We start from the raw sequence: 72,089 nt of genomic DNA on the forward strand, positions 1-72,089 counted from the left end.
CGCACTTGTGGGTTTTCAGTGGCCCAAAAGCGTACATTTTGTTTGTTAACCACACCGTCTAAATGAAAATGCACCTCGTCTGAAAACCAAACGTTGTTGAGAGTTTATTCCCTATCCTCCGCCCACTGAGTAAACAGTGGTCTCTGCTGCTTGTGTTCTTCCGTGAGCTTCTGTGCACAGGTCATCTTGTGTGGGTACATATGGAGGTCACTTTTAAGAATGCGTTGAACAGAGCATCTGGATATTCCCAGTTGCACTGCTGCCTTTCTACACGATTTCCCGGGACTTCTCTGTACAGCAACTCGTGCCGCTTCAATATTCTCCGGCGAACAAAGAGGCTTAGGGCGAGGTCGCTTCGCTTCCAATACTGTTCCTTCCTGTGCAAATTTATCGTACAACCTCTGGATTGTCTTCTTGCAAGGGAACCATCGTGTGTTAAACTGTTGTCGAAAACACCTCTGAGTCACAACAAGGCTTTTAGTTTCATGAAAAAGTAACACAATTGCCGATCGTTGCTGTGTCGTCAGTCATTGCTGCTTACTAGTTTCCTAGCGACAGTATCGTGAATTACACGTCATTTCGTAACTCATTTGTTTTTACAAGCTCTTCTGGTACTGCTGTAGAGAACCCAGCGGGATATCTAATGTGCGTCGTAAATTGTGAAAGAAACAATTGGTAACACATTTCGTGCGCCACCCTGTTTGATTTTACACAGCAGTAGAAACGGTAAAGTGTGTCCGATCAGTTGATCAGTTGCCCTCCCCCCTTCCCCCTTCCTAGTACAGACGTTTACTGACGACATTGTGATGTCAGAGCTCTCGTACAACATATCGAAAAGTCAAATAACGATACTTGAGTGAGGGGAAAATGAGTGTGTGCTTCCGTACACATTCTGAAATCTCTTGTCCTCGAAGTCCTTTCGTGAGATGTGCTTTCCAGGCTGTGCACTGACAAAGCAAATCATGATGACCACTGCCCACCGCGACGTCGGATGCTGCCTGGTGGCACAGCGGGCACGTCACGTGGTATATATGCAGGACGGTCCATTGTTCGTGACCGGGCCAAATATCTCAGTAAATAAGCGTCAAACGAAAAAAATACAAAGAACGATACTTGTCTAGCTTGAAGGGGGAAACCAGATGACGTTATGGTTGGCCAGCTAGATGGCGCTGCCATGGGTAGAACGGATATCAACTGAGTTTTTTAAAATAGGAACCCCCATTTTTATTACGTATTCGTGTAGTACGTAAAGAAATATGAATGTTTTACTTGGTCCATTTTTTTCGCTTTGTGATAGATGGCGCTGTAATAGTCACAAACATATGGCTCACAATTTTAGACGAACAGTTGGTAACCGGTAGGTTTTTTAAATTAAAATACAGAACGTAGTTACGTTTGAACATTTTATTTCGGTGGTTCCAGTGTTATAAATGTACCTTTGTGAACTTATCATTTCTGAGAACGCATGCTGTTACAGCGTGATTACCTGTAAATACCACATTAATTCAATAAATGCTCAAAAGGATGTACGTAAACCTCAATGCATTTGGCAATACGACATTCCTCTCAACAGCGAGTAGTTCACCTCCCGTAATGTTAACACATGCATTGACAATGCGCTGACGCATGTTGTCAGGTGTTGTCTGTGAATCACGATAGCAAATATCCTTCAACTTTCCCCACAGAAAGAAATCCGGAGACGTTATATCCGGTGAACGTGCGGGCCATGGTATGGTGATTCGACGACCAATCCACCAGTCATGAAATATGCTATTCAATACCAATTCAACCGCACGCGAGCTATGTGCCGGACATCCATCATGTTGGAAGTGCATCGCCATTCTGTCATGCAGTGAAACATCTTGTAGTAACGTCGGTAGAACATTACGTAGGAAATCAGCATACATTGCACCATTTAGATTGCCATCGATACAATGGGGGCCAATTATCCTTCCTCCCATAATGCCGCCCATATATTAACCCTCCAAGCTCGCTGATGTTCCACTTGTCGCAGCCATCGTGTATTTTCCGTTGCCCTATAATGCATTTTATACCGGTTTACGTTGCCGTTGTTGGTGAATGACGCTTCGTCGCTAAATAGAACGCGTGCAAAAAATCTGTCATCGTCCCGTAATTTCTCTTGTGCCAAGTGGCAGAACTGTACACGACGTTCAAAGTCGTCGCCATGCAATTCCTGGTGCGTAGAAATATGGTACGGGTGCAATAGATGTTGATGTAACATTCTCAAAACGCAATTTGTCTGCTACTGATGTGCGGATTAGCCGCGACAGCAGCTAAAACACCTACTTGGGCATCATCATTTGTTGCACGTCGTCGTTGACGTTTCACTTGTAGCTGAACACTTCCTGCTTTCTTAAATAACGTAACTATCCAACGAACGGTCCGGACGCTTGGATGATGTCGTCCACGATACCGAGCAGTATACATAGCACAAGCCCGTTGGGCACTTTGATCACAATAGCCATACATCAACACTATATCGACCTTTGCCGCAATTGGTAAACGGTCCATTCTAACACGGGTAATGTATCACGAAGCAAATACCGTCCGCACTGGCGGAATGTTACGTGATACGACGTACTTATACGTTTGTGACTATTACAGCGCCATCTATCAGAAAGCGAAAAAAGTGGTCCAACTCTAACATTCAAATTTTTTTACGTACTACACGAATAAGTAATAAAAAATGGGGGTTCCTATTTTTAAAAACGCAGTTGATATCCGTTTGACCTACGGCAGCGCCATCTAGCGGCCAACCATAGCGCCATCTGGTTTCCCCCTTCAAGCAAGACGAGTTTCGTTCTTTGTACTTTTTCGTTTGACGCTTTTTTCGTGAGATATTTGGCCCGATCACGATCAATGGACCACCCTGTCTACACAGGGTGAGAAGCTAAGTCATAACACCCATTGTATCTCTCCAATCGTAATAGATACAAAGATGCCGTTTGGACAGTGAATTGCAGGGACAGGGGCTACTTGAATACATCACATTTCATGTTTGTGCTATTTTTTACTACAGTGATATGGAGCTATCTTTGTTTTTTTAAATGGAACCCTATGTTAAATTTTAGCGTAACATGATGGGCTTAAAAAGACGGTTTCAAATATGTGTATATCATAATATTTAAGCGAATAGTTTTTGAGACACAGATATGTTCTCGTATCGTGTTCGTCCTTCGAAGCGTCGTGGTCCAATGCGACCTTTCCTGTTGAATAGAATACATGGTGAACGTCGCGAGTCCGTCCTTACGCAAACACGCCCATTTACCCGACAATAATAATACATACTGCGATATTTTGCGCAAAAATTAACTGATGACATCGCGCAAATATTATCGGTTATTTGACAACTGTGATATCAAAATAGTAGACAACATACAGTATTAAAATACTACAAGATGTTAATACACTCCAGGTAACACAAACACAAATGTAAATGAGGCCGTTATTGGTCGCAATAATTTCGTACGTATTTGTTTTTTATTTGAGAATATTTGCTATTGATGACAATACGAAGCAAATACACACAAAGATGCAAAATACACACTATCCATGATACAAAACGTTACTGAAGCATTTGCTCAAAATGCTTCCCCTCTGCTGCAATGCACATTTGTAGTCGCCACTCGCGTTGCTGCTACGGTCGCAGGTTCGAATCCTTCCTCGGGCATGGATGTGTGTGTTGTCCTTAGGTTAGTTAGGTTTCCGTAGTTCTACGTCTAGGTGACCTCAGATGTTAAGTCCCATAGTGCTTAGAGCTATTTGAACCATTTCTTTAGTCGCCGTTCGAATGATTTGTGAACGGCTGTGAGGGTGTCACGTGGGATATCAGGGTACACTCCGATGATACGTTTCTTCATATCGTCTGGCGTAGTTGGTATTTGAGCATACACTTCATGTTTGATTGCTCCTCACAGAAAAAAATCAAGAGTGGTCAAATCAGGATACCGTGCTGGTCACTTCAGCACGTCATCCTATCCAACAATCCGGGAATTTTTCATTTAATAACTTTGTAGCCACACGGGAAGAGTGAGCAGGACAGCCGTCATATTGGAACCACATTCACTGACGCGGAGTTAGTGGTACCTCTTCCAGCAAAATGGGCAGAACGTTTCGCAGGAACTGTGCATTGTTATTGCCATTTTGTATACCCGGAATGACGTACGGCCCCACAAAGACATTTCCGACGATGCCGAACCACACATTAACAAAAAAAAAAAAAAAAAAAAAAAAATGGCTCTGAGCACTATGGGACTTAACACCTGAGGTCATCAGTCCCCTATAACTTAAAACTACTTAAACCTAACTAACGTAAAGACATCACACACATACATGCCCGCGGCAGGATTCCAGGATTGGAACCTGCGACCGTAGCGGTGGCGCGGTTCCAGACTGAGGCGCCTAGAACCACTCGGCCACTCCGGCCGGCCACACGTTAACACTCCACGGTTGCTGATGCTGTACCTGTCCAAGCCAATGAGGGTTCTCTATTGACCAGTAATGCATATTATGCAAATTCACATTACCGTGGTTGGTGAAAGTCGCTTCATCAGTAATAAGCACCCGTTGAAAAAACTTTGGATCATATCGTAGGCTTTGCAAAGCAAACCGACAAAATTCCTGGCGCCGTTCGAAATCTACACCAGAGAGTGCTTGATGGAATTAGAGGTGAAACGGGTGAAATCTATGCCGGTGCAACATGCATAGAACACTTCTGTGACTTATACCACATTCCGAGGCGATACGTCGCGACGAAGCAATAGGGTCGTTATGCGCCAACGCTAGAACGCCCTCTTCATGTACCTCGCCAGTTGCAGTTTTCTGCCTTGTCCTCTGCATGGCGTCCCATGATACCGATTCAAGTAGTTTCTTGCAAATACGTGCAAGAAGCTGGCGCGTAGGACGCTCACGATCAGGATACAGCTCTCCACATCGCTTTTTGCTCTAACAGCATTTCTTCTGCTTTCACCATACGCTAGAAGCATATCTAACTTTTCTTCTGCTCCAAGAAACTGTGACGGAAATGCGATGCCTCATTACCCCAGCAGCACATTTATACCCTTCTCTCCAGCTACCTCGTGCGTCACCTTGCGGCGTTATCGAGAAGCAGGAAAACAACGCCTTCTCTGTTAAGTTCCTCAGTGTTCAAGTGGCAAGGTCGCATTGGACAACGCCGCTTCAAAGGACGAATACGATACGGGAACATATCTGTGTCTCAAAAACTATTCGCCTGAACATTATGATCGAGGGATCCCTCTCAGTATTGGAAAGGGAAAACCCTCGAATTAATGATCAGTTGCAACAAGAACTCACCAGAGATGGCTCACGTAAATGGCCTCATACAAAGCGCAAGCCAATCTCTGACTACCAAAGGTGCAACCCTGAAACGACGGCAAAAAAGGTACTTTCCATATTAATGTCATACAATTGCATACCACCAGAAAATTTAGTCAATGTAATACCATCCGCTCATCCATATTTTATTAATTTGATTGACCCTAAATTCAAACGATTTTTCGATATGGGTTTGGAATTGTATAAAAAAACCATAAATGAATTGGATTTACATGGTATAGAAAATTTATTGTGTTCTGGTTCAGAAGATAATATTTTTTATTCTCATTCCACAAATGTTTGGGAGTACTATTATACTCTTCAGGATTCTCTTGCTTGGCTAAATAAACTTTTATTGTTTCAATGTGCAGATGATACTGACGAGGTTACTAAATTTTTAACAAATCTTGTATCTTGGTTCAATAAAAAAGGATTGTATCAAAGGCAAGAATTTGAAGGTAATAGTGTATATGTACCAAATTAAAAATTAAACACATTATGTATTGTTGGTCCACCAAATAGTGGCAAAAATTGGTTTTTTGATTGTATAATTTCACTTGGTTTAAATGTTTGCCACATTGGACGTTGTAATAATAAAACAAATCAGTTTGCATTACAAGATGCTGTTAATAGACGTGTCATTGTTGGTAATGAAATTTCTTTAGAGGAGGGTGCAATTGAGGATTTTAAAAAAGTGTGTGAAGGTATTGCTTGTAATATTAGAGTAAAGTACAAAGGAGACGCTATATTAAGACGTACTCCGTTATTGTTAATTTCAAATTCTGAACCAGTTATTTGTTCTCACCCAGATTTTAAAGATATTCGTGTACGTACAATTAGGTGGAGAAGGTTTGATGAGTTAAAAAATGCTTGTAAAAAGCCGTATCCTTTGGCTTTCTTTCAATTACTCCAAATGTATAATATTGATTATTAAATAAAAGACAAGAATCTGTACAATGTATATTTTATTGTCAATTATTACAAGAAATAAAAATAAAGTATAATTCTTACATTTGAAATTACACTTGTTTAATTTCGTATTGACCCTTATAAACAGATGATTCCTCATTCCTTTTTACATTAGACATATAAATCATATCAGATACTTGAACATTTGATACAGTTGCCCTAGGATAATGTGTCTCTAGATCATCTGCATAAACTGAACATTCTGCAATAACTTCAAACAACATTTGAGTATCAGTATATTTTGTAACGTCACTATTTAAACTGCTTGTGCTTAAAGCATATGTAGGATTAATGCCTACATGTAGGCTCGGTTGAACATTTGTATCGTGAAGTCTAATATTATATCCAGCAGAAGCAATATCAGCTTTTTCTATTAAATTATTATATCCTGATACTTCTGCATTTGTGACGGGACTAACAGCTCAGACTAATTGTTCTTCCATTCTTGCTGGTTCAAAGGGCGTTAAAGAAAAACTATCACATGACATAAAAGGATTACAGTGCTTATCAGCATTAATATTATACCTTTGAATTACATTTTGAGAAGTAGTTGTAATAGGAAAAATATCAACATTAGCCACTTTTGGAATATTCAAAAAACCTAATGTTGGTGTATACGTATAGTCAACAATAACACTTCCTGTTCGTGCATCTGCATCTACTTCAGAAACACAAGACTGTACACATTTCCAACCCCAATTATGTAAACCCTTATCTTTTGAGCTAGAAACACACGCATAATAATATTTTAAATTAACTGGTTGTCCAAATTGATGTGCAGGCACTTTAGTAAGAAAGTCTGCTTCATCATTTCTATAACCGTACCATGACTTCCAAATGGAATCAAACTGTCGTTTATGATCTATGGCAGTTGTTTCCATAGGTGCATTTGCAGTAAATGCTGTAGGCTTTACATTAATACCGGGTATTTTCAAATTAATACCTACACTTGTAATCATATTCTTATTTTGATTTAATGTTGCAAGTTCTGTATCACTTGAATTAGTCGGAAAAGCAATTCTAGGATTACGTGCAATTACTTTTACAGAACAATGAACAATTCTACTACCATCAGGCAATAAATCGAATTCAGAAGGCGTCATATACAGAAATGGCCGATCAACGGGAATTTCTGCTAAAGGAGTAATCATACATACTGCTTTTTCATGTTCAATCACTTTGTATGCTAAACCGTATGTGAAAAATCTATGAACTTTGCGATATCTTGTAATGTTACCGGTATCTAATATAGAAGGAGCAGGTAATGGATCAACACGAGTATTAGGAGAATCACCCAGTACATTAGCAGATGGTGCTGCGGTGCCTGTTAACGTTTTTTTTTCTTAGATCCACCAGATTGACCTGCTGCAGCCTGTCGTTTACCTGAATCTACCTGCATTGGCGAACTCATACCTTCGCCACTGTCAGAGTATGGTACCAAACGTTGTGGTTCAGAATGTTGTTGTATTTCTTCTGGTGCTTCTTCGTCTTCGTCTTCTTCGCTATGTGATACTTCTTCGTCGACGTGATGTTCGTCTACAGAACTTGTTCCAGAGGGTCAGCAACTGATAAAAAAAAGGGGCCCCCCAAGGTCGCGATGGCGGCGTCACTGTCCCGCCGCGATAATTTGTCCTTTTAGGACAATTATCTGAGCAAGCACCCACGCCAGCAAAAGGTTGCCCGACACGTGCTGTTCGATAATGTAATGTATATAAAAGGTGGTAATGATTTATTTATTTTAGTCAGCAAAATGTCTTGGGTAAATCAGTATTTAAGCACGGGCAACCATGGCTCTGTACAATACGACGGAGGTGTTTTATATCCGGGACCTGAGGAAGACATTGAAATAGGGGAAAGAATTCCATTAACAAATGTTAACCGTTCTCGTAGTAGTAATAATATTCGAACAGTGCAAAGAGAGGATGCTGCTACTCGTATACGGTATGGAGATAATTCAGCATTCGAAGATTTAGATACGAGTGGCGAAACAGTTGAATCTGAACGGGTGCCAGGAACAAGGTCAGAGAGTATCACGGACGGGGCTGCAATTAGCACAGCTGGTGTTACAAGTTCAGGGCAGATAGCGATAGCGGCTGGCGCGGCGACAACTGCTGCTGCCGCAGCTGCTGCCGCAGGTGCTGCTTACGGCGTTAAAAAGTAGTTGAACGTGTACAGAACAAAGGATAATTGTAATTTATTTTTATTTGTTGTTATAATTGGCAATAAAAATTATACATTGTACAAACTCTTGTCTTTTATTTAATAAGGAATATTATACATTTGCAACAATGAAAAGAAAGCAAAAGGATAAGGCTTTTTTATTGCATTTTTCAATTCATCAAACTTTTTCCACCTAATAGTTCTCACACGGACATTGTTGAAATCTGGATGACTACATACAATTGGCTGAGAATTAGAAATTAACAGTAATGGAGTACGTCTTAAAATAGCATCTCCATTACATTTTACACGAATGATGCACAAACATGAAATGTGATGTATTCAAGTAGCCCCTGTCCCTGCAATTCACTGTCCAAACGGTATCTTTGTATCTATTACGGTTGGGGAGATACAAGGGGCGTTATGACTTAGTTGACTTACCCATATATATATATATATATATATATATATATATATATATATATATATATATATATATATATATATATTTATATATTTATATATATAAAAGAATGTAAGCGAATGAGACACGGACGAGGGAACACGCTAGCGAAGATATGGGCTGCAGATGGAGAATCCCATTATTATTACACAGGGCCTGTGAATAAGTATCTAGAAAACGGCGAAGCTGGTCGAATGTTGAAGTGCCGCTGCCGCGAGTACGTACGGGAAGCGGTAGAACGACAGTGAAACTACCAGTAGGTGCTAAATGATTGGACGTCCAAGACTCGTCACCGGACGTGTGATTCGGATGCTTAACTGCTCTGTATAGTAGGTTAGAAAGTGATCTGTGACGTCTCTGCCGATAGGGCACAATGCTGGTGCACGCACAAGTGGTTCGGAACACACCGTTCATCGAAAATTGTTGAAGATGGATTTCCACAGCGTACCACCTTCCGTATCCATATGTTGACCCAGCGACGTCGTCAGCTACGATTGCGAGGGCACGGGACCATGGGGACTCGGCCGTCGATTAATGGAAATGTGTCTGCTCCACAGGTGAATCACATTTTTGCTACAGTAGGTCGATGGTAGTCTGCCCAAACGCCATCATCGAGGTGGACGGTGGCTCGAAAAGTGGAGCGCGCCACGGATGCAAGCTGGTGGGAGCAATATTGTGCTATCGAAGACATGGAGACATTGTCTAGCGCTTGCATGGGACCTGTGGTAGTAATCGAAGACTCGCTGACAGCTGCTAACCACCTGCATCCCTTTATGCTTGATGTGTTCCCCGGCGGCAGCGTTATCTTTCAGCAGAATAACTGTCCGCAGCTCAGAGCCAGAACCCTGCTACTGCGGTTTCAAGAGCATTATAGTGAACTCAAGTTGATATCTCAGCGACCGAATTCGCCTGATTTGAATCCTATGGAACCCATCTAGATCGCTACCGGGCGCCGCCACCACCGCGTATGCAAATCAGCGGTCCTTATTTACGCGAATTACATGACAACGTATACGTCCACAAACCTATCAACGAAATGTAGAATCCATGATACGCAGAATTAGTGATGTATTTGTTCAAAATATGGGCAAACAAGCTATTAAGCATGTGATCACAATGTTTTTGGGGCATCAGAGTACATCGTCTTGCAGTGTGTCTCATCAATCACTCATAAAGGAAACACCTGTACCCATCTGAATTGATTCGATGCCTTCCTGTCGTCTGAATGCCTCACTGGAAAACCCAGTAAGTCATTTTACAGGGCGGTACATGTAGAAATTGGTGTGCTGGAAGATACATTATGTCATTTTACGTCGGCACTTCATAAACACTTAATGTCATATACCAAGAAACCTACCATGGGTTTTTGCCACGGAGAATCGACGATGTATTGGGCATAAACGATACCAACGGTCGAATTTTATGTTACCGGCTGCCCGAGTCGGCTGCAAGTGGAGTTTGCCATTGCGTGCTGCCCAGGGCCTATAGTTGGCACGTTATTAGAGGCAGCCCACACATCATGCTGACTGGGTCGCGTTACCCATGTAACCATGATGTGTCTATGGTGGTGGTGGTGGGTGGTTAGTGTTTAACGTCCCGTCGACAATGAGGTCATGAGAGACGGAGCCCAAGCTCGGGTTAGGGAAGGATTGGGAAGGAAATCGGCCGTGCCCTTTCAAAGGAACCATCCCGGCATTTGCCTGAAACGATTTAGGGAAACCACGGAAAACCTAAATCAGGATGGCTGGAGACGGGATTGAACCGTCGTCCTCCCGAATGCGAGTCCAGTGTGCTAACCACTGCGCCACCTCGCTCGGTATGTTTCTATGAAGTGACGGCGTGCTCTAGACAGGCATGTTCATTTATAGGAAATAGATAATAGGGAAAGAAATGGAAAGGCTTTGTGGTAATGCACTGGTGAAAGTTTAAATTTTATGACAGACCAGGATTCGAATCCGGGTTTGCTGCTTCTCATGAGCAGTTGCCCTAAACCCTTCAGCCATACGGACACGCACCCTGACCGACTCACATTTCCAACTTACACACACTGCAATGCAGCGTCCCTCGTCCTTTGACAACCTACGCGCAAATTATTAATTCTCGTAGAAGTTCGGATGATATTAGTGCAAATGGACTGAAACAAACGTCAAGGAACTGTCGTGCTGTTATAGAAATGTGCGAGGGACGCTGAATTGCAGCGTACAATAAGCTGGAAATTTGGGTCGATCAGGAGACGTATACAGATGGCCGAAGCTGTTAAGGCAGCCGCTGATGAACGGTAAGTCCAAGTTCGAGTCTCAGTCGGCCACAGATTTTCAACTTGCGCCTTTGCATTACCACATTGCCCTATGCGGATGGAAGTCACGAATTCCCAACCATTCGTTACCTTTCTTTCCTCATTCTCTATTTCGAACAAGTGTATGCACCAGCCGTGCCATCACGGGTGGTGTCTGTTCTGTACGACGTGTCTGACAGAACAGATACCACTGAAATATATACATTTCACTGTCGTCATCTTCCATTCCTCCGACTGGGCTGCACTTTTTCACTGATTGTGCTAGAGGATTTTCTTCACTGTCATGCACTAGATAGCTTCGACCATTAATATCGTAAAACATGTATCCTTTCATCACACGTATTTGCCGTGGTTTTGGTGGTTACAGTTCACCTTGGCGCTTCATATAAATGTGTTTTGCACTCACTGTAGTGTATGCATGGTGGGTGTATTTATGAGATTGAAGTGTTTTTAGCAGACTTGGGGGATGGCTAAAATCAAGGTCAGTTACTGTTTGTTCAATGGCGGCCGCCCATCCAACACATTAATTTCTGTCATGAATTTTACGAACATAGTACCTGAAGTTATTTTGTGAACCGTCAGATCCTGTACACCCTGTACACGTTCTCCCAGAGGACAAGTGTGCTTGGAACTTTGAATATCCTTCCAGAACTTATGTGTGGGCTATTGTTCATTTTAAAATTAGAATAATTTTGAATTTTCTAATATTTTTCAATTTCAGCTGAAGCACAAGTATTTTTAATGTAGGTCATGTGGGCTGTTGCCACAGTGCTACACGAACAACATACTAATGGCTGAAATTGGAAATTCTATCTTGAATTTTTGAATTTCCTGTGAATTTTAAGTTAGGGCAAGTGTGCTGTATGGTGGCGTAGGAGACTTCCAATCGAAGCCTGCTGTTCTTGTAATATAAACAATTCGGGAGCACATTTTCGATGCAGTACAGAAGCCCTTTGCATGGAGCTGTCTTCAGCCAACAGTGTCGTGGCTTAGGCACCTCAAAGAATGGGTAACGCTCGCACTTGTGAACACACTATCTCAGCAGACTGGAGAGGTGTGTCCTCCACAGAAAATGTTTAAATGAAGATGCAGTTGGTTCTATCCTACTGTAATGTTTAAACAGCACAGTGTTTTAAACTTAGGTTCAGTTAGCTCGTTAGTTCCAAACATAGAGTGGCAATCATTCAGTCTGTGACATGAGATAGGTAATGGAAACTGTTTCCTTGTCTTTTTAGCAGGACTGTTTGAAATTTTCACCATTTTAAATTTAGCGTAAGCGGTCTATGATGTCAGTAGAAAACCCAGTGGCCATCTTGGGTTATAAACTTACAACACATGAATCTGAACCTGGGTGCTATGCTGATGGCACAGACGCAAACGGTCTCAAAACTGTACTAGTATCATCAAGCTACATTGCTCTGGAAACACACAGTTTGGACGTGAAATAAATTTGACGATTGAACCACTTTCAAGACTCTCTCTTCTTCGCGACGAAAGAAGTCCTCTTCAAATTCGAGACTGCAACGTTTCCATGGAACACCACAGTAAGTGTTGCCAGCTGTCCAGTTTCTCGCAATCGTTATTGTAGTCAGGTGAAAATGGTATGTCATGTCATAATTATGCGGTTCTAGGAGCTACAGTCTGGAGCGAAGCGACCGCTACGGTCACAGGTTCGAATCCTGCCTCGAGCATGGATGTGTGTGATGTCCTTAGGTTAGTTAGGTTTAATTAGTTCTACGTTCTAGGCAAGTGATGACCTCTGAAGTTAAGTCGCATAGTGCTCAGAGCCATTTCAACCCTGTCATAATTACAACAGAAACTGACGACGGGGCCGCTCCTTAGTTTGTGTGCGTAGCACAAAGCTGGAGATTTGACAGTTACCTGACCTTTAAACCTATATTGTAGCCAAACGGTACATTTCCGAACAGGGGTTCCGTGTCAAAACTTTATCTACTAAATCCCCTTTACAACTACTTTACTTTCAATAATCGAAACAACCAAAGTAATCAAAGAAAACGAATATATACATCACCTAAGCCACAGAAAACGATATAAAAAATATAGAATTCCCGAGCCTACAATATCGGAGCTTTGATTACAAAACACATTGCTGGTGATAGACCATGAGGATAAAATCGGAGAGAGTAGAGCCCACACAGAGGCATACCGACAATCCTTCTGTCCACGAACAATACGAGACTGGAACAGAAGGGAGAACCGATAGAGGTACTCAAGGTACCCTCCGCCACGCGCCGTCAGGTGGCTTGCGGAGAATGGATGTAGATGTAGATGTAGATGATGTCGTGTTCTATATCAGGCAGAATAATTTACAGCTTTACAACGGTAGTCGATGTTGTAACTAAACTTGGCCGTGACAAAAGTCAACTAAATGACAACTTAAAGAAAAATTTCCGAAGAATGTACCATTCTTTGATGACACAAAAGTAAACTATACTGGGCGACATAACCCAAAATTTTGAATACATCCCACATTAAGTTGCGTATACTTAATAAACTATAGTATTACATGTTGTATATCGTCTGCAAGGAAAGCATTTCTGAAGAAGAGAAATTTCTTAACGTCGAGTATAGATTTAAGTGTCAGGAAGTCGTCTCTGAAAGTATTTGTATAGAGTGTAGCCATGTTTGGAAGTGAAACATGGACGATAAATAGTTTAGACAAGAAGAGAATAGAAGCTTTCGAAATGTGGTGCTACAGAAGAATGTTGAAGATTAGATGGGTAGATCACATAACTAATGAGGAGGTATTGAGCAGAATTGGAGAGAAGAGAAATTTGTGGCACAACTTGACTAGAAGAAGGGATAGGTTGGTAGGGAATATTCTGAGGCATCAAGGCATCACCAATTTAGTACTGGAGGGCAGCGTGGAGGGTAAAAATTTCAGAGGGAGACCAAGAGATGAATACACTAAACAGATTCGGAAGGATGTAGGTTGCAGTAGGTACTGGGAGATGAAGAACCCTGCACAGGATAGAGTAGCATGGAGAGCTGCATCAAACGAGTCTCAGGACTGAAGACCACAACAACAACAATCGTCTGCAAGACCATTGAAGTTGGACAAGCGTCTCTAAATTCTGGTATCCCGAACGACAAATTCAAATGCCCATGGATCTAGAAGACGGCAGCTAGGCGTCGCTCTTAACATTTTCGGGCGCTGCTGTCGCCACCTCAACGCCCCCCTCCCCCGCCTGCTACCGCCCGCGGGCTCGTTATACAGCTAACAGCGCAGGGCCCCGCACCTCAGTCGTGGTCCGACTGCGATTTCGTACCGTTCGTTGAACGCAGCATTTCTTAGTTTCAAATATTGCTACGTATGGGCTCCCGGTTTGGTTTACACACTCCACACTTGTCACTCTGCTGTCTTAGTGTTCGTCCATTGCTGTTGTCTTTGGTGGTCTTCAGTGACTCAGCGCCGAAGTCCTCGGTTGGTCGACCAGCATCTACCAGTCGTGTCAGATTCCGGTTACAATACACTGAAGCGCCAAATAAACTGGTATACGCATGCGTATTCAAATACACATATATGTAAACAGGCAGAATACGGCGCTGCGGTCGGCAACACCTATATAAGCCAACAAAAGTTTTTCGCAGTTGTTACATCCGTTACTACAGCTACAATGGTAGGCTATCAAGATTTAAGTGAGTTTGAACGTGGTGTTACAGTCGGCGCACAGTATCCGAAGTAGCGATGAAGTGGGAATTTTCCCATACGACCATTCCACAATTGTACCCTGAATATCAGGAATCCGGTAAAACCTCAAACCTCCGATACCACTGCGGCGGGAAAAAGATCCTGCAAGAACGGGACTAACCACGACTGAAGAGAATCGTTCAATGTCACAAAAATGGAACCATTCCGCAAACTGCTGCAGATCTCAATGTTGGGTCATCAACAAGTGTCAGTGTGCGAACCATTCAGCGAAAAATTATCGATATGGTCTTTCGGAGCCGAAGGCCCACTCGTGTTCCCTTGATTCCTAAACGACACAAAGCTTCACGCCTCGCCTGGGCCCGTCAACATCGACATTGGACTGTTGATGACTAGAAACATGTTGCCTGGTCGGACGAGTCTCCTTTCAAATTGCATCTAGCGGATAGACGTGTACAGATACGGAGACAAACTCATAAATCCGTGGACCATGCATGTCAGCAGGCGACTGCAAGGAGGCTCTGGAAGAGGCTCTGTCATGTGGGACACGTGCAGTTGGAGTGATGTGGGACACCTGCTACGTAAGCATCCTGCCTGGTCACCTGCATCCATTCGTGTCCATTGTGCATTCCGACGGACTTGTGCAATTCCAACAGGACACTGCGACACCCAACACTTCCAGAATTGCTACTGGGTGGCTCTAGCAAGACTCTTCTGAGTTTAAACACGTTCTCCAGACATGAACATATTGAGCATATCTGGGATGCCTTGCAACGTGCTGTTCAGAAGAGATCTGCACCCCCTCGTACTCTTACGGATTGATGGACAGCCCTGCAGGATTCATGGTGTCAGTCCCTCCAGCACTACTTCAGCCATTAGTCAAGTCCATGCCACGTCGTGCTGCGGCACTTCTGCTTGCTCGCGGGGGCCCTATACGATATCAGGCAGGTGTACCAGTTTATGTGGCTCTTCAGTGTATGAATAAATAATAAAGCCAGCAACCTTTGCTCTGTTTATATATAGAGTGTTATTCACCAGTTTCAAGCAGGCTGCACAGCATCGTGAATACAGAATCAATGAAGATTATTTTTAAAGAAACCAACTCAGCCTTGGCATGAGGCGAATAAAGATATCCATAACTAAAGTCAGTCAGGATAGTTCGATGGGCATTTGGTTCTTACTCATCCGAAATACTAGTCCATTTTCATCCGTTGACCTGCTTTTTTGATAAAAACAGTGTTTTGTTTTCAGCAGGGAGAACAGCGTAATTCCTCGTGCTTGATAAGTGAAGTTGTTTTCATTTTTTGTGTATTACGAATTTGCATAGTAATGAAATAAATATACTTTTCATCTGCGCTTTTCAAAAGAACTTTTAATTTTTAGCAGTCTCGTTAGTGTTCGAAGCTTAAAACAACACCTATAAATCAGTGAAACGTTTTTTTGGTTGGTTGGTTGAGTAAGTAAATTCTTGTTCAGAATTTTTCTGCAATGAGGTGAGACCTTTTGAAACCTTTCTGTATAAGAACTTTCAACTGACTGTTTCTAACAATTTGGGAATATTACATGTCTGACCAATTTCAATCAGTTCTTTCTTTTCTATGGTTAAAGAGCTGTGCTCGTCTCATTCTCCAAAACTTTTTTTAACCATCATTCATAATGATGTGTAATCACAACTATCAGTTTCTCCTATATTGTACGCAGTTGTCGTGATATACTTTCGATTGTACACAGTTGTTGTAAACGTAAGAGTAGCTGTTCGGTGTCTCTTTCACGTGACTGTCCACTCTATAATTCGTTCCTGTAAAAATTTCGTTTAGGCTTTCATGGCGTAGCTATTGCACTCGTATTATGTAATTTTAAGTTTTAATTTGAAACTAAGATTGTATACACATGTACTAACTCGCTTACATTCTCGAACTTAAAGTCATTACCTTTGTCTGATACAGTTACGGTGCCTCACAATCGATATGTCGCACTTCATAGATGTGAAGCGGTATGTTTACATGTTTGCTTCTTTTACTGATCAGCCCTACAATGCCGGCCCAGTATAGTTGTGCATGTCGGTCTACAGTCTGTACATAGCACGTACTACTTGCTGTGCTTACACCAAACATAGTCGACCAAGCGAAGCGTTGTATTTGTGGTATTGCAAGACATCTTTCAACGTCCTCTTGGGCGATTCAATATTTTAAATCATGACACCACAATATTTCTATCACTTCGTATTATTCCTAAAATATTTTCTGTGACGCTACACATAATATATTACGTGCATCTTTTAGTGTATTTTATCTAATTCTACCTTGTTGAACTGCAGCTCACCTGAGGATGTTCGTATAGGATGAAACTGCCCATTGGTTATTAAATCCACAGCTGTGATGGTTGGGGTTCTTTTGGGCAAGGAGACCAGACAGCGAGGTCATCGGTCTCATCGGATTAGGGAAGGACGCGGAAGGAAGTCGGCCGTGCCCTTTCAAAGGAACCATCCCGGCATTTGCCTGAATCGATTTAGGAAAATCACGGAAAACATAAATCAGGATGGCCGGACGCGGCTTTGAACCGTCGACCTCCCGAATGCGAGTCCAGTGTGCTATCCACTGCGTCACAGCTACGATGGTTTTCTTAAATTTCATATTAGGCAGCTAATTGCACCAAGTTTCAACTCTTCTCCTTGACACACAGAAGCAACAAGGTAACTAAATCGCACGCATTACCATAAATCATTTTTATATTTAAATGAGGACTTATTCCATTTGACAGTGATATCAGTCTCAATGAAAATTCAACAAAATACAGAACAAAAAATTGCCACCTGTTGCTAGAGCGGTAGTATCAGTAAGAAACTGCACACTATCCACACTCTTAAACAACAGTCTGTTCCAGTCAGTTCCATCATAGAAGAGGCCTAGTGTTGGATCCACTTGTCAGCGGACGTGAACACAGTGTGTGCAGACATTTCCACAGAGTTCTCCACAGCAGCTGCAGGTCTTCACCACGCAGGTTCTTGTCGCCGCTCGAACCTCAGATTCATACCGCCGATTGGTGTAAGCCCTGGGAAGCTCGGATCCATCCGTACCGGCTTGTCGTCCACAGGCAGTACGACAAATTTTGACAGCAGATATACTATTGCCATCTTCATTTGCATCAAGCCAAAACGCATGCCTGCAACAAAATAAAGGAGCCATCACTTCATTGGTGGTGCGAAAAATAACGTTACGTGTTATCCGTCTTGAAATTTCGAAATAATGAATCAAAAAATTCATTCCACTCAATATCCCACATAAAACTGTGAGACGACTAGTTTGATACATAGCATAGCCTGAGTGCGGTTAGACGAGTTTCTACGCTCGTGTACTCGAATTGTGGGCTGTTCCCCAATCTTCACCTCAGAATACCGGATACACAAATAGTTAAGTACTGTAGGTCACAGGTCAGAGAACAAATTTAATATCATTCAACGGTTTATGGCCAACGTGAATTCCCTCCTAAGTTTAACTGTCTGAAGCGTCATGAAGCACCTCCGATCAAGAATTTAAGAAAGAAATAAAATTCTTAAAATCTTGAAAAAAAAAATGGAACCCACACGACGGAATAGCGCAGGGAGAAACACACACAAGACAGAGAGAGAGAGAGAGAGAGAGAGAGAGAGAGAGAGAGAGAGAATGTGCAGCAAAGTGCGCTTTCGACCTCTTGCAAACAACTAGTTACGGTATTTTGTAAGAAAAGTTCTCTGTCTCTAACTTTCCATCGACATTTTGTAAGAAAAAAAGATAATAAAGTCCACGATTTGACAACATAGTTGCATAAGGAATGCATTTTAAGTTTTCACGCAACTCAGAACCACATCCGACGACTTTTTGCCGTAATTGAATGGCAGCGATATGGGGACCCTAAGAAAGGCTTAGCATGTGAAACCCGTCAGGCCTAGGAGACGTGGTGTTTAATATTTTCATTTGCCATTTATCTTAGTACTACAGAGGAGGTGATTTTCGTATTAAAATTTGCTATACATTTCATCACTGTGGTATCTGTGGTATTTGAAGGCTGAATACGAGATCGATGCAGTTACAACCACTACAGCATGCATACGTCATTATTTAAATTGAGTATTTCCATTGCTTGTAAATAATAGATTTCAGCTATCAGTTGTCCTTTTTAAATTTTATTGGCAGATCTAGATTTCAGCTAGAAACTAGCCATTCTCAGTGCACTATCAATCAATGAATATTCAATGAACTGTGGACGAAGCCCGACCAACAGGCATTACATGCGTTGATCAAAAATGATAATGCACTGAGAATGGCTAGTTTCTAGCTGAAATCTAGATCTGCCAATAAAATTTAAAAAGGACGACTGATAGCTGAAATCTATTATTTACAAGTCAATATAACAGTCGCTGCGTGCAACAGACTTCCGGATGGATGGTACCCTGATTTCCATTGCTGTAGGAATGCTAGCAAAAGAGTTCAGTTGGCGGTAATATTAGTTTTTAGCGCTGACTAATTTAGTATCACATCACGTGGTGACTGGACGCGAATTTCTGGATTTGCTGAATAATATGTAGGAGTATTGCTGAAAGCCACAAAGGTATCATTTAATATACATTGAAATATATTTCGTACGAATCCTAAACACAAAACTACGAGTTACAGGTGTTGGAAAAAATGGAAAAACAGCGAGAAACGCACCCTTGAACATAAATGCAGGTGCTAGGCAAGCCTGCACGTTGCACTCTTGTGTCTGACCACGAACGGTGCCTGAGCAATGTCCTCAACATGTCGCAAGTGCGAATCGTGGGCAGAACAGTGCTGTCAGTGAGTTACCTCGGAGCCGAGTGAATTGTAAGGCGGGCAAGTTGTTGGTGCTCGTATGTATCTAAGGTAGCAGGCGTTTTTGGTGTTTCAAGAGGCACCACGTTGTAGATTTATACCGGATACAGGGAAAGTAAAAAAAACATCGTCCGCTAAGTTACAACGCGGCAACGGCCTTGCCGCAGTGGCTACACCGGTTCCCTTGAGACCACCGAAGTTAAGCGCTGTCGGGCGTGGTCGGCACTTGGATGGGTGACTATCCAGGCTGCCATGCGCTGTAGCCATTTTTCGGGGAGCACTCAGCCGCGTGATGCCAATTGAGGAGCTACTCGACCGAATAGTAGCGGGTTCGGTCAAGAATACCATCATAACGACCGGGAGAGCGGTGTGCTGACCTCACGCCCCTCCTATACGCACCCTCCACTGAGGATGACACGGCGGTCGGAGGGTCCCCGTAGGCCACTCACGGCCTGACGACGGAGTGCTTTAAGTTACAACGCGGACGAAAGTATGTGTTGAATGATCTTTACAGACGGTCATTGAAGAGGACTGCGACCAAAAATAAGAGAACAGCATCTGCAAAAGTCACTGAAAAACTGAATGTCCCTCTCACGAACACTGTCAGCAACAAAACAATGCGAAGATAGCACCAGAAGCTGAGAAACGCAAAGCTAACTGGAGTTCCAAAACAACACATCATTGATTGCAAATGCCCATAACAGGAAAACGTGATGCCGAAACCTTAAGACGTGGACTACGGAGCAGTGGAAGAATGTCACTGTTTCCAACTTCTGGCCGAGTTTACGTCCCAAAAGTGAAACATGACATCGGCGACCATATCGTGAATTTCCTTGGGGTGCGTTGTTACTCTGTAAGACGGCTCTACTGACAAGGATTGCGCGACCATTGTGGCTGATCATGTCAATCCCATGGCACAATGTTTATTCCCTAGAGGTGACGCTGTGTTAAAAGACGACAGTTTCTATGTCCAAACAGCTCGTATAATCTAGGACTAGTTTTGTGAGCACGAGGATCAACTGTAGCATCCCCTCTGGTCCGACTGTCACCAGATCTGAACATAATTGTGGTCTATGTAGAGAAGGGTGCGTGATTGCTACCCCCCCCCCCCCCTCCATCATTGTTTCCTGAGCTTATCACGATTTTGCAGGAAGATTGGTATGATACCCGATACCCCTTGAAACCACACAGGACCTGTAACTATCAATTCCGAGAAGCGGAAAGCTGTTTCGAATGCCAATTGTTTTCCTACAGCGTATGCCAATGAATTTTGTTTTTGGTGTTTCCATACTGTTGTTCACCCCTGTAATTACAGCAGAAACCTGAGGGCTTTTGTACAACTGCACATATGACAGATCTCAGAATTACATTTTTACCACACATCTTATAGGCTGTGATACGTTACTGAATCCTTATCGAGTATTTCTGGGCACTCTAAAAAAGGCTGATAATAAAGAATTGCAAGATCCTTCGGAATCTTAGCAATTCCCTTCAACATGATACGTAAAAGTGAACTCTTCAGTATACAACAAAAAAAGATATTCATAACGCGTTAGCACCTGTAGGCAAAACAAACTGTTAAATATAAGAAGGGTCCTGGAATGTCTGAAGCGGCGATCGTTAATGTCACGTACACAAAGAATCTCCAGCACGCACTACTCCATTCTGTCTTACCGAAACTTTAACGATGACTCAGAAATAAAATACACAAAAAAACCTTATTTTATTTGCTACATCTCTAATTATTTCCTCTGCTGGCGCCGGCCGGTGTGGCCGTGCGGTTAAAGGCGCTTCAGTCTGGAACCGCGTGACCGCTACGGTCGCTGGTTCGAATCCTGCCTCGGGCATGGATGTGTGTGGTGTCCTTAGGTTAGTTAGGTTTAATTAGTTCTAAGTTCTAGGCGACTGATGACCTCAGAAGTTAACTCGCATAGTGCTCAGAGCCATTCCTCTGCTGGCGGACGTTATTATTTCCATGGATTTCATCTTAAATAGGAATGCACAAGCTAAGTTTAAACAGATAATACATCAGTTGAGATGACCTCCGTGCACGAGATATGTGTATGACTGGGATCTAAAGGTCTATGACATAACTAACGCCATGGGTCGGAAAAAAGTATAGCTTATTTTACTTGAAGTATCCATTAGGAAAAGACTTTTCTCTAGATGTCTGCCTACCTACCTCAGTGGTCAGCGTGAATGACTGCCATGAGGAAGACCCAAGATCGATTCCCATTACTACAAAGGATTTTTTCTTGGCTAGAGAACTGGTACGGGGTTCACTAAGTCTGGCGATGCTAAGAGGAGCTACTTGAACGAGAAGACTACGTGTCTCTCCATACCGCATCCGCGTGAGGCCGCAGTTAAGAGGATCTCACGTGACTGGCCGACATCCGTTGGGGCTTCAGCGCCTGGACGAGGAGCACGTCTGTGTTTTATTTGCTCCAGATGAGTGTCGCACTTCTGGGATGGTTCCTGGTAGGTATCTCAGATTTATGAGGAGTTCTCAATAATCCATCAAAAAAGCGTTTTGTGAGCCAGTTCTTTCGTGTATTTACTTCTTTTCCTTAAGATTCTACCTATTACTCGGTCTTGAATATGCTTTCCCAACTATTAGTTTTATGTGGTCATTCCACTCACGGTGTATCTGAATTGTTACTCCTACACGTTTTACAGTAGTTACTGGTTCCACCAGTTCGTCAGCATTAATGTAACTGTATCGTAGTGAATTTCATTTTCAATTTATGTACAGTATGTTACATTTATTTACGTGGAAGGTCAATGAGCCGTGGTAAAAATTGCTGTTTTGAAGAGCGCGCCGCAGCGCGTAGTGTGAAGCAGTCGCCCTCCGTTTCTGGAGGTGGCGCCGCTGTGGCAATCGCTGCTTTGGTGTCTCCCTCTGGTGGGAGTCAACCCACGACATCGGTCTGGCCAGTGCGAGCTGCGACGCCGGAGACGGGAGATCGGCGCGCCTTCCTGCGTCCGTTGAAGCGGCTGGCAGCGGACGGTTCGGGAGAGCGATTTGGGGGTGCTGCGCCAGGTCTTCTCGAGAAATAGCAGTTTATTAGAAGCTAGGTGATTGATGATATCTTGTTTGATTTACTCTTGTTACATTCTACTTGTTTTCTTGGTGAGGTTACCAGCCGTTTTGCTTAGGGGTCGTCCCACCATTCTTTGCCGTTTACCCACCCGAGGGATGGAGGTTGTTTATAAATTGGGTGGTCCGTTTTCCCTTGTGGAGTAGGGGCGGGTTAGAGCAACCTGCGGTTCGGGTTGTTCGGTAATCTCTCTATCAATCTACCGTAGGTTAGCAGCTGCCTCTGTCATGTTTGTCGGATTTGGTGTGTTAACGAATTTATTGCTTGGAGTGTAACGGCCTAACACCTGAAATATGTTTTGATCTTTGGAAACTTTGATATTATTGCCTATAATCTTGAGAGGCGGTATCTGTGTAGTGTAGAGCATCTTAACTATTGTTTGGCTAACCTTGTGGAATTTTGTATAAGATTGCGTTTCATTGGCTTTTATTTAATTGATCTTTTAGTATATAAAGTTGCCACCCTTTCAGCGTAAGACTTTTCTTAGAAGTTAAAATCAAGCATCACCTTCGGTGACAAGGTTAATATTTTAATTGTTAGTGTTTTGTACCATTTCCATCCCTCCTACGGGGGGGGGGGGGTGCATAGTTTGTGTGCTTGTGTAAATTGTTAAAACTCTTAGTTTAAAGTAATCTGGTGTGTTACAGATTTCCACCAGTGTAGTCTTTCAGAGGCTGTTGTGAGCGGTCGTAACTATGGCCGGTTCGCAGCTCGTGGTCGTGCGGTAGCGTTTTCGCTTCCCGCGCCCGGGTTCCCGGGTTCGATTCCCGGCGGGGTCAGGGATTTTCTCTGCCTCGTGGTGACTGGGTGTTTTGTGATGTCCTTACGTTAGTTAGGTTTAAGTAGTTCTAAATTCCAGGGGACTGATGACCACAGATGTTAAGTCCCATAGTGCTCAGAGCCATTTGAAATATGGCCGAGTCAAAAGGGAGCGCCAAGTTTCTCTGCCCGAAAGCTCATACAGCAGTCAAAACTTGTTTCTTTCTGCCTCTGAATAAATTTGATATTTAGAGGGTGCTTTCTGATTAAAATTTTAGATCTGTTTCTTTTAAAAAATGCTTTTAGGCACTATTGAAGTGAATAAAATTCCCATTTGTTAAAAGGAATTTGGTTATGATTTCATCAGTTACTCCCTGGCAACTACTTCCATGCTTACATAGTGTGATTAAATGTGTTAATGTTCTTGATCAATCGCTAGTAAATAAAATAAATTCTTAAGAATATTCTTTGAAAATAAATCACGGTTCAGTCAACTGCGACTCCCTGCACAATTAATCATTCCCCCGTAGGTGATCCCAACGATGTTTTGACGTTGCGACATTATTGTAGACCACCACATCGTCTGCAAACAGCCTTGCAGAGCTCGTGGCCATATCCAATAGATCACTTACATGTGTGTTGTAAACAGTTAGCGGATTCCTGCAATTAGCATTAGACAGGTCGATTTTGTTCCGATAATAGCCATGTCTTGCATTGTATCTGCAAGGCACTCTTGAATCTAGTCACAAATCTGGTCTGACACTCAGAAAGATCGTATTCTTTTCGGTAAACATCTGTACAGGACCACATCAATGGCCTTTCTGAAGTCAAAGAACACGGCACCCATCCGAGCGCCGGCGTCTACAGCGCTGTGGATTTCATAGATAATCATATCAAGCTGAGTCTCACAAGATCTCTCCCTTTCAAATCCATGTTGATTTTTTGTAGGGCAGATTTTCTTCTCCAGAAAACGTCGCAATACTTGGGCATAAAACTGGTTCCACAATTCTACAACACATTGACTTCAGGAGTATAGACCAATAATTATGTGCATCTGTTCTACAAAACAGCTAGAAAACTGAAATGATAACAGTGGGAAAATAGAGGTATATTTTAACGAATTGTAAGTATGGCCACGCTCATCCTGTCTCTACACCTACACACCGAGTGAGATTCCATGTGGCGCAACACTGGTTTATACTTGTCTTCAAATCAACACACTGAGTGAAGTACCGTAGTAGTAGAACGGTAGCAGAAACTTGAAATAAATAATTAACTTTTTCACCTGTCTACTCACCCACACGTCAACTGAATTAGCACAATGGTAAAATGTTGGATTCCACCTCTCTCCACACCTACGCATTCAGTAATGTATCACAGTAGTGGAGCACTGGATTCTGTATGTCTCCAAAACCAGACATCGTGAAAATTACTGCAATGGTTTAATATTCGAGTCCACCTGTCTCCATTACTCCATACCAAGTTATGTATCATAGTGCTAGAGCACTAGATTCCACCCGTATACACACCAACACAACAAGTGATGTACAACATTGGCAGAATATTGGATTCCATTTTTACCCACCCCTATACACTGAAGTAGCACAGTGTTAGAATACTGGATACTCCCCTGTCTCCGCACCAACACACGTCATGAAGTAACATAATGACAGAACCCTGGATTCCACCTGTCTACACATGTACACACCAAACGACTTACTGCAGTGGTAGGACAACAGAATTCACTTGTCTCCACATCCTTACGCTGAGTGAGATATCAAGTGAAGGAGCACTGGATTCCACCAGTCTACACCCTTACAGGCTAAGTGAGGTACTGCAGTGGTAAAAACTGGATTTCACCTGTCTCCAAATTTAAACACCAAATGAGGTACTGTAGAGGTATGAAACTGGATTCCACCTGTCTCCACACCTGCATGCTGTGTGAGGTACTCCAGTAATGGAACACTGGATTTCACCTGTCTACAGGCCTACATCCCAAGTGACGAATCGCAGATGCAGAACACTGCATTGCACCATCCTCCGTACCTATACACCAATTGAGGTACTGTAGCGGTTGAACAATGGTTTCCATCTGTCTACACACCTACACAGCGACGGAGCTTCCACTGTGGTGCAACACTGATTATTACTTGTCTTCAAATCAACACACTGAGTGAAGTACCGTAGTAGCAGAACACTTTGTTTCACCTGTCTACTCACCTACACACCAACGTAATTACCACAATGGTAAAATGTTGGATTCCACCTCTCTCCACACCTACACATTGAGTGATGTACCACAGTGGTGGAACACTGGATTCTACCTGACTCCAAATCCACACATCGAGAGAACTACTACAGTGGTCGAAACCTCGATTTTACCAATCTCCACACCTACATACCAAGTGATGTACCATAGTGCTAGAACACTGAATTCCACCTGACTCCACACCCGCACACTGTATGAATTACTGCAATGGTAGAACACTGCGACCCAACTGTCTACACACCTGCACACCAACTGAATCACCGCAAATGTAGTACAGCGTAATCTATCATCTACAAATCTACACGACAAGTGATGTGTGCAATGATAGAGTATTAAGTTAAAAAATGTGCAAATGTGTGTGAAATCCTATGGGACTTAACTGCTAAGGTCATCAATCCCTAAGCTTACACACTACTTAACCTAAATTATCCTAAGGACAAACACACACACCCATGCCGGAGGGAGGACTCGAATCTCCGCAGGGACGAGCTGTGCAGTCCATGACTCCAGCGCCTAGACCGCTCGGCTAATCCCGCGCGCCCATTAAGTTCCACATGCCACCACTCTACACACTGAGTGAGCTACCAGTGTGGTATTCCATCTGTCTTCAAACCTATGCCGCAGCTGTGGCCGAGCGGCTCGAGGCGCTTCAGTCCGGAACCGCGCTGCTGCTACGGTCGCGGGTTAGAATCCTGCCTCGGGCATGGATGTGTGTGATGTCCTTAGGTTAGTTAGGTTTAAGTAGTTCTAAGTCTAGGGGACTGATGACCTCAGATGTTAAGTCCCACAGTGCTTAGAGCCCTTTAAACCATTTCAAACCCAGACACAGAGTCAGGTACTTCAGAGATGAAAGATTGGACTCCACATGGCTCCATAGCTGTACGGTGTGTAACATACCATAGTGTTAGAATACTAGTGTCCATATGTATCGACAGCTACAGACAGAGTGAGGTACTGCCGTGGTAAAACACTGGACACACATTATGAAAGGTGGCGGTTGAATCTCCTCCATCTCAGATATGCCTTCCTCGCTTAAGGTGGATGCCAGCATGGTTCCTTTGCAAAGGACGTATGAATTTCATAATTCTTTCCTTCCTTTCCGCAGTATGAACTCGTGTTACGTCTCTAGTGTCCTCACTTATTTTTTCCACTTCTAAAGCTGTTTGTGAGAATATGTTTTTAATCCCATGTAGAGGTTACGGCAGCGAAAGACATCAAGAGATCAAACATTTTCACTAGAAAATCGTTGGATAAAGTGCACTGACCTAAGAGTCAAAACATCGGAACTTTAGGGGTGTTTTCTTTTTAAAAAAATGAATATGCTTTCATTGCCTAGCGAAGTGCTGTGCACGGTTAATGCTGATACTGGAGGAGCATAAATAAATAAATACTTTCCACGACTAGCCTCCGTGATGTGTGGTTCAATCAGAGTGGAGCAGGCCCAAGAAAGTGTGTGGTGCATCTTATCAATGGGATAACCCCGTGCTCACAACTCTCGTAGTGAATGCTCAGGTGCTACAAAATGTAAACCCAACAGCCTTGCAAACCTAACCTGTGCACGCCTATATTATCAGTTACTCACCGTCCTTCACAAAACTTTGGAAACTGCAATTTTACCCATGAAACCTCGATACACATGAACGACACATCTTGGCGTATATTTGAGGCAGGTACTTTCTGACTATTGTCATCTCGTGTACGAAGTGACACATTGCTCTCACCATTATGGCCACAGATAACTTTCCCAAATGTCTTAGTGGTCCACGAAGTTTTCAGGTTGTCGACAAAAATTTGTCGATTGCTATCCAATAACAAGACAAGAAAAATGAAATATTTTCATTCTAGAGAAAAATACATTAAATATTTGAAAGATAGAAACTTTTTCAAAAATACGATCCTATCTTCAGGAACCTACTATGGGAAAAAAAGACAAAGAACAGCTTGGGCATAGAAAGAAAATGCCAACATAACAACACGACGTGAGAGAGCTTTTTTTATATAGTTGCTGATTTAATGTACCTCCGTGCGCAAAAGCAGTGTACTACCATCCTACATGATTTAGAGTTCTTGTGATTCACACTTACCTCCTATGAACCAGGTATATTTTCCTCAAGTACTTCCATTTCTGAATTTATTTGAAATTCGTAAGTGGCGCCAACTGTTGATTGTTTAGTGCGGTCATTAAACATAGTGTACACGTAAGAAATCTTATTGCAATACTTATATCTCGGTTACACTGGACGTGTAAAGATATTCATAACAATTATGTAACAATTAAAAAGAGTCAATAAATATGAAAGTAGATGTGACTCACCAATGCAGATGCGTGGCCCTTCGCCGAAAGGCAGAAAGCTGTAGGTATGCCTAGATGCCACCTGCTCCTCAGAGAAGTGCTCAGTGTCGAATTTCTCAGGATTTCGAAAGAACTTCCTGTCATGATGGAGTCCCATGACTGGAATGATCACCTTAGTTCCTGTCTCCAACACACAGTCATATCCTGGCAGTTTATAATCCTTCGCCACCTCACGATTCAGAATTTGAGCAGGAGGGTGCAGACGAAGGGTTTCTGAAAAAAAGGACATATCTCATCGTAGATATCTTAACGATTTTTCTACATTGGCGCTCCGCGTAAGGTCTTAAATCTAATGGACAACAGTCTGGTATAACTGGTAAAAGGGTGGGGTGCTATGAGTGATAAAGTGACGGAATTATTTTTCTGAGGATTCAAAATGAGGCAACATCCACCATCATCATGCAGATTTCCACGCCCACATCACAAGCCGATGACGAGAATATAGAGGGAATATATGTAGAACTAGAGAAATCGATAAAATTGGCGGAAGGGGTGAGATTTTGATAGTCCTAGGTAGTTCGAACGTTATTACATGGAGGGGAATGGGATGGAAGACTGCTGGGAAATAGGAGAATCATCAGCAGCACTGGGGGCATTTGACATTCAAACGAAATTCATTGTGCTTGTAAGAGGAAGTACGACCATCTGTGTCAGTGGTACTCAACGTGGTCCCTAAAGGGCACTAGTGGGCATTTCAGCTTCCATGTTGGACGGTAGGTGGTAGGAATTTTAAAAATATTTTCATCAGATTTTCATAAAATTTTGACGTCAAGTTTTTGGTAATTATTATTAGATCCTTTCACTTGTTGTAACTCTGCTTTACAACTTTTATGAATTAAAATTACTTTCCTAAGTTATAAATAACCATTGTTGTGGAACCGGTGGACGGTTAGAGAATTTTACTACTAACATAATTACAAAAGTGAGTAGTAGGTAAAAAATGTTGACTAGTCTGATCTGTAGAAACAGTTTTGGAGACAAGCTGAGCATCCCCGTTAAATTGTTTGCAGACGATGTTGTCATTTATCTACAGTATAGTCATCACAAGATCAAAACTAAATGAAAGATGATATAGATGTATATCTGTATGGAGCGAAAAGTGGCAATTGTCACTGAAGAAGTAAACGTGTGGGTTCAACCACATGCAGACAAAAGCAAATTCGTGAAATTTTGGTATACATTAAATCACACAAATTTAAAGGCCTCCAATTCAACTACATACTTCGAAATTACAATTACGAACAACTTAAATTGCAAAGGTGACAGAGATAATGCTGTGGGCAATAAACCCAAAGACTGTGTTTAACTGGCAGAACACTTAGGGGGTGCAACAGGTCTATTAAAGAGTCTGTGTGCACTACGTTTGTCCATCCCCTGCTACAATATTGTTGTGTAGCGTGGCACTCTTACTACACAGGATTGACGGAGAACATCTAAAAAGTCCAAAGAAATGCATCTGGTTTTGTATTATCGCGAAACAGGGGGAGAGCGTCATGGATATGGTAAGTGATTTCGGGTGTCGATGAGCAAAAGAGAAGAGTGTTTTGTTGCAGCAAGACCTTTTCACGAAATTTCAATCAACAGCTTTCTCCTCTGAATGTGAAAATTTTGTATCATCTCCAGCCTGCAAGGGGAAAATTATCGTCGTAATCAAGTAAGAGAAATCAGAGCTCGCACAGAAAGTTTTAAGAGTTCGTTTTTCCCACGCGCCGTTAGAGAGTGGAACGGTAGAGAAAGCACCACGGCAGTGATTCGAAGCGCCTTTTCCCAGATATGTAAGCTTGAATTGCAGTGTAATCATGCAAACAGAGGTATAGTCTTGCTTGTAACATCTATACACACTCTTTTATAAAGGTATGCATGTGACAGGGATTTTATTGGTGATAAAAAAATAGGAATAGGGATCATTCGTATAACCAACAGGACGTTCGTCTCAGTGTCACTATCCTACAGTACAAGGTCAAAGGTGAATGTGACATACTTTCTCCTACTTAGGCAAATGGAGCACGTCTGTTGTTTGTTTTTGTATTTGAGGTGGTCTACGGTGAACTTGATGGGAAGTTCATGTGCATTTCCTCTGGAAACGTCACAAAGAGGTTTTTTTTACTATATTTTCGCCGTCACCAGCTGACCAAATTCCAGCCGAGGATTCGAAGACGGTTACGCAGAGAAAATAACTGAAATTTTAAAAACATTCCTAAGACCCCGATTTCAAGAAAATTTTGTAAAATATGTTTATCCGTTTCCAAGATACTAATGTTCAGATTTACCCTTCTTCTACACGAAAAATACGGTGTGATGCGAAATCTAAATAATAAATAACCATAGGAAATTGCTGAAATGTTAACGGTGTGTTCTCTATGCATCTATCTGGAAGAGCCATCTCCCCGTTTTCAGACCCCTTTATGTGTTATTGAGAAACCCCCGAAAACTTATATTTTTGGTGCCGAAAACGCTGCCGTGGATTGCGAGACGGCTATGCACACCAAAGGGCTCTAATTTTTACGACGGATTCTTAAGATCATGGTCCTGAACAGCCTTGAAAATTTTCTTCATATCTTTATCCATTTCCGAGGTACAGAGGTTCAAAATGACCCTACTTGCACATGTCAAACACGCATCTAAAATCGGTTGAAAGATGAAAACGTGGCTTGCAAAGTGACGTAGCACTGATAAATATGCTGCAAAGTGTCTCCTTTATCATCTGGAAACCCTATATTGTACTACAGACGTACCTGTAAAACATTTTGCATGTAAAATCCGACTGAGGTATAAAATAAGTTTTGTATTATTTCAACTTCACATAAGTAGACTGTCTAAATCTTACAGACCAGTACATTTCGTTTATTATGACTAACATGCTCCTGCTGCAGCAGGGGAAAGAAGGGAACCAGCTGAAAAATGCTCCTACTGGAGCACATAGTAATGTGAATATGTTCCTGTTTATTTCAAAGACTGATTTAAATATGGGATACCAGCTGCCTCGTTCTACCTTCCTCAGCACCTTTAAAAAAATTTCCAAAATGTTTGGCATGCAAACATACTCGCATTTTCTTATGCTGAGAGAAAAGAAGACAGTGGTAATGGTAAAGAGACGGAAAAGTAATAAATACTGTAAGTGTTAGTAGACAGTATCTGTGTTATTTGTATTATAGAAAGAGCGAAGGCGACTATCGCATTATCAGAGAGAGAGAGAGAGAGAGAGAGAGAGAGAGAGAGGGACACAGTGACAGTGACGGAACAATTCTAGGAAAAGAGTAACGGAGAAAGTGCCTGAGGGAAGGAATGAAGAGAAAGAGGAAGATGAATTGGGTGACAGCAAGTGATTAAGAGAGTGGATATATGACACTGACAACGAGGAACAGAGAGATATTGACGGTGAGAAGAGACAGCAACAATAGGAAGGAAGGAATGAGATAGTAGGAGTAAGAGAGAGCAAGAGGGAGACAGTGGCAGAGAGAGGATACTTCAGTAGTAAGACAGAAGAAGAAGTGGCTGTAATTTTGATACAGGAGAAACAAAGAGATATTGACAATGAGTTGGGATGAATAAGTGAGTGAGAAAGAGCTACTGTGATTGGATGGGTAACAGAGACAACAGTGACGGACTAGTGGGTGTGAGTTAATTAGAGGTAGGAGAGCTTCTGGGAGTTTGAGGTGAGTTGAACATTAAAAAAGCATGAATATGTTCGTATGCCAAAATTTTTGGAAAGTTTTTAAAGGTGCTTAGGAAGATAGAATAAGACTGTCGGAAGCTCACTTTTCAGTCCGTCTTTTAAACAAACAGGGACATACTTGCATTTTTGTGCTCCATTAGGAGCATTTTTCTGCTTGTTATTTTCTGATCATTTATGTGCAAACCCACAGTAAAGGGATTCATAAATCCGACAATTTTTTTTTCTATACCAAAATAAACAACTCTATTCCTAAAAATATGCAATAAGTGTTCCTTGCTCATGGATAATTAATAACAAGTTAGATTAAAGTTACGTAAAAGATCTTCTTGGAATTATAATAATGTGATTAACATATTTTGGCAAGCTCTTCACTTGCTCTTAGAGTAAACCTTATTATACTCCGTGGTTGATAGCACGAGGGTATAAGATGTTTTGTGGGAAAACAACTGCAAACATATAGTTCTGAATGAATCAACAAATAAAAAGGGCATATCTAAGCCCCTTCTCTAGGTTCTGTTTCTGTTTATTTCTTTGTGTGTGTGTGTGTGTATGTATGTGTTTGTGTGTGTTTGTGCACATGTGTGTATGGTGTGTGTGTTCACATACGTGTGTGTATGTGTGTGTGTGTGTGTCTGTGTATTTGTATAGAGAGTACAAAATCGCGTAGTGATAAAGGTATACCGGAAGCTATCTTAGACTTGTAGGTACAAAAATGCGGCTTGTAAGGGTAGCTTACGATGATGTTTCAAGTAGGGATTAGTGAACTGTGGTCTTCTTCATTTCTGAGAATATTTGAGCTTTACTTGTGGTTCAGGTTTGCACTGCCGCAGTAAATTACTTTGCTTCACATTATTGTATATGGATACCATTAGCTACCCAAACGGCGGACAAATGGACAACTATGTGTTTGATATATTGTTAGGAAACCCCGTTCTCCCCCTTAATGGCTCTTAATGTATTCAGCATCGAAATTTAATTACTGTAATACACGAAAAAATCAAAATCGTACAACGTACCGTTCACCACCTTTTCTAGGTATGGCATCTGGGTCATTAAGTCTTCATACGTCACATCACCTTTTGTCTTCTTCATCACTTCGTCAATTTCTTCTTGTAGTTTCTTCTGAATATCCAGGTGTCTAGCGAGCTCGTACAGACAGAAGCTTACAGTGCCGGAGGAAGTTTCGAACCCACCGAGGAAGAACCCCCACGCCTGTGCTGCCATCTCCTTGGACGTCAGGATCCCGTTCTCTTCTGCCAAGGATAAAATACGTTTGTATGCAGTCAGCTGCGTTGTAAGACAAATGAGATTGATGAATTATCATCTTACAGTGATTCATGGAAAAATACACTCTAAAAGTTTATCTCTGATTGTTGTCGACTGGGGGAAGGTTCTCCTTCAAGATGCACTTTCATTGTAAAGAAGTGAAATATCAACAATAACTGCTGAAACCTTGACTCTGACACATACTAAATGCGTAATATGGAGAAAGCAGTACACAGACTTAAAGAAAATACATGCTGATTTATACTGGATGTTTAAAACGGAGTGTCATACAAATTGTTACCGGAGGCGATGTTGGTGAAAACTAAAAAACAAAAATCCTATAAAAATACGTCTGGAAACCAATAATTGTGTCGTGGATGATGTTCATTGCTAATTTCTTACTGGTTGTGTTTGCCTCTGTACTTGCTCCTCTGAGGTGATGATGGTGTTGGTCACAGCCAGTTTACAGTTCGGACAGTGACTGAATATCATCATGGTAGCTGTGTGTGGGGAGGTGCAATTAGGCAAGGTTTCATGGAAGCGAAGCAGCAGATTCACTATAATTTCAATGTGTGAGCAGCAGCTGTGGCCGGCCTGAGTGGCCGAGCGGTTCTAGGCGCTACAGTATCTAACTGCGCGACCGCTACAGTCGCAGGTTCGAATCCTGCCTCGGGCATGGATGTGTGTGATGTCCTTAGGTAAGTTAGGTTTAAGTACGAGGGGACCGATGACCTGTGCTCAGAGCCATTTGAGCCATTTGAGCAGCCGTGGGTGACAGCCTAACGGAGCCACAGTCTTAGAAGGCACAGTAAAAGTTTTATTTAATTTATTCGAGATGTGAATCTCTATCACACGTTAGTGGAGATCGTTAGCCTTGCAAAAAGACAACGAATGTTGTGCACGATGGGGCATCACCACATTTCACACTCTTCGTACGACATTACATAACACAATCGTTTAATGAGTAATGTATTGGTTGAGAATGTACATCATCACGGTCTCCCACGTCACCTGCTCTTAACCGCTTCCTGATTATGGGCACATTTAAAGGCATTGGTGTGCTTCACAATCATCGAAAACGAAATACGTTACAAAAGCATCTGTGTCAAACGTGTGAGTGAATCCAAGGACTGTAACGTGAGCTAGCGCAAGTTCGTGATTCTTCGTAAAAGATGGCTGAAGGGTGGGAAGAGTTAACAGTGAGCACTTTGGCATCTTCTATAGTTTCAACGGACAGATGGCTACAGTAGAACAGAATGATCTGTGTCTCAACAAGTTTTTATTTAATGTTAGACGTATATAACCTGTTTTTATAGTTTCGACAAGTACTGTCTCCCGTAGCAATAATGAAATTTTTAAAACGACCTATGTATGATATTCTTCATCACTTCCTTGCGTTTGCTGTCTCTCCAATAAGATATCAGTAAAAAATTAAATAGCGCTCAAGATCTCAAATGGTGAGCTATTCGTCGATTCTTAAAATATAATACACACCTTCCCTAATGGAGAGGCATGAAGAAAACAATTTACATCTACATCTACAGTTATACTCCGCAAGCCACCCAACGGTGTGTGGCGGAGGGCACTTTACGTGCCACTGTCATTACCTCCCTTTCCTGTTCCAGTCGCGTATGGTTCGCGGGAAGAACGCCTGCAAGCCTCCATGCGCGCTCGAATCTCTCTAATTTTACATTTGTGATCTCCTCGGGAGGTATAAGTAGGGAGAATCGATATATTCGCTACCTCATCCAGAAATGCACCCTCTCGAAACCTGGACAGCAAGCTACACCGCGATGCAGAGCGCCTCTCTTGCAGAGTCTGCCACTTGAGTTAGCTAAACATCTCCGTAACACTATCACGCTTACCAAATAACCCTGTGGCGAAACGCACCGCTCTTCTTTGGTTCTTCTCTATCTCCTCTGTCAACCCGACCTGGTACGGATCCCACACTGATGAGCAATACTCAAGTATAGGTCGAACGAATGTTTTGTAAGCCACCTACTTTGTTGATGGATTTTCTAAGGACTCTCCCAATGAATCTCAACCTGGTACCCGCCTTACCAACAATTAATTTGATATGATTATTCCACTTCAAATCGTTCCGAACGCATATTTCCAGAAATTTTACAGAAGTAACTGCTACCAGTGTTTGTTCTGCTGTCATATAATCATACAATAAAGGATCCTCCTTTCTATGTATTCGCAATACATTACATTTGTCTATGTTAAGGGTCAGTTGCCACTCCCTGCACCAAGTGCCTATCCGCTGTAGATCTTCCTGCATTTTGCTGCAATTTTCTAATGCTGCAACTTCTCTGTATACTACAGCATCATCTGCGAAAAGCCGCATGGAACTTCCGACACTATCTACTAGGTCATTTATATATATTGTGAAAAGCAATGGTCCCATAACACTCCCCTCGTGGCACGCCAGAGGTTACTTTCACATCTGTAGACGTCTCTCCATTGAGAACAACATGCTGTGTTCTGTTTGCTAAAAACTCTTCAATCCAGCCACACAGCTGGTCTGATATTCCGTATGCTCTTACTTTGTTTATCAGGCGACAGTGCGGAACTGTATCGAACGCCTTCCGGAAGTCAAGGAAAATGACATCTTCCTGGGAGCTTCTTTCTTGCTCACTTCTTTTAAGCTTACCACGTTGTCTCGTTTATATGAAGGTCAGGTGTGTCTACTGCCTTTTCGACAAATGTAGATTAACCCTTTACATTAGTAATACAAACACAAAGCTGTATGCCATATCAGCTCATTGCTATCACTTTCCGTGTGATATTTATAATCAAAACAACTGATACAAAAGCCGTTTTAATTTCATCTAAAAATAGGATGGCGCCAGCCACTGGATCACACAGTGATAGTAATTCCTATGTGAACTACATATATCTCCACCTTCTGGCATCCACAATGCAGGGGCTGAGAGTGAACGACCTCTCCAGCGAGTGGTGCAACTGGGTTCTCAGTGTTCAGCCAGTCGATAGTTCACCATCATAGGTGGGGCTGCGATGGAGCAACAGGGAGATGTCTAATTGTTGTCCAAGTTTCGTCATGTAAACGGTACTGTTAACGATTCAAACAGAGGATGTACCAGTTATGATGCAGATGACAATATAACGGCAATATATTAGTAGTAATATTGTTCGTAATGTATGAATTACTGGTAGACTATCAGCTTTCAGAAACTGTTACTACCCCAAACTATTGTCATTTTTTAGAGAGTGATATGCGATTAAATTATTTTAGCTTACAACTTCTATACCTAGAGTGACAATCATCACAGTTTTAAATGAATGAATTTGGCATTGTGCTGTGTGGTAATCAACGACATTAAGTACCATGGCATTAAGTGATATCTTTATTGCATCTCTTGCGGAGGCGAGAGGAATAATGGTATCTTAATGCAGAAATGTTTAAGGACGATAGTCTGGACGATGTGCTAATTATATATTTAAACTTTTAAAAAGATTTTCAAGACTTACGTTCAGAATTCTTATGCCCAGAGACTGAGAAGCTGTCATCGATGTATCCGTTGTTCTTCAACTGAACCATCAACTGTATGAAGTCCTTCCTAATGACTCCTGCTCCCTCTCGGTGTCTGACTGTGTCCTTGACGATCTGTGTGAAGTACACTGCGATGTCCTTTGGAACGAGGGGTATAGGTAACAAGGTGCGCAGTTTAGGATTAGCGAGTGCCACACCCAAAGACAGGAAGGTACGCAACGAAGGCTTGAAGAAGCGCCGTCCCCACTGTCGGAACTCAGCGTTGGGAATGTGCTGGCTGTCTACATCGATGCCGAAGGCGCAGGAGCGATGGCGTCAGTGGAGTAGCGGGCAAGCATCTCACGGACTTCCACAACGCTGCCCACAGGTGTGACGTCAACCAGAGTGCGTGCACAGTCGCGCACTATGCCGAACATGGCGCGCATTTTTTCCAGACGTGAACGTGGGGGACAGCTTTTGGCGCGATGATTTCCACTTGCTTCCTGATTGGAAGAAGAGGTGTGCTGACAGTGGGTCTGTCTTCTCGTCCACATAAACGCCCCGATCGGGAAAATAGTTAAAATCTTTCACAAAGATCGTTTTGATCAGCTCTGGATCCCGCACAACGAGAATAGGGTTGTGTAATGAGTAAATACCGACGACATGTTTGCCTTCTGCTTCAAAATAGACGTCCCGCAGATCCTCGCCAAGGCTCTTCCTCATTAGTGCCGTGTTCCATGCATTTCCAAGCGGGAAAGACGGCTCCAAATACGGCAGACCTTTCTTCTTCCAGTGTGTGTAACTGATTTTAAATGTGACGTAAAGTATCGCAAAAACCGTTGACAAGATAGCCAACATTTCGGTCACCCAAGAATCGAAGAAGATGGCCATTTTGATTCCTATAGAAACAAAAAGAAAGAATAGATCATTAGTATCACAACATATACGAGTAACTCCTTATATGCTATGCTGCGTTGTTAAACCCCTTGTTTGGCACACTTCTGTAACAACAGGAAAGCTGACTGCAACTCACTGACGGAATGAGCGACGTTGGCTATCGCTACCTATAGAATATTAGTGATTTCACTGCAGTTTAGCGTACAAACATCCGAAAATAAGTACAAAACCTGTTCCTGTGAATTTCTGTCTTTTTTTCACCTGTGTCACCTCGGTAAACTGAACTGTTATAATACTTGTTGAAAGATAGGTGTCGTAAGATATGCTAATTTACTGAGAAATTATGCCCTTATGATGGTACAGTAGGTAAGCAGATTCACTACATCGATTTTTGCAAGAGATTTGTGGAGAAATAAGAGAGATTCTTACACAGGTGCAATTGTCGCATGAATCACACTGCGGGATTTGAAACAGCGCCAGTTTGTTAGCAAACTTCTTCTAATTGGTGGTCTCCATATCGTTCAATACCGATTTGAGATAATTGTATCATTTATAGTATCCACGTTTCATCAATATGAATGTTGACTATGGTCCATTAATTCTGTTTTATATGAAGTATCTGCTTTCTGCCACACTTTAAAATGCAAGCCATTTATTCTATCCAGTTAGAAGATTCGTACATTGTTCATAATACAAAAAGTATTTCTGGTCAAGTAAGCTACTATAACAAGTCCTTGCATAGCTCAAAAGGTCTTCAGTATTTTTTTTATAAGTATTAACTCGTAGCTATTTTATACTTGTTACTGACACCTAAACCAATTCTTGACTTTTACTTACTTTTAGTATCTTTTACACTTACCCTGCACTCATACGTTCATGACAGACATCACATATACTCCCTCTAGCTACGGCTGGCAACAGTTCTTTGTTGTTCCACTGTGTTGGGAAATGGGAATTTCTGTATGAACACCACAGTATTCCAATAAAGGACTTCAGATAAGGTACTGATGGAAAGTTACTGATGGAAATAGACTATCTTAACTGATGAGTAAATGAAAATGACACATATGTTTATCACTGGGAAACTAAATTAAGCCATCATCAAAAATAGAAATTTTTATGCAGCAGGCATAAGTTACTGCTAACAATGGTTGATGTATTTATTTTACAGTAATGACAATCTTCATTGACTTCGATGTATTTTTTTTCTCTTTTGGGTATAATTCTTGTATATTTTCCATGAGAAACTTTTTGGAGTGTATAAGAACAGATTATTGTGCCAAATAGGAAGACTTTTACATATGCTGTCAGTGACTCCATGCTGAAAATCAGGGGTTAGAGATATTCAAAAGAAACTAATGCTGTCATAGAGAGAACCTTCTTCTAGCTTTCCAGTTTCTCGACTTAATGGATGGTGATGTTCATTACATGTACTCATAAATAGATATACTCTTCAGCTCGGCTGGAAATTAAATTACTAATCTCCTCTTTTGTACAAATATTTGCATTCATGCAGACATACAATACCCAAAAACTTGTAACGAAACAACGAGTTTACGCTTAACAATCACAATCTATTTATTTCCATGACACATTCTGGAGCCTTTAACCTCCATTATCAGGTGGATTTATGTGGCTCACAACAATACGTGTGTGTGTGTGTGTGTGTGTGTGTGTGTGTGTGTGTGTGTGTGTGTATGTGTGTGTTGTGATACGACTTTGGGATAACATGTGGCACTGTTTCCGATGGTTGCTGTCGTGCTACATCACATGCACCATCACACTTCATAAACTTTGAAGACTGCAAATAAGGCATCCAAACCACTATTATAGGCACTTTATCATCTTCAGCTGCTTAGTTATTTAACGTCAGTCAGTCAAACCTTTTGTAGCTATTTCATACAGTTAGTGTGAACATTTTCTCATGAAGCACTTTTATGACGTTGTGCACATTTCTGAACTAGTTATTTCACTATAACAAATGAACACAACACTGTCTCTGTTTATTTTCCTCTGTAGTTGTTTTTGGCTCTTCATTTTTACTATTTATTAGAAAATGTTTATCCACTCCCTTACTCTTTCTGTCCCCATGGCATGTCTCACGCATTGTTTGTGTGGGCGTATTTCTTGCAAGCACCTCTCAACACAAGTTCAGCAGTATATCCTAAAACTTACCATAAATTGGTATGAATACCTTTAGTTACACTTGTTTCACGAATCGTATTTGTGACCTGGCACATCGTATGTTACAGTATTAATTGTTTCCCTACAATAGAGGTACACAATTGTGCCCAAACGTCCTTTCTGCAACAGTCATTTTTCGACCATTCGTATTAGCTACTGATCCTGATTTGTTTCTCTGCTTACTCTAGTTGCAGCATCCAGACCCAACTTTGCAAATTGTTATCGTCCACAAATTCGGTGCTAAGACACTAATGCCAAACTACACTTATTCAGCGATTATTTTCTAAGTTTCCCATCCATAGTGTCACATGGCGTTTGTATTAAGTTATTTTATTCAACCTTAATATGTAGGATATTATATGTTAGTTAATACAGTGATTATGTGCCCTTACATTTTCCTCTATGTTTCATGGCAGCTATAGTTACATAAATTCTTGTTCTACTTGTTTGTCTTATATTTAGCTCCCACTCTGAGACCAAACTGAAGATACATATCTCATTAATTGATTAGCTCCAGTTCTTGCATGATGTCTGCATTTGTTTGGTGCCCTTACCCCATATTTGTACATGTATAACGATCCATATGTAAGGACTCATGAGCTCTTTCTGCATTAATTGAATGCATTATTGTATTACATATCATTGTTGTGTTCTTGTAGGACTACAGTACTATACTCCATACACTTCTAGATTTCTGACACTCATTCTTGGTGTGATAATTCAAATTAATTGCAATCTCTTTTTTTAATTTTTTTAATTTTCCTTCTTAAATTACCTGATATTCGTATCTAGCGTGTACTTACATGTGGCATATTTTTCAGCGCAGTTTTATTAAGAAGAGCACTAGCAGGCTGAAAATGGTAAAGAAATAAATCTCTTTTTATACCTGTTTGTCGATTTTCTAGGCAAATATATTTACAGTTGCTGCAGATGGATAAAGTACCAAATTTAACGTCAAGCCAGATGCAAAGAACCATGTACATGTAAAGGAAAAACAAACGGAAGACTCTCCTGATTTCCAACCACATTAATTTTGATAAACAATATATCATCAGCAACGTAATACCTAAATATGTCCTTGCTTACATGAAAGTGCCTACAAATGTGCATAATAACAAGTGGACTTAGAAACTCATGAAGTTTGTCAAGAATGATAGGATAAAATGTACATTCATAGAAAAAGACAAATTGAATGTTAGTGACTAGAGAATACACAATGAAATCACTAGTATGTTACACAGTGTACACCTGGACAATTCATGACAATGAATGGCTACAGAAATAAAAATATCTTATTCAAAAGAGACATGATAACAAAATTAAAATTCCTCCTATCCAAATGTATTAAACACAGCTGTGCTTATGCATGTACTTTAAAATTTGAATTTTGTAGTAGAATAATTTATAAGATTGACATATTTAATAATAGAGAATTTCAATTGCTTGATAAAGGACTGAAATGTAATATCAAATCAAAACTCAACCAAAATAATGTTGGCGAACTGGTTTGTGACCATAAGTTAGGGCTTGAGGCACTAAAAAGATGTAGAAAAAATACAAGATAAAATAGGACGTAAATTGAGTGCCATTTTCGACAGAATTGTGTACTCAAGAATATGTCTACTTACATAGGATTCTAAATGACATCAATAAGAAACTTAATATTGATGTTGTATTGATAGTTTTTGCTCTTTTGGATATAATGTGCGGAATTTGTTCGCTCCATAGCTATACTGAATCTTGACAAAAGAAATCAGATATTTAGCTGCAGTGGGGCAGAGAGTGATCCCAGTGGGGACCGATTAAAACTTTTTCCGGACTGGCGGTCAAACCCAAATTTCCTGTTTCACATGAGCGGTCGCCTTTAGCACCTGTGAACGTCCACCAATAAGTCCCAGATCCCCATGCGCCGCTCGCTACAGAGCAGCGTCCGATACCCTTTAATCCACTTATTTCCGAACCTAACTCACTTCCCACAAGGTTTTAGACACTGATGTGCATCTGCACTAAAATGTCATAACGCCATCTGGAGTATACATGCTACATGTATGACGTCTGTCCTTTCTGACGTACATGTTGTCATGCTTGTTGCCATGCCCTCTTCCCCTCCACCTACCCCCAAAAAAATTCGTAAGAACATTTCTATTTTTACATATAATAGAAATGTACAAATTTCTCGTCTTTTATTTATTAATTCATTTATCCACGTCCAAAGAAAGACTAAAACACAGCATAAACTTAAAGGTACAGCCTAATAATAATGACAGAGAGAATTTCACACTTTCTGAATCCAATATCCAGAACCCTGACTGGCACAGTCATTCGCTGCAAACAGGCCTCCTGCATCACAGGGTCCACTCTTACTATTACAAGCCAACGAGTGTTTAGAGTCCTGCGTTGCCCCCCCCCCCCCCCCTCCCCCCGCCACACACACTCACAAAGCTCATCGTCACGGATCCTTTGCTTCTAGTAGGCTTCTACCTTGTCACCCCTTTTCTTAATTAGTTGATCTTTTTTGTTCCGTGTTGGAGACGGCGGCCTGGTGTTAGCTTCGCTGTAGCTGCCCATAATCTTCCAAGGGATATTGTTCTCCATAGCTCAGTACAGCAGGCTTCTGCTGAAGTTGAACCGGTGCTGTTGTAAGGACGAAGCTTTTCCAGGAGCTAAATCATGATGGAAAAGCGCGAGCTTCCAATAATTGATGCCTTAGATCTGTTTTTTCCTTCTTCTTTTCACTTCTTTTCAGTGTCTGTTACTACTTCTTCTTACATCTCGCTCTGCTGTCAGTTTATACATCTTATTGACTTCATTCGGTCTTATACACCCTGTGACTATTCTGCCTTGCCAACCAACATGATCAGCATCCGCAGAGTTCCTCCATAAGGAGTGGCGTAAAATGCAGCAGAGGATCGCAGAGCAAGAGTGGATGTGTAGAGGGCTCTGGCCTGTGCTCCCTACGTGAAGTTTGTCAGTCTGGAGGTGAGACTGTTCCTGGTGTCCAAATGGAGCTGTTTGTATGTTAAGACACGATCCAGTTTCAACCCTAATTATTGGGGCTCGGGCGTACACAATGATTTAAACTGCGACCTTTTCAAGTAATGTTCAGCTTTCTTCTTGTCTCCATATTCAATACTGCGATGCACACAGTTTATTTTGGATTGAGTTTCAAGTGGTTGTTTCCGTTAGTAGCAGGTAACATGTTCTTCGAGAGCATAGGTCAACTTGGATTCTATTTCTTCAAATGTCAATCCTTGAGCATCGGCAGCTGTGTCATCTGCTTAGACGAAGGATCTCGAGTGGCTGCTTACTTACATATATATATATATATATATATATATATATATATATATATATATATATATATATATATATGTGTGTGTGTGTGTGTTAAGACACTAACCTAGCCTAATTAAAACCTCATTTGTCAGTGACCGCAATAGCAAATTGTCAAAATGGCTCTGAGCACTATGGGACTTAACTTCTGAGGTCATCAGTCTCCTAGAACGTAGAACTACTTAAACCTAACTAACCTAAGGACATCACACACATCCGTGCCCGAGGCAGGATTCGAACCTGCGACCGTAGCGGTCGCGCCGTTCCAGACTGTAGCGCCTAGAGCTGCTCAGCCACCTCGATCGGCCAACAATAGCAACAACCTCCATTAACATTGAGGGAATTTCTCAACTAACTTTCAGAGCATACAGTAGAATGTTTACTACCAGTTGCGTAAATGCCAAGGCAGTCTATAAATTATAAGCTATGTTTAACACAGGATACTTTCATTTGCTCGAGCGGGGGTCATCCCCACGTGGACGGGCTTTTGGCCTAACCACTTGCAGAGCAAACTCCAGCCAGGAAGAGGCGTACATCTACAGGTTGCATGATCTGGCTGTCAACAACAAATTCTTGACGGTTCAGGAGTGAACAGGTGGAACCGGAAGACAATAGCAAGTCAACTAAGTAAAGACAGGAAGAAAAGACCCCATGGAAAGAGAGAAAAAAATGAGAGAAAGATTGACTTTCTGGTCGTAGGCGGAAGCGACCGCAATAAACATCATCCCCTTCGTTTACTCTCTCACAAAAACTTACGCTGCACTGTGTGCTCACAGTTCTACTGCTGAGTGACACATTGGTAATGGGGAGTCCACCCTATTATTCTGTTTTGTGTAAATTATTGCATGGTCAAAGTATAGACATTGTTGCTAACATAGTTCTTAAATGAAATTCGTGGCACATGTACTGCTCTAATTTTTTGATGAATCTTTTTCAGATGCTGTATTCCTCTGAACTACGATTTCTAGAATGTCATGCCAAACATATTACTAAGATCTAGACAAATAATACAAAGAACTATTATTATTAAACCATTAAAGCATTTTAAATTTTTATTTCTAGTATTGAAATCGTTCCCACTTATACGTGGGGGTGATGGCAACTTCTGTTTGGGGGAGGGGTTAATGAGGTGGCTAGTAGGAGAGACAATATCCGACAGTGACACAGTGACCCCCATCAACGTCCCCCCCCCTCCCCCCCCTCTAGAAGCGAAACCTGGATCAGCACCTGAGCAGCAGGAGCTCATGATAGTCAGTCGTATGAACGCAGGGGATTCAGCTGCTGGACCCTATATCGCAATGGTAAGCACAGATATTTACTGAGAGCAGACTGACTTGGGACAGACAGTCACCATCTCTGGGTTAAGACTTGGCTACTTTGTAGATACACCTCATTCAGGGCAGAAGGTTTTGTAACTGAAATTTCAGAGAAAAAATAATTCTTCGAGAGGTTTCGTTCTCCAAGTCACTTCCAAGTCCTCACCTCTTCACACCAGGGATCCTTAACATCAAGCCAGATCAAGTCGACCTCTCTCATTAGTCAACAGTTTAAATTGCTTATTAGTTATTACTAACTGTGAGGCTGAATCTCGGATAACACCTGTCTTTGAGAACAGACAGAATGCAACCATCCTGACAAGAAGTAAACTTCTTTTATGTGTCATTTATTGATAACGGTCGATGCAAAGATCTTTCATCATTTTTTTTAAAAGACTAAAATTAATTCTGTAATGATGTTTCTTCAAAAATAGACATGTGTGTTCCAACGTAAAATCCCCATGCACTGTGGGTAAAACATGAAGTAAAGTGTGCTGCAGCCAAAACAGTGATCATACATTTTAGAGGGTTTTTCTCGATATTCTTCGTGTTGGAAAGATAGCGTATCACTTACAGCTAGTGTATTTGCTGCCTGAGTCGTGAGATCAGAAAAGGAGACAGAAAGTCACCACAACAATGAAGAAAACACATGAAGATTATACTGTTTATCCTGTCCTTACTGACTCTCTAAAGGTGTTCCTGTTTTTACTTGCATTTAGTTTCATTAGGTAGTTACAGAGCGCTTATAACACTCAAGTTAATGTCTTAATTTTTCGGAATGTTTTTAACAATGTTAGGTTTAGAAATCCAGCACTGATGACTGTTCGTTCTGCATTCAAGTTACTGAAAGAAAAGCAACAGACGGTTTCTGTTTTTATTAAGGACACCATATACCAGAAACGTACGCATAAAACTCGAGCGACACATTTCTTGACATTTTGAAAGGCAATAACAAAAACATAATGACATCAGGTTATGACCATTTGAAATATCTAATTGCACGCAAATGAGCCATCCGTCTTACTTCTTACGACCGGAAAAATTTAACTGCACCCAAGTGAACCAAGCCACTTACTTCTCACGACATCTGAACACTTTCAGTTTTACAGTCATTGAAGGTGCACCGTAGCAACAGAGATTATTTGCATTTGCATGTGGACAGAAACTGAGCGTCCAGAATCATCTAATGAGGCAACGTCAGCAGTCCATCATAAGCTTCTGATGACTAGTTTTCCTCCAGAGTAAGAAAGTCCGATGTGCTCTGCTGATTGAGTTTTACCAGTAAGTTTGTCCTGAAGAATGCTAATGTTTATGACCTTGACACTTTCCTTAAAAACATTACAACATTATGGAGTCGAGTGTAAGTATAACAATGACGTCGACTCTCATCGTCTGAACGTCGAGTTAGATGCAGAACCTGATGTTGAGGAAGATGACGAAGAGCGGCCTCACAAACAATGGGAAGTATGTGAAACGTTGGAAATATGAAACTTGATAACTGCAGGAAAATTGTGATTTATTTTCCACATGAACAGATTGTCAGAAATACGATTTAATTTTTTAATAAAAAATTACGCAGTCTTTAGACTGTTCTAGTCTCCGACCAACGCTTTTAGAACACCTCTCATATGTGTATTTTGCCTATCAGTTTTGATGGCGAACCCAGACATTTCCAAAATATATTTTAATTTGCTAACTGTTTGTCTTGCCTACCCGATAGGAAATTTCACAAATAAATACAGAGATAATGTGGATAACACAAAGCACACAGTTTACATACAAACGTTTTTCCTGTGTCTTGAAAAATTAATAATAGCAAAACTGTGATTTTCATCTGAATTCCTCACTTAATCTGCACGGAAATCTACTAGTTCAGGAGTTTGACCAGAGCAGTAGCGACATTTAAGTGAAAATTCTATAATACTTATTCGAACAATTGTAGAGATAACCAACTAAACGGCAGTTGCTATGTCATATACACTCCTGGAAATGGAAAAAAGAACACATTGACACCGGTGTGTCAGACCCACCATACTTGCTCCGGACACTGCGAGAGGGCTGTACAAGCAATGATCACACGCACGGCACAACGGACACACCAGGAACCGCGGTGTTGGCCGTCGAATGGCGCTAGCTGCGCAGCATTTGTGCACCGCCGCCGTCAGTGTCAGCCAGTTTGCCGTGGCATACGGAGCTCCATCGTAGTCTTTAACACTGGTAGCATGCCGCGACAGCGTGGACGTGAACCGTATGTGCAGTTGACGGACTTTGAGCGAGGGCGTATAGTGGGCATGCGGGAGGCCGGGTGGACGTACCGCCGAATTGCTCAACACGTGGGGCGTGAGGTCTCCACAGTACATCGATGTTGTCGCCAGTGGTCGGCGGAAGGTGCACGTGCCCGTCGACCTGGGACTGGACCGCAGCGACGCACGGATGCACGCCAAGACCGTAGGATCCTACGCAGTTCCGTAGGGGACCGCACCGCCACTTCCCAGCAAATTAGGGACACTGTTGCTCCTGGGGTATCGGCGAGGACCATTCGCAACCGTCTCCATGAAGCTGGGCTACGGCCCCGCACACCGTTAGGCCGTCTTCCGCTCACGCCCCAACATCGTGCAGCCCGCCTCCAGTGGTGTCGCGACAGGCGTGAATGGAGCGACGAATGGAGACGTGTCGTCTTCAGCGATGAGAGTCGCTTCTGCCTTGGTGCCAATGATGGTCGTATGCGTGTTTGGCGCCGTGCAGGTGAGCCCCACAATCAGGACTGCATACGACCGAGGCACACAGGGCCAACACCCGGCATCATGGTGTGGGGAGCGATCTCCTACACTGGCCGTACACCACTGGTGATCGTCGAGGGGACACTGAATAGTGCACGGTACATCCAAACCGTCATCGAACCCATCGTTCTACCATTCCTAGACCGGCAAGGGAACTTGCTGTTCCAACAGGACAATGCACGTCCGCATGTATCCCGTGCCACCCAACGTGCTCTAGAAGGTGTAAGTCAACTACCCTGGCCAGCAAGATCTCCGGATCTGTCCCCCATTGAGCATGTTTGGGACTGGATGAAGCGTCGTCTCACGCGGTCTGCACGTCCAGCACGAACGCTGGTCCAACTGAGGTGCCAGGCGGAAATGGCATGGCAAGCCGTTCCACAGGACTACATCCAGCATCTCTACGATCGTCTCCATGGGAGAATAGCAGCCTGCATTGCTGCGAAAGGTGGATATACACTGTACTAGTGCCGACATTGTGCATGCTCTGTTGCCTGTGTCTATGTGCCTGTGGTTCTGTCACTGTGATCATGTGATGTATCTGACCCCAGGAATGTGTCAATAAAGTTTCCCCTTCCTGCGACAATGAATTCACGGTGTTCTTATTTCAATTTCCAGGAGTGTATTACAGTCAACTTTAGATAAGCATGCAGTGCGATCCAACAAATAAGACACATGATAACAATTAACAACAGCATGGACCATGAGCAGTTCATTATAGTTTTAATTATTTTATTAATCAGAGCAATGACACAATCTCTTGTGCATACATGGTTTTAGGCTTTTACTGAACTGCAAGAACTGATTTAATATCTGTTTCAGAAAGCACCCACTATGTCATCGACTGCACTACTGTACGCATATTGTGCGTGTGTGGCTGCTTGATATTCACAATTTTCCCATATTCTTCGAGAGCATTTAAGTCCGTTTGCTGTAAGTATTCTGATCCTGCAGAATCCTTGTTCTCAAAGTGGACATGCTACATGCTTTTGTAAATAGGTGCCAGTACAGGATTTGTATGCCACAAAATGTAAAACTATTTCGTATTGTTATCAAGATGATGATGTGTAACACATATAAACTAGCATAACGAGTCTCGAGGACGCAGTTTCTAGTGGAGCTAAAACTGAGTTCATTCCGACTAATACGCATCGCCGTGCAGTTATTAATACATAGACTCGACTAATACTCAATATCCTCTACAGTAAAAAGGTACCAGTCGCGGCAAGGAATCACTTCTGAAATGTATTCCAAGAGCGCTGAGCCAGTTGCCAGCTCGTACTGATAAGTTGCCAGTGCGCCAGAGACAATTCTACTCCATCACTTGAGACGGATTGCGCGACATCCTTACAGAGGGCGCTAATAAGGGGGGTGCAGTGAACTCAAAGCTGAGGGGCCTGCGCCAGTGCTAATTCTTCCCACACCCTTAATAGTTATAGCTTGATGTCAGCTATTAAGCAGCAGATTGTGTTTCAGATGGATTACAGCAAGTGCTTAAGCAAAATGTGGAATGAGGTGATTTCTTCAATTTTAGTTCAGAAGTTCACATGAGTGGAGGTGATCGCAATAATCATGCAGTTTGCATTTAGCAGTAATCGTTGCCAATGTTGGAGCATTTCCAGTCTATGGGAGTTTAGTTCCAAGCGAGTCACAAATTCTTGTCGTCAAGTTACGGTGGGATGCACGTGGGTACTCGGCATCCCCTGCAGCAGATGGTGTAGAGCATATAATTTTACTGAAGCCATTATACGAATTCACAAACTGAACCTGAAGAAATTGTGAGTGTCTCGTTAAAGACCCATTTCCTTGTAATGCACCTGGCTAGGCTTTGAGGGATTTAAAAACAAAATTTACTTAATGTCGTTGTTATGCTGAAAAGATGTGCCTCATAAACCCCTGTGGCGCCTCGAAAGTTAAACAAAAATTCTGGGAGGAACAGCACTGAGGCCTTTATTATATTTTCAGGTGGTTATTTCGTGTGCTGAGAGAAATGTTATTTTGTGTAAGCTGTTCCAGTCTGTACTTCTTCAGAAGGTCATGAGTTCTTTAACAACAGTGGACAGTGGGTCTCTCATAACTAAAGTTAGTATTATTTCTATATGGGCTGAATTATTTTAACGTGTGCATTTGAATACAGAGAGTACATGTCCAATTGTGTGCTGTGTGTTACTTTTTCGTGTGAGTAAGTATGCATCATGCACGTGCATTGACGGCGGGTGCAATTAGGAGGCCGTAATTATTTTCAGCTCAAATTTAATTTTCATTGTTCATCAATGTTTATGGCAACTGTATGTGTGTAAGGATGTACACTGAAGCGCCGAAGAAACTGGTATAGGCTTGCGTATTCAAATACAGAGATATGTAAACAGGCAGAATACGGCGCAGTTGTTAGATCGGTCACAGCAGCTACAACGCCACGTTATTAAGATATAAGTGATTTTGAATGTGGTGTTATAGTCGGTGCACTAGCAATGGGATTCAGCATCTCCGAGGTAGCGATGTAGTGAGGATTTACCCATACGGCCGTTTCACAAGTGTACCATGAATAACAGGAATCTGTTAAAACATGAAATCTCCGACATCGCTGCGGCTGGAAAAAGATCCTGCAAGAACGGGACCAACGACAACTGGAGAGAATCGTTCAATGTACCGAAATGCAGCCCTTCCGCAAACTGCTGCAGATTTCAATGCTGGGCCGTGAACAAGTGTCAGCGTGTGAACCATTCAACGAAAAATCATCGATATCGGCTTTCGGAGCTAAACGTCCACTCGCGTACCCTTGATGACTGCACGACACAAAGCTTTACGTCTTGCCTGGACCTGCCAACACCGACGTTGGTCTGACGAATCTCGTTACAAATTTCATCGAGCGGTTGGATGTGTACGAGTATGGAGACGACCTCATGAATCCATGGACCCTGCATTTCAGCAGGGAACTGTTCAAGCTGGTGGAGGCTCTGTAATGGAGTGGGGCGTGTAGCTGGAGAGATATGGGACCCCTGATACGTCTAGGTACGACTCTTACAGGTGAAACGTACGTAAGCATCCTGTCTGATCACATGTCCATTGTGCGTTCCGACGGCCTTGGGCAATTTCAGCAAGACAGTGCAGCACCCGACGTCCAGAATTGTTACAGAGTGGCTCCAGGAACACTCTTCCGAATTTAAACACTTCCGCTAGCCACCAAACTCCCCAGACATGAACGTTATTGATAATATTTGGGATGCCTTGCAACGTGCTGTTAAGAAGAGATCTCCACCCTTCGTATTGTTACGGATTTTTAGACAGCCCTGCAAGATTCCTGGTGTCAGTTCCTTCCAGCACTACTTCAGACATTAGTCGAGACCATTCCAGGTCGTGATGCGGCACTTCTGCGTGCTCGCGGGGGCCCTACACGATTTTAGGTAGGTGTACCAGTTTCTTTGGCTTTTCAGTGTATATTGCATGTTTGTACATTTCCCTTCTGTTGTAAATGGAATTTGGGTAGATAGAATGGGTCGCTTATGTATCTGAATTAATAAATTATACGATGAAATTTGAAAAGCCGTTTTTGGAATGATATAACATGCCACTTGATCAGCTTACTTGCTTCAAGAAAGGAGAATTTCTAATCATGAAAAATTTCCTTTCACTCGTTTTTTGTAACAATCATAAGTGTGTAAGTTGAAAATGTTCGATGTTAAATACAGAATTTTCTGTTTCTTTCAGCTCATACTGAACACTCAATTTAAACTGTTTGAAGTTCATTTGTTAAAATTATATAACTAGCATGTTTAAAGGTTAGACATCTGAGAAGGGAATAAAATTTGTGAAAGACTTTTGTAGGTTGTAGACTACCACCTTAAGCTCTGCTGGGTTCCGGAAAAAAATCCAGTTGGATATTAAAAGACTGTTGAAGTTCTTCCCCGGCAAAACCAGAGGCAGAGCAGAATGGGTTAATGGACAGATAGAATGTCAGCAAGAGAGAAGCAAAAGCAATTGCAAAACCCTGGATAGGTTGAGTACTCAAACAAGTGACGTAAGAAAACGACGTCATGGTGACAAAGCGACATAGTCATAACGATGGCAGCGCAAAGTGACACAAAATAGTGTACAACGTGAATGGCAATCTGGTAGCCGAGCTGCCGACAACTGAAGCAGTGCAAGATACACAGTCTGTGCTGCGGCTAGCTGCGAGGCCCATGAAAAAGACAGGCCATGGCGCGTACATCATAGCAGGTGACACTGCAGGTGTTATGAGTGCCAGCATCGATTCCCGGTAGGGAGAAAATACGGTGAGGCAAGTTTAATAATTCTCGACTGTGTGATTAAATGCATGCAAACTCTCAATAACACACGACATCTTTAGTGCGTATCTTTTCAATTAAGTATTGATTTCACTTACGCTTTGCACGGGACCGATCTTTCGCAAAGGATAGCGGATAAGCCGACTAGAGTAACGTCACAACTTCGTTGTGGGGCTCGTATGTTTCGTTGGCCCCAGCTAGATGGCTGTGACGTCATGAGGTGGTGGGTGCACACCTGCCACGCCACGGCAAAAAGAGATGGGGCCCCTCCACGCCCGCACCAACGTGGTGACCAAACCAAAAGTTCTACTGTCACCTCCGTAAACATGTTAGTTATCTAGTAAGTGGATCACAGGGTGTTGGGCTGTGATGTTATCCGTGCGTCTGGGTAAGACTGCTGGGCTGTGATGCTATCCGTGCGTCTGGGTAAGGCTACGCATTAACACGGTCCATCAGGTGATAGATAGTGGACGACACGCGAGTGAGGGTAGCGATTTGAAGAGCAGAGGGAAAAAGTGCTAAGGCTCGTGCCGTGGGAAAAAAACCTCTGCGACAGTGGGATGGGTAGTAAGAGCAGTAATGGTTTACTAGCTGCGATAGTTCATGCAAAGTTGGATTTCCCGAGACAGCGCGTAACGGCGTACCCAGTGCCCTTCTGCCCGCTGCAATTGTGGCAGCCGCGAAGTATGACAACTGTGAACGTCTGATCAATTTACAGTGAGTCCAAAAAGTATTCGTCCAGCTGTATATCTTTTGGAAAACAACGTCTGTGTAACATGAAAAGAAATGTATACAGAATCTAAAGAGCCAGTAAAAGTACCTCGGTAAGTCATTTTTGTTGAAAAGCAAGGAAAGGAATACATCCAAATCGACAGCAAGGTTAACAAAACAGAAAATGTAATACAAGAGCTAGTTCATAAAGTATTCGTCCACCATCTAAACATGCCGCGTGATTAAACTATACCGCTGACCCACAGCACACACTAGAGTCAACAGCACGCGGCCCCACTCTATCGCCTGTTGTGGTTCTGAACGGCGTCGATACAGTGCAGTTCGCGTCATGGGCCGTAAGGCTAGTGAGACAACGCTGACCGAAATGAAACTTATGACTTGGTTCAAATGGTTCTGAGCACTATGCGACTTAACTTCTGAGGTCATCAGTCGCCTAGAACTTAGAACTAATTAAACCTAACTAACCTAAGGACATCACACACATCCATGCCCGAGGCAGGATTCGAACCTGCGACCGTAGCGGTTGCTCGGCTCCAGACTGTAGCGACTAGAACCGCACGGCCACTCCGGCCGGCAAGGAAACTTATTCTGCGCTTACATAACCAGTGCAAATCTTCTTTCGAGATTGCTAAAGTAGTCGGTAGATATAGATCGACGGTTCAGTCCACAATAGATAGATTTTGCGCAACAAAATCATTAAGAAACCAACCACGTACCGGACGCCCTCACACTTTGACTTGAGGGAAATGAAGAAGAAACCTAAAATCAGCGCTCCTAAGTTAGCTGGGGAGTTATAGTCTAGGGGGAAGAAGGTATGTACCAACACAATCAGAAATACTTTCAAAACGTATGAGTATCACGGCCGGGTAGCGCGCAGGAAATTTTCGGTCAGTGAACAGAATCGAAAGAAGCGCCTTAATTTTGCGATGGGACACAGATTCAAAAAGGAAGGCTTCTGGAATAGAGTAATATTTTCGGATGAGAGTAAATATAACGTATTCGGGTCGGTTGCCAGGCGTATGGTATGGCGTAAGAAGAAAGCGGAGATGTTGTCACGCAATCTTGTGCCAATGGTTACACACAGTGGGCGCTCCCTAATGCTGTGGGGCTGTATAAGTGCTGGAGGTGTTGGAAAATTACATTTCATGGAAGGTACATGGATCACCATATGTATATAAACGGTTTAAAGGACAATCTGAATCCTAGCACAGAAAAATTAGGTCTGCAAGGAAATTAAATTTTTCAACAAGATAACGGCCCAACGCATACGGCTCTAAACAGAAGGCTGTGGCTCCTATACGACACCCCCCCCCCCCCCAAAAAAAAAAAAAAAAACTTAACACCCCTCCTCAGAGACCAGACATTAATCCTGTTGAACACCTTTGGAAAGTACTGGAAGATAGCATCAGGAGAAGACACATTTCTAATATGAGAGACCTAAAAGAAGCACTTCAAGATGAATGGGACAAAATTCCAGCCTCTGTGGCAGCAAACTTGGTCAAGTCGATGCCCAGACGACTACAAGCAGTAATAGCTGCAAAGAGAAAGCCCACTAAATATTTATTTTTGTAATTCAAATTATATTTTCAGATTGTAAAGAAAAAAAATATTAATGGGCGATTACTTTTTGAAGTAGCCCTTGAATAAATTCTCCATTTTGCCAAATTTGTTATCGCTATGGATGTATTTTTTTCTTGTCCATCAATAAAAATGACTTACAAAGGTTCGTTGCATATGACTAGATGTTCACATTTTGTGTTCCCTTCCTTTCACGTGACATATACTTAGTTCTTTTAAAAAAAACAACTAGACGAATAGTTTTTGGACTTACTGTAGGTGCATTTTGTGTTCCCTTCCTTTCACGTGACATATACTTAGTTCTTTTAAAAAAAAACAACTAGACGAATAGTTTTTGGACTTACTGTAGGTGCATATTGATAACAACGTCCCATTAGCGCATACTCGGGCGTTCTGCCAGGAGAACAGGATGTGAGCAGGACAAAACTCAGTGTGGAAGAAAATATTATTGTACTAAAGCAATCTTTTCAGTATTATTGTTAGCCGATGACGCCTGTTTCAGTACAAAATAGTGCCCACTAGCATCAGAGGAACAGAATGCATAACACGAAATTTCCTACAAGTCTGGAAGTTTGACAGTTGGGAAAATCCTTTGTTTAGCAGAAGAGAGACACGAATTTATGCTAATTCTACAGCCTCGTGCATACTTGTAGTTTTTTGGTTGGAATGCTTCAACAGCGTACACTAGTGCTGTAATTCTCAGTAAAACTATAGAGGAGAAATTTATACTGTCAACATTGCTAAAACCACTGAAATGCGACGTTGTATGAGAAAATATATTTTTCTGTATTATGAAACTAGAGATTGAAAGATGTTTGGAAGGTGTGCGATCAAACAAAACAAAATGGATACATAAAATTCCATAGAAATTTCTCAAATTTGTGGAGGAGTGTCACCCAAATAGTTCCTGAAGTTACAATGTAGAATCTATGAGTCTCCAGACACATCTTGACAGTGTTAGAGGTAGATAAATGAGAAAACTACATCATAATCAGATTAGCAGCTCATGTATCCAAGTTCCAGACAAGAATTGCATAAAAAAGAACTGAAAATAAACTTAATGAACCGTTATATGATGGTGATATGACTTTAGGAAAAGCAAAGGGGCCAGGAAAGTAATTTTAGCGCCGCATTTGACAAGCGATGCAAAATTTTATATGAATGAAGACACTTTCATACGATTTGCTATCTTAGAAAAAGTGTTCGACAATGAGAAATGATGAAAGAGATTTGAAATTCTCAGGAAAATATGTATACGCTGTAGGGAAAAACGTACAAGAAGCAAGAGGGAAGAATAGAATGGAGAGCCAAGAGAGAGCGCTCTCACCAAAAAGGGCGTAAGATAGATATGTAGCCCTTCTCTTCTGTTGTTCTACCTGTACATCCAGGAAGCAATATCGGAAACATAAATTAAGTGTGAAAGAATATCATTGATGAGATTCACTGATGAGATTGGTATAATAAGTGAGGGTAAATTACAAGACCTGTTGCACGGACTAGGAAGTTTAATCAGCGTAGAACATGAACTCAGATTAAGCCAAAGAAAAACGAAGCGGTAGTAAATTAATCATAAAATTAACATCAAAATTGGGAACAGTGTAATAAACGTACTGAAGGGATTCTGCTACCTTGAAAGTAAAATAATGCATGACGAACGAGGTAAGGAGGGCATAAAAAGCAGACTAGCACGGTCTAGGTGAACGTTCCCTGCTAAGACAAATCTGTCAGTAACAAATGTAAACTTTAAGCAGCATCAAATAAGTTAGAAGACTGATGATGCAGAAAAGAAAGTAAGAAGACTGATCTCAAACCCAACAGGATAATTTCGAATTCTAATGTTTAGCTGATAATATGAATTAAATTTCTAAACTACGCACTTATTGTAATTTGGTGTACAGAGCTGCACGATTGTATTAAAAAACTAAAAACCCGCCTCGATTGCGAAAAAAGGACATAGTGCTTTTTTCGCAATCGAGGCGAGTTTTTAGTATTTTAATACAGGGTGTTACAAAAAGGTACGGCCAAACTTTCAGGAAACATTCCTCACACACAAATAAAGAAAAGTTGTTGTGTGGACATGTGTCCGGAACCGCTTAATTTCCATGTTAGAGCTCATTTTAGTTTCGTCCACCTACGCCCAATGGAGCACGTTATCATGATTTCATAAGGGATACTCTACCTGTTCTGCTAGAACATGTGCCTTTACAAGTACGACACAACATGTGGTTCATGCGCGATGGAGCTCCTGAACATTTCAGTCGAAGTGCTCGTACGCTTCTCAACAACAGATTCGGTGACCGATGGATTGGTAGAGGCGGACCAATTCCATGGCCTCCACGCTCTCCTGACCTCAACCCTCTTGACTTTCATTTATGGGGGCATTTGAAAGCTCTTGTCTACGCAACCCCGGTACCAAATGTAGAGGCTCTTCGTGCTCGTATTGTGGACGGCTGTGACACAATACGCCATTCTCCAGGGCTGCATCAGCGCATCAGGGATTCCATGCGACGGAGGGTGGATGCATGTATCCTTGCTAACGGAGGACATTTTGAACATTTCCTGTAACAAAGTGTTTGAAGTCCCGCTCGTACGTTCTGTTGCTGTGTGTTTCCATTCCATGATTAATGTGATTTGAAGAGAAGTAATATAATGAGCTCTACCATGGAAAGTAAGCGTTTCCGGACACATCTCCACATAACATATTTTCTTTCTTTGTGTGTGAGGAATGTCTCCTGAAAGTTTGGCCGTACCTTTTTGTAACAGCCTGTATATTAACCAACGATAGCTGACGCGCTGCGATGTTGAAGGTTCTGGACGATTGTGTTTGTGTACATGTGTGTTCACTACAAGCGGCTAAAATCTGACGGGTTTTGAAGGAAGTCGGTTGCAGAATGAAACATGTTTGCTGTGACAACTGAGCAGCGCAGTACTTGCCTGTTGGTGATATAGCTGCTGTTGTGGAGAACTGTGAGATATATTCTGCACGCCGCTTAAATAGGCGACACGAGTTGGAGTTATGCAACTCACTCGTCCCCACGTGACTGCGAAAGAGATAAAAGAACACACGCGCCTCGGTTGTAGAGATGAGCGAAACTCATTCAAGGGATCTGATCAGAATCGCTGACTCACTACCTCTATTTAATGGTTCACCATTCACTGTTTACTTAGTAAAATAAATGAAAGACAGGCTGCTTGTCTTTTTACTAGCTGTATGTTCACCATATTTTCTCCTATTTTGATAGAACACTAAAAATGATAAACCGCTTTCCGTTATTTCCCTTCTAGTGTTATATTTTCCAAAAAGCCACACATTTCCGTTTCAGTAAAAATTAAAAATATAGCGACAAAATCCATACTCCATCCATATTATTAAAATGGATATACGCATGTATTTTTCCACATCTCCTAAACCACAGGACGGGTTTCAACCAAACTTGGTATACATATCAGTTACCGTCCGGAAACATCTGCCTGTCAGATGGGAGGCGGTCGATGTGAAATAGGTATTTAGCTCACGGCGCGCAAATACCAGTCTTTCTTCATCCAGCGTTTAAGGGTTAGAGCGCTTGGTGACTTGCAACAAGTCACTTGCAACACACTTTACTCGTAATTTAAAATTTTTACGACAGCTTTTCGCGCTGATGCTTCCCACAAAACGGTGAAAGCAAAGAAGTTTATACATAACTACATTTTCCCTGCTCGTATGGTAAAACTTCCACATCAGACTGGACGTTCTAATTTATTACTTCTTTACCACTAACTCCACTCCCGGCAAATTTTGCAGAGAATATTCACATATACCAGTGAAAGTATCTACAAAATTATATCATTTTACGGCTGGAGATGTGATGACATAAATATTGATCTACTTCAAAACTAAACTGAAAGGTGAAATTTGCCAGATATACAAGTGAAATATGTGTACAAATATATTAAATAAAAGTGAGGATATGTAACATGCTCATACATTCGCGAAGACGCGAGCACAAAACTCACCCTAATTCCCTGGATCGATTATGACTTAACTTGGTGCACATACTCCTATCCAGAAAGAAATGCTGTGCGATTAAGAAGACAGTCAAGGTCTAAAGGGTGTTGAATTCACGTCCCCTTATGATAAAATTTTCGGCATTTTTTCTTCTTCGCGGAAGTTGCAATTACATTAAAAATCCAGAGCCTACTACATACGAACGAACTCAGTAAAACTGACGCTTAAGGGCATACAAGAAATAGATTTTAGTTACACCACATTCGTTTGACCAATGGTGCGCTAAATTATTGAAATTCAGGATATCATTTAACTAAAAACATTTTCTAAAGACTGCGGAATGAATATCTGTTTATGAGTTTGTGTGGTCTGAGCGCAAAATGATTTGGCTCATCACAACTTTTAAAATATAATGTGTACAGTGGCACTGGTTATTCTTAAATAAAATGGTTCAAATGGCTCTGAGCACTATGGGACTTAACATCCGAGGTCATCAGTCCCCTAGAACTTAGAACTACTTAAACCTAACTAACCTAAGGACATCACACACATCCATGCCCGAGGCAGGATTCGAACCCGCGAACGTAGCAGTCACGCGGTTCCGGACTGAAGCGCCTAGAGCAGCTCGGCCACCGCGGTATTCTTAAATCGCTTTCTTAAATGTTTGTTCTTGCTGCTGCCCAAAATTTCGTGAAGAAGAGAGATTGTTAGTTTGGTCTTTCAAGAGTAGCAGCTGTTAAACAACTGCGTTAGTATTTTCATTCTTCGTTGTACTACACTTTTGTAAATACATGAAAGATCTGCGTTTTCGTACATTTTCCGAACTTCGCAGGGAGGCGGGAGGGGGTGGGGGAAGGATATATCTTTCTTATCCCTCCCCCAATTGTTTCCGTCACTGTCCTGGACAAAGGGTGCTGCTATTTATACAGATATTGAATATTCTTGAATGTACAAAGCTTACAGACACAATAAATTCACAGAGAGTTTTATAAATGATAAATACTAAATACAAACGATAGTTGGATTTCGGGTGTGAACCGACGACTCGCAGCAAACTACCAGTGTCGCTGCTCAAACGGCACACTGCTTGCACCTCAGTTCGCGACAGTTTTTTAGCAGGGTACCGCCGGCCGCAGTGGTCTAGCGGTTCTAGGCGCTCAGCCCGGAACCGCGCGACTGCTACGGTCGCAGGTTCGAATCCTGCTTCGGGCGTGGATGTGTGTGATGTGCTTAGGTTAGTTAGGTTTAAGTAGTTCTAAGTTCTAGGGGACTGATGACCACAGATGTTAAGTCCCATAGTGCTCAGAGCCATTTGAACCATTTAGCAGGGTACCGACGTATTTGCCTCGGTCGCTCGTACTCCGTTTATTATGCATGTTTAACATCTCTCCATTAACGTGTTGTAGTTATTTCTATGCTATGACAGGTAATGTTTGCTTAAATAGTTATAATTTTCATGAATATTTGTGATGTTTGCCAAATTATTTTAACTTTCAGTTGTAAGGAATAGTTCACTTGTAGCATGCGTATAGTTTAATAAACATTCTATGTTACAGATCTAAGGGGCAACACAATGTTATCATACAGAAAAAAACTACACCTAGATCTGGAATCGAGCTCTCCGCGTCGAGTGTTCTAAGACAACGTTGTACCGTTTCCAACTACAGGCAGATGCTTCCAGTCATGCATGTCAGAGCTCGCCGAATTCCTGTGATGAAACGTTAGTTGGTATGCCATATCATCTAGTGAGGAATGTAGTATGGTCCAACCACAGTGGTAACAGCAGCCTGTCGACAGACAATATGCCAAACATTCTCTGCTGCCACATTCCCTTAACGCCACACCCTGCAGGGTCGCAAGGCTAATGCAGAATGTTTCTGAGGCTGTGATAGCACGCTGCACTCTGCATGATATCACACTCTGTCTGCTTACTCTACACTCTGCACTTTGCTTGCACCAGTGCTGTACTCTTCTTCCACCAGCGCATGTCAGATCTAGCAGCATGTATGTGTCAGTATGTCACATCAAGTTAGAATGTGGGCGATAGTGAGTAACCGGCCGGAGTGGCCGAGCGGTTAAAGGCGCTACAGTCTGGAACCGCACCACCGCTACAGTCGCAGGTTCGAATCCTGCCTCGAGCATGGATGTGTGTGATGTCCTTAGGTTAGTTAGGTTTAAGTAGTTCTAAGTTCTAGGGGACTTATGACCACAGCAGTTGAGTCCCATAGTGCTCAGAGCCATTTGAACCATTTGATAGTGAGTAGCCTTTTGTACACTATAGTGCATCCTCATGGCAGCTGGCTAGATGATTCCACATTCAGCATTAACTGATGTGTTAAGTTCCATCTCAGTTAAAATGTATTAAGTCTCATGGACATTTTAACAACATGGACTGTTAAATCTCCCTCTATGTGTAGTCTTATGCTTTTGCTGACTGTCTGCGGTACCCAGTTCTTTTAGAGCTCTCTACATAACGCTGCACAACATTTCATGAATACTAAGAGGCAATTCGTTCGAATTTTGCTGTAAAATGTATCATTTTATTACAAGTGTACTGCAAAATGCTGCATTTTGTTAAAATTTAATTGCATCGTCTGGTATTCTGTTACTTTTTTTTTGCTGTAACAAGGGGTATTTTGTTACAGTTGTTAACTCCTTTTCATTCTGTGACATAGCAGCAGCTGAACTTTTAAGTTTGATCTCATGTAAAGATTTTCTCTGATATAGCAATAACTAGACTGTAATGTTATAGTCCCTCACATCAAGAACAGTGCTACTATATACATACACTGCAGTTTGTCTTTATGTGATACCCATAGACAAATGTTTCGAGTTGCTCCAGCTAGGTTACTGAATATGTAAATCAGCCTCGTTGCAATGTGAAGTTTAATAATTTTAACTGCATGTCTTATTCAATATGTCTGAGGTTTTCACTAAAATGAAATACTGTTTGGAGAGACAGATAATCTTTTCACTGTTTTTTACTTAGACTTACATAAGGGGGTGTACATGTAATTCTTCACCAACGTCAAGCAATGATGGTGATGTATCGAACATACTGAATACTGAAAGACATAACATACTGAATTGTTCTGAAGTGTTCTGATGGGCAAGCTCAGTAAGAGCATGTCAGACATTTCCATAAAATCCATACACATAAGACGTTTGCACATTCCACACTGGGTAGCTGAGCCAAGATCAGTCAATCATCCAGAACCAAACAGTTGAAGCGAATGATAGTAAATTGGAGTAGCATCTCCATTGTGCACTGGGCTGTCCACTCATGCCGAGCCCTGGTGTCCTTGGCGACGTAGGTCAAGACCTGTTTGCCTCAAGTCTTTCGGCAGTGTGCAACAAAATATCGACCTGCTTCAGAATAATTACCCGTCATGGTCCCATTTATTTTACGCGCAAACTTAACTCGATCACTTAAGTAAATGCCCATACACGAATTACAAAAAATTAATATCGATGTCAAGCAGGGTTCGAAATCGAGTTGCAAGAGAAGTTCTGGAATTCCATCACGCTAATCTATTGCAGTGCGGAAAAAAAATTCTGATTATTTGTTAAGGAGCTGCAGCCCCACTTCTGGGAAATCGCCATTTCCTTGGGCAGGCTCACCTCTTCTAATGAGATTCACTGACTGCTTTATTCTGACAAACAGGAACCTGAGACAACATCAGGAGAACATGGAACAATACGGTGTAGCGAAATGTGACAGTAATGTGAGAACATTTCACACTGAAGACCCGTGAAGGTCTCCATAATTTTCCTATAGCTGCACGTATATTTTCCCTAGTTATACATGCTTCTACAGCAGTGTATTTGTCCTCCAGCAGTTCCTCCTTAGCCAATTTATAGTCAATCTCAGTTTTTAGATGTCTATGCTCCCCTTCGTGTAGTTCATTTGCTATGATTTAATATTTCCTTCTTTCGTCAGTTAAATTCAATATCTCCTGCCTTACCCATTGATTTCTAATAGGCCTTGTCTTTTTACCTGTGTGATCCTCTGCTGCTTCCATATCCTATGGTGTTCCTTTCCTTTCTGTCCAACAGTACCCATGTCTCCCACTGAAGCTCCAGACAACGTCTAGTTCTTTCAGAATATACGGGTCCTATCTTTCTAATCCATTACGTTCTTATAATTAATTTACTTTTAATATATAGTTCAAATTCACTAAATAATGCTCAGAATACGCATCTGCGCCTAGAAACGTCTTACAGCTTAAAATCTGTTTTCGAAATCTCTGTCTTACCATTGTATATTTATTCTTATACCAGAAACATATTATTTACACAGTTATGAATGTATTACTTTTGCCCTGGAGTAGGACACTTTTAATGCATTTTTTGCTCCTTGATGAAGTTCGGCTTTGTACAGGAGGCTGGATATAGTCGACATTGAACCACATGATGAATAATCTGCTCTTCTCCACAATTACACTAAATATCAGTTTTATCAGAGAAGCCCCTTTTTGTAAAAATTAACCTTCGATCTACCAACTGAAACCTTCTAGTGTCCCCAAGTCTCTTCATGTATACAACTTTCTTTCGCGAGTCTTAAGGCAAGTGTTGTCGCTTATTAAATTATGCTGAGTGCAAAATTTACTAGGCAGCTATCTCTTTCATTTCTTTCCATCAGCCCTACTATCAAATTACAGTCACCTACCACGATTAAATTTTCGTCTCCCTTAGCTATCTGAAAAGTTTCCTTTGCCTCATCTAACATTCTTCCCATTTCTTGATCATCTGTGGGGCTAGTTGGTATAGGAAGTTGTACACTGTGGTGGGTGTAGATTTCATTAACTTTGCTTCGATAGCTTTTTCACAATGTTTTTCACAGCAGTTTACCCTCGTTCCCATTCTTTATTCTTTAATAGACTAACTACTGCATTCCCTCTTTTGGTTTAGTATTGATATCCGTGTACTGAACAGACCAGGAGTCTTGCTCTTTCTGCCACCACACTTCACTAGTTCTCACTATGTCTAACTTTATTTAATCGATCCAGTTCCCTTTCAAATTCTCTAACCTAAATACCGGATTAAGGGATCTAACATTCCGCACTCTAGCTCGTCGAAAGTCTGTTTTCTTTCTCAAGATGAATACCTCCTTCTGAGTAGTCCCCACGCGTAAATCCGAAAGGGAGATTAGTTTAGCACTCGAATATTTTACCCAGGAGGACCCAATCATAATTATGCCGTATGACTGTGCTACATGCTCTCGGAGACAAAATCATAGCTATAGCATCCCCTTGCTCTCAGCCATTTGCAGGACCATTACGGCAAGACCACGTTGGCTGATGATCAGTCGATCATCCAGATTGTTGCCCCTGCAACTGCTGAGAAGGTTGCTTTCCCTCCCCAGGAACCATCGGCTAGTTTGGTGCCTCCATTTTGTTTCCACTTACGGTACGGTTGTCTGTGTCGTTGAGAAACACGAAGCACCCAGCCTCGCCAAAGTCAATGATTCACGGCTATCTATCCCAAAATATTGACCCTTCATTCGGAAAACTAAAACATTACGGCTGTGATGGGATGAGGAATGCAATAATTCATTGATCGAACAAAGGAACGCTCTGAAATTGTACAGAAGGCGCGCTTCGTAAGAAAATTGCATAAACTTAAATTAACTGCAAGTGAAAGCAAAATGACTATTCTAAAGTAAGAAATGTGCTGGGATGAACTTCTGTAAAGCTTACGATTACTCAGCCCGACCATCCGGCAACGAGTTAAGCGTATACGTAGAGCCTGGAACAATAGTAAAAGCTCTTCCTGTGAAATTAGTTTATGGCTTCCTGTAACGCCTGGCACCAGATTCAGTTGAACAAATTATTCGTGAGGAAGACAAGGAAGATAGCATTTCCAACACTAGTGCTTCACTCTTGTAGAACACAACAGTTTTGTCATCTGTAAGACGTTGTGCCTCAGGAACTGACAGTATATAGGGCAACGCGAGAAAAACCGGCTCCGAGTACAGACTACTCGCCAATTATGCACGAATTGTTACCCGCCATGAGCAAATACAACAACAAATGGATAAACATATAATAATTAAATAAGAAAGAAATATTGACAATACAAAAAGTAGTCGCAACAGTCTCGGAGCAATAGATGACAATTGGCTGTCGACAATGCGCAGTCTAGGTCTCGGGGCCGGTTTCTTGTGAATCACCCTGCATATTAACACATCCCATTTTCATTTGTGCATAAATGGGGACCCATCTCTGTAATCGTTTCAGTAATACATGGAACAAAAGAACTGATGTCCCCAAATGGCAGTCCTCACGAATAGTGCCAATGGGAAAACATGGTAAACCACCTAATGAAACAAACAAATATGTGCCAAAAACGCTCTTGAGCTGCGTAGAAAATGTCTTGGAAAGAATGCTGAAACATAGACTTGAGTGGCCGTATGACTACTGCAACCTGTTACCTAAGATGACTTCTGGTTTTCGGAGAGGACATGAGGCGAACGGAACACTGATAAAATTAGTAACCGATAACTATGTAGTCTCAGCCACGACCGATATGTCATTACCGGTTTTCATGATATAAACAATGCGTATTATAAAGTCACCTTAACAATGGTAGGTGCCAAAATGCAGAGGCAGAATAATCCCGTTAGCTTTGCGAGTAAACTTATCCACTTACTTTCATATACATTATTAGTAGTAAGGAGTGGAAATGACTACGAGGTTCCAATGGCGAGATGCTACTAGCAACCTGAGAGATCACTTTTATCTTCCCTGCTTTTCAATATATTTACGTCAGTCCTACATTAAATATTCACACAAAATGTTACTGAACGATCAACACCATTCCAGGTGGCCTGCCTCGTATAGATTAAGCTATGTCTAGACAAAACATGTACTAACAAGGAGAAGAGTGGATTCGATACACCTCTCGGAAGGTCTTCGGTTATTCTCTTCATCAGACACATGATTCCGCCTATGGAGACACTAAAGCTTTGGCTGTACGAACTCACAACGAAGATAGTATTTAAAGGTATAAATAGTGTTCGTGTACATGGGTCCACAACCACTGCAAATTCCTTGAGGAAAGACATTGTCTCACGTAGCCCGTTTTTAGATGTGACAGTTTTGCCTGTTACCACCACATTCATAAGCAACCTTTATTAGGAATACCATTAGAAAGAGCTTCCTCCACACTGATGGGGGTAAGGTAAGACATGCGACTACAGTTCCCACTGTGACAGGAGGTAGCTCGAAAATGCTCAAAGAGGCGAAATTAGCTAATAGCGCAAAAACATGAAATAAAGTGTTTATTTCAAAAATAAAAATAGAAAAGTGACTTCCCTCAAGTATTCACATAACTTGTACTCCATATCGACCACAAACTTCGATGGAAGCAACATACTACAGAAACTGTGGTAAACTTTGAAGAGTCCTTAGATATACTCTGAGCCATCATGGGAGTGTGTTAGGGAGTGGATGCAGACATTGGACTAAGACTATATCGTACTTAGTACATCCATACATGGAACAGGTATACCTCTGTGATGTGTCACCTAAAGACACGTGTCTAAAACCACTAGACAAATGCTAATACAAAGAACCTTGAATATGCCTGGGAACAATGCAGTCTACACGCTCTTTTAGCTGAAGCAAATGAGTCTCTCCTACAACTACATCGCCAGTAGCAGAGTACGAAATTATTACTGAAACGATCGCAGTACGCGCTATACCTTAACGGAGCTGTGTTACATGTGTAGATATTCGCTCAGTAAACATCTTCCCCTTCTCGCTGCTGCATAAACTGATACTAGTCCATTTATCAAAATAAGCCTATCTGCACCACGTTTACACTACATTAAGGTACACTACCATGTCAGTGTATTGGAACCACAGGTCGTATTACACCTCGACTCTGGCTGTGGCTATTAAGATGACAGCGTTTTGAAGAAGTACCTCATCCAACGTAGAAACGCAAGACTCACCTCTACTGACGCTTCGAAGAATGAAGATGGCTGTGTATTTGTTTACTGGGACAGCAGCTGTCATAATGGAATAAAACTGAAACTACCTTACGAACTAACGATTATGACGGCCAAGTTTTCGGCAGTACTACTTACCCTTCAATTCTCCGAGAAGCACATGGTCTATAAGTTCGTTATCATTTCCGACAGGATGTCAGCACTACACCTACAAGACTGTCTACACAACGAACCATCCAACCATCCTATAAGATATGACATCATGAATATGGTATAACAGATCACAAATGAGTCTCAGGAAGTTACCACAGGCTGGATAAAACCACGCTATGGTATTTATGGCAACGAAACAACAGTCAATGCAGCCGTTTATGACGGAGAGAGAGAACATGTGGAAATTTGCAGCAACAGCTCTTTTAAACGGCATCGAACTAAAAATGAAAGAGAAGTGATACACGTAGTGACAAGATGCCTCTTAATACGAAGGCAGGGATTATGCCACAGTGAACCTGGTGCTGATTACTAACTTCTGGCACGAGAAACATCTGCGCTCCAAAAGTCTCAAGATTTCTATAAGATGCCACACCTTCAAGCACAGATGCTACAGGAAGCATCTACAGCATACTGGTCTCGTCAAATTAAAATTGTGTGACTGCAGGGAAGAAGAGGCTGTCTGAACAGATACAACGCAATAAGTCACGCACTACAGCGTGTTGTCGGCATTGTTTCTTTTCGCCAACATCTACAACCGTACTGCTGCGATTGCAGCACTTGACAGTATATCGCCTTCCATATACCTCTCTGCAATAATAGCAGGGCAACTTCTGATACGATTCTATTGTAAATTTTGTTGATTCTGACGTACACTGCATTAACTTGTATGAGACCGTTGCTCTACATTTCACTAAGCCTTATATGTACGGTGGTGACAATATGAATCTTGGTCTTCCTTAGATCTGTGATTCCTGTCCAACATATGTAAGCTTTCATACTGAACTGAAAATTACAGTTCTCAGGTTCTTCAAGAATATCCTAAGAAAACCTCTAAGCGAATAAGTGTGTTAGCCTGAGTTTTTAGTGAATGTACTAGATGCTGTGCTTCGGTATACAGTTTCTGAAACTTTTTATAGGAATTAAAGAATAGGAACACTTCCTCTGTTCTTTCAGTCTCCCTTCCAAAGTGAATTTCCCAGCAAAGCTACAAGAGAGAACAGACAAGATAATAGAACCACTGGTGTCACATTATTGGACAGGTGGTTGTGAAAGAAAATAGTAATGGATTGCCAAAACATGAAGCAACAGCATAAATAATGAAGTACATTAAGATATAATCCAAGAGAATATTGATATACGAGGTACTGTATTTAGAATCACCATTCCACTTTTTATGGTCTCGCTTCCTGTAAGAATCGGAAAATACAGTAGCAGTGATGTCAAACAAAAAGCCTGATCTCAAGAGGATATGGTGTATGTAAGCTGTAGAAAAGCTTACGGTACAGTCCGATACATCTGCATCATTTCAATGTGGCAGTAAGAAATGCTATTAGCAAGGTTAAGATTCCAGGCTGTATCAATACAATACATAACGCTCGGAATAAAATCAAAATAAGCAGGGATACAGTCAGGAGTGGGCAACAAACAAGGTTCCTGGTAGCAGACAATGGAAATCAATAAAGATGTCAGGGAAACTATAAAGAATTCCAAAATCTTAAAAAAAACAGTGTGTTGTGAATTTGAGGTACTCATCATTGCTATCACGCGAGTACTTATTTGTAACTTTCGCAGAATAAATGTCTAGATTAACAACAACAGATGTGTTGAGACTGGTATGCATAAAAATTGAGGCAAATACAAATGAGCTGTGGAACGTATGTAAGACTTGCGATATTTCGTACATATGCAGACTGAAGCAGCAAATGAAAGTTTGTACCAACGCCAGAATTTGATTTCGGGTCTCCTGTTCACTGGGCAAACGCGCTAAACACTACGCCACCCTGGCATAGTGGCTCTGCAGAACTGCATGGACTACCCTGCACGGCTCCCTTCTCGATCCAAATTGAAATTCACGGCCGGCCGGGGTGGCCGTGCGGTTCTAGGCGCTACAGCCTGGAGCCGAGCGACCGCTAAGGTCGCAGGTTCGAATCCTGCCTCGGGCATTGATGTGTGTGATGTCCTTAGGTCAGTTAGGTTTAATTAGTTCTAAGTTCTAGGCGACTGATGACCTCAGTAGTTAAGTCGCATAGTGCTCAGAGCCATTTGAACCATTTTTGCAATTCACGTCTCTGTCCATTTGATATACGGGGAATACAAAGTGGTTTGACACGTAAATGGGAGTTCGGATCGAGGAGTTAGTCTGTGCAAATATGCAAAGCCATTTTACCAGGGTGGCGTAGTGGTCATAGCATCTGCCTAGTAATCAGGAGACCCGAGTTCGAATCCAGGCCTTGGTACGTTCATTCGGTGCCTCAGTCTGCGCAAACACACACACACACACACACACACACACACACACACACACAATAGGCTACACACTGGAGCGATATAGTTTAATTTGACTGATGTATTGCGCCATTGAGACGACACCAATTTAGCTCAAGCACCTGTTGCCGAAATGAATGGTAGATTTTCCTTACGGCAAGATACTGCAGGCGACCTTGGGATCCGAAGACACACAAACAGAGAAACCAGATTGTCACGCTTCAGGCAACGAGTCCCTTATCATCAGCTTAACTCGCAAACAGTCCTGTTTGACATCCGGAAGCAGCGGTGCAGCCACGAAATTACTGTCAGTACGATGAGTTGCAGATACCACGAATGGAACTCTTCTACTCGCATCAACCTGACTAGACATTTTAGCCGTCCCATAGGCTTCCCCTGACACCCGTTTCCAGTTGAAAGACTAATAAATGGCTCGGAAATTCCTATCGAACTGATTACAGCGATAAACTGATTTCATTTGTTTTACTGTCAAATAAAGATTTTAGAACAGTGCGCTATAAAAATGGGCACGTGGGCAGGGCATTCCTAAAATCTCAGTTCAAGTTAATGTAAGAGGTAGAGAACATCTAACCAAATACCTTTAGATACGGAACATATGGTTTGAGAAATAAGCCTGTAATGTTAGGGAACACTTTGTTAGTGGTGCTGACGCAACCTGTTGTGTCGGTGTCGCAGAATGCGAATGTATACTGACATTCAGAGCTGCTCCGTGTACTGATGGCCCTGAGGCTTGCTTGAAAGCCCACTGGTTCATTCGCAAGCGTCACTGCCTTCTGACAACAACCGCGACGTCCTTGTAAACATACCGGTGCAGTCCCAATCATTACAGCCTTATGACAACAACAGTGAACATGGACCACATACGTGTGGTGAAATGGATGACGTGCATCTGGTAAACGGGTCTGTGAATGGCAACGGACGAGCTGCATTGAGAGAGTGTCGACAAGTGTAGACAGTGCTTTCTCAACCGACCTGTTCCACAACACCAAACATTCGGACATCCGCATCGGCTGCTGAGTGAAACTGACACTTTCCATGCATCTACGCATGATACAGGTCGGAATCGAACAGTGCGAACACCTGAAATGGATTACGATATCCTGCGACATACAGAAACCACTCCTGCTGTAAGCACACGCTGTTTGCTCATATCCTTGGCGTTGGACTTAGCCTTGTGTGGAATGTGACCAGCAGTTTCATCTTCGACGCGTAGCAGCACAAGCACCCGAAGATTTTTCCCAATTAACGGAGTTCGCAAAATGGTTTCTACAACAGACTGCCCTCCACCCCTTATTTCCGGCTATGGTCCTGTAAACCGACGAGGTTTTGTTTACTCGTGAAGGATGTTTCAATATTCACAGTTCGGATGTTTTGGCACATGCGAATCCACGATGCAGGTGACTTCGTACTCATCAACAGTGATACTGGGTTAATGTGTGGGTCGGGATTCTCGATGACAGGTCGATTGTACCATGCATTCTTCCATTCCGCCTCAACAGATGAAACTATTGCATCTTCGTGGGACGTGTGCAGTCAGAACTGCTGGACGATGTATTTCTGAATACTAGACAAACGATATACTTCCAGCAAGATGGGGTGGCAGCTCATTCCATTATTATTGTCAGGAATCATCTGAGAGCCACCTTCAGGAATCGATGGATCGGGCGATGTGGACCTGTGACCTGGCCAACCTGGTCACCAGACCTCAGGTACCTGTATTTCTTCCTCTGGAGGCAAATGAAGTAGCTAGTATGTGAAACCGTTGTGGAAACCGAAGATGACCTCATCAGTAGAATTGCTGTCGCTGCTGGTACCATTGCGAACATGCCAGGAATTTTCGAACGGACACGATAATCGATGGCCAAACATTGTATTGCATGCATACAGTCAATAGTCGTGCATTCGAGCAGTTGCTGTGAAATGCATTGCTGTCATTAACGTGCTAAGCTACCTTCTCTGTGAATCGTACCTATCGCTAGAAATTATCGTCGGGGAGTATATGTACCATAATGAAATACACTCCTGGAAATTGAAATAAGAACACCGTGAAATCATTGTCCCAGGAAGGGGAAACTTTATTGACACATTCCTGGGGTCAGATACATCACATGATCACACTGACAGAACCACAGGCACATAGACACAGGCAACAGAGCATGCACAATGTCGGCACTAGTACAGTGTATATCCACCTTTCGCAGCAATGCAGGCTGCTATTCTCCCATGGAGACGATCGTACAGATGCTGGATGTAGTCCTGTGGAACGGCTTGCCATGCCATTTCCACCTGGCGCCTCAGTTGGACCAGCGTTCGTGCTGGACGTGCAGACCGCGTGAGACGACGCTTCATCCAGCCCCAAACATGCTCAATGGGGGACAGATCCGGAGATCTTGCTGGCCAGGGTAGTTGACTTACACCTTCTAGAGCACGTTGGGTGGCACGGGATACATGCGGACGTGCATTGTCCTGTTGGAACAGCAAGTTCCCTTGCCGGTCTAGGAATGGTAGAACGATGGGTTCGATGACGGTTTGGATGTACCGTGCACTATTCAGTGTCCCCTCGACGATCACCAGTGGTGTACGGCCAGTGTAGGAGATCGCTCCCCACACCATGATGCCGGGTGTTGGCCCTGTGTGCCTCGGTCGTATGCAGTCCTGATTGTGGCGCTCACCTGCACGGCGCCAAACACGCATACGACCATCATTGGCACCAAGGCAGAAGCGACTCTCATCGCTGAAGACGACACGTCTCCATTCGTCCCTCCATTCACGCCTGTCGCGACACCACTGGAGGCGGGCTGCACGATTTTGGGGCGTGAGTGGAAGACGGCCTAACGGTGTGCGGGACCGTAGCCCAGCTTCATGGAGACGGTTGCGAATGGTCCTCGCCGATACCCCAGGAGCAACAGTGTCCCTAATTTGCTGGGAAGTGGCGGTGCGGTCCCCTACGGCACTGCGTAGGATCCTACGGTCTTGGCGTGCATCCATGCGTCGCTGCGGTCCGGTCCCAGGTCGACGGGCACGTGCACCTTCCGCCGACCACTGGCGACAACATCGATGTACTGTGGAGACCTCACGCCCCACGTGTTGAGCAATTCGGCGGTAGTTCCACCCGGCCTCCCGCATGCCCATTATACGCCCTCGCTCAAAGTCCGTCAACTGCACATACGGTTCACGTCCGCGCTGTCGCGGCATGCTACCTGTGTTAAAGACTGCGATGGAGCTCCGTATGCCGCGGCAAACTGGCTGACACTGACGGCGGCGGTGCACAAATGCTGCGCAGCTAGCGCCATTCGACGGCCAACACCGCGGTTCCTGGTGTGTCCGCTGTGCCGTGCGTGTGATCATTGCTTGTACAGCCCTCTCGCAGTGTCCGGAGCAAGTACGGTGGGTCTGACACACCGGTGTCAATGTGTTCTTTTTTCCATTTCCAGGAGTGTATATCAGTTTTGATATTCTCTGCCTCCTGTATTGATCTGAATGAATAGTCTCGGAACACACTGCATAATACAACCTGTGCAGCATCTGCACATGGATACCAACATTTCTGGCCATATATTTATGCTTTAAGCTGATATCATTGTAAGTTAATTATGTTCGTTATGACGTGGTCTGCACTCATAGTCTTTCGATATGTTTTTATCACATCACCACTTTCAGCGTTTGAGGCAGCTGACACAAACATTTTACGAGTTCGCTTAGCATTTGCTCCCCACCTTCATTAATTTCTGACCACTCCAGGTAATGAAAAACGTTGGAAGAATTTGACATCCCATCGAAATGTATCAGATTACTAGCAGCTTTCAACTCTCACTCAACTTGGCAAGTGTGGTTCGAGAACCAGCTATCCCTACCGTTCAGTATTCGAAGTCGACTGAGACAAAGA

General features: G+C 42.3%; 1 protein-coding gene across 1 annotated transcript; it reads right to left on the reverse strand.

Annotated features, from left to right (window-relative positions):
* Positions 1–17,651: 17,651 nt before the first annotated feature.
* Positions 17,652–56,714, reverse strand: LOC124799017 (cytochrome P450 6k1-like). Its single transcript, XM_047262553.1, has 6 exons — positions 56,697–56,714; positions 37,075–37,558; positions 36,659–36,984; positions 32,914–33,150; positions 28,183–28,434; positions 17,652–18,075 (listed from the first exon to the last, which is right to left on the reverse strand). The coding sequence occupies exons 2-6, from the start codon at positions 37,548–37,550 to the stop codon at positions 17,903–17,905; spliced, it is 1,464 nt and encodes a 487-aa protein (XP_047118509.1). The 5' UTR covers positions 37,551–37,558; positions 56,697–56,714; the 3' UTR covers positions 17,652–17,902.
* Positions 56,715–72,089: the final 15,375 nt, after the last annotated feature.

The sequence above is a fragment of the Schistocerca piceifrons genome, chromosome 5 (genome assembly GCF_021461385.2).
Source record: "Schistocerca piceifrons isolate TAMUIC-IGC-003096 chromosome 5, iqSchPice1.1, whole genome shotgun sequence".
Taxonomy (NCBI): Eukaryota; Metazoa; Arthropoda; class Insecta; order Orthoptera; family Acrididae; genus Schistocerca; species Schistocerca piceifrons.

Bases quoted from the DNA above. Each gene is read 5' to 3' on its own strand.
- LOC124799017 (XM_047262553.1), bottom strand. From the start codon at position 37,550: ATGGCCATCTTCTTCGATTCTTGGGTGACCGAAATGTTGGCTATCTTG. The intron at 33,151-36,658 runs GTAAGTCTTGAA...TATCCTTGGCAG, and splicing joins TGGGCATAAGAATTCTGAAC to AAGAGAACGGGATCCTGACG. The intron at 18,076-28,182 runs GTGAGTCACATC...ATTTTGTTGCAG, and splicing joins AGGGCCACGCATCTGCATTG to GCATGCGTTTTGGCTTGATG.